This window comes from Mustela nigripes, chromosome 13, assembly GCF_022355385.1.
Source record: "Mustela nigripes isolate SB6536 chromosome 13, MUSNIG.SB6536, whole genome shotgun sequence".
NCBI lineage: Eukaryota > Metazoa > Chordata > Mammalia > Carnivora > Mustelidae > Mustela > Mustela nigripes.
In genome coordinates this window covers 134,131,921-134,204,009 of record NC_081569.1, presented here as the reverse complement: position 1 = coordinate 134,204,009, position 72,089 = coordinate 134,131,921, and the positions used below count along the sequence as shown (strand labels likewise).

The following is a 72,089-nucleotide window of genomic DNA, read 5'->3' as shown; positions in this document are numbered from 1 at the left end:
AACATCAGGCTGGGACCAGCTGGACCAGGGGCAGGGGCAGCAGAAGGACCCACCTCCTGGGACCCCTCCTCTTTTTCACCCTCCCTCCAGGCTGGTGTCCTCTCAGGCTCTCTCTTAGCGTCACACTTTATACTCTTCTGGATGTTCTCATTTATGCCCATGATTCAGCACCTCCTGGACACAGACCATGCTCTCCTCTGCATACCTGAACCCCTCTTCCAGGCCACCCCTTCCTAAAAGCTATGCTTGATCATGTCACCCTCTTGCCAAAAGCTTTCCCTGGCTTTCTCCCATCTGCAAAGAAGGGATGCAGATCCTATAAACCTGGTTCCAGTCCAAGCTCTCCCCACTCCCATGCATCTTTGCCTTTGCCTGAGATTCCTCCCTCCCTTGCCATGTGCCACTCTTCCTTTGTCTACAAGGCAAACTCCTATTTTTCCTTTAAGACCCATCCCAGATACTGAAGTCCCCTAGGAAGTCTTCCTAGATTCTGTCGGCATTCCATATTGTTTGCTCCCATACTTGTTTGTACATTCCCAGTCACAGCACTCGTTCCACCCCATCATTACTGATATTGACTTGTCTGGGTCCTATTATTAGCTTGTGGGCACTTGAGATCAGATGGCTTTTCTGTTCCAGGTCTCAGCTCTGGGTCAGCTTATGGGGACCCTCAGGAAGTGTTGGTGGGGTAGACAAGTTGGTGCAAGGGTGAAGAGGAGGATGGATGGGTGGACGGATGGATGGATGGATGGATGGATGGATGAATGGATGGATGGATGGTTGGATGGATGGATGAATGGATGGATGGATGGTTGGATGGATGGATGGATGGTTGGATGGATGGATGAATGGATTTAAGGGTGGATGGATGGTTGGGTGGATGAATGGGTAGGTCAGTGGATGGACTGATGGATGAGTGGGTGGCTGGATGGTTGGTGGTGGATGGCTGGGTAATTTCTTCCATCTTGAAAATGAAACCTCAAAAAAAACCCAGACAAAACCCTCCTTAATCCCATCCTCTGCCCATCCACCTTGACTTCTTTCTCTCCTCTTCTCTCACCTACATCCAACTTGCTGGAGCCCATTGGCTCTACCTTCAGAATGTATTTGGAATCCAGACACAATGTCTTACCTTCTCCACAGCCACTCTGACTCAAGCCATCCCCGGCCCTGGCCTTGTGACCGTTCCTCGCACTCTAGACCTTAACCCTTCCTGCCTATTCTCAACCCAACAGCCCAAGTGATTCTCTTAAAGCCTAAATCAGATCCTGTCATTTCTCTGTACAAAACCTTCCAGTGACCTCTTACCTCCTTCAAAACTGCGGTCCTCACAATGGCCCTCAAGGCCCCGTGTAATCTGTGCCTTTCCCACCCCATTACATTTCTGACCTCATCCTTCTAGGTTTTCCTTGCTGCCTCCATACAACTCCCGGGACATGCCAGGTTCACTTCTGATCACAGAATTTACACTTAAACTGTTCCTTCTGCCTGGAATGCCATGTTCCTAGATACCCACCATGCTCATTTCTTCACCTCTTTAGGTCTTGACTCAAATGTCACTTTCTTAGTGAGGTCTTTCCTGGTCACCCTTAAAACTGAAGCTCCAGCCCCACTGACAGCCCTCCCTGCCCCTTCCCTGCATCATTGTTCCCAATAGCACTGACCACAGCTGTCACACTTTATAACTTACTCGTCTGTTGATATATTGTTGTCTCCCTCCATTAGAATACTAACTTCACGATAATAAAAGTTTGGAGTTTTTGTTCCTTTCTGCATCTTCGGTGCCTAGAACTGGACTCCATGCACAGTAGGCTCCTTATAAATGTGATTGAATGAATAGTCTTTTGGATGAGGAAGCAGAAGTACCAAGAGCTCATCAGTGGTCACTCCAGTCCGGCGTGATCGTATGAAATAATGTTTGTGAGTGAATGTTCTCTAAACTATAAATGTTGATGATTGTCATTTTCCCCCTCTCTCTTAAGAATTAATATCCTGGGGCGCCTGGGTGGCTCAGTCATTGAAGTGTCTGACTCTCGATTTTGGCTCAAGTCATGATCTCAGGGTCATGAGATTGAGCCCTGTGTGGGGCTCTGGGTGTGGAGCCTGCTTAGGATTCTTTCTCCCTCTCGCTCTACCCTTCCACACCACCCGCCAGCCCTTTATGATTGCACATGCTCTCTCTTTCTTAAAAAAAAAAAAAAAAAAAAAAAAAAAAAAAGAATTAATATCCCAAAGGGCAGGAACTAAAATGAAGATCACTGAGATCAGCTAGTCTAACTCATTGCTTTATAGGTAAAGATAAGAGATACTTATGTTTTAGAATCCCAAGTCACTTCTAGGCTCAAACTGGATGGGCTTGGACAAAACAGTTTGGACCAACCTTTCAGACACTGGCACCTCCCTGGAAGGAGCAGTCAGCAAGGCATGCAGCCGTCTTTCAGTCCCTGCATCCTTCCGCTCCTCCGTTCATCCATCCACCCCCCGATCCTCATAGCCATCACTCATCCTTCTGTGCATTTATCCTTCCTTCTATCCATCCATCCATTCTTCCTTCCAACCAACCTTCACTCATCTTTCTAACCATTATCCACCATCCTTTCTTCTTTCCATCTGCCAGCTCTTCCCTCCTTCTCTGAATCTACTTATCCCCCGTCCTTTTATTCATCCACTTCCCAAATCATTTTTTCCAACTGTTGCCCAACTGTTCATCCTTCTAAACATCCATCATTCTGCACAGATCGTCTCCTGGGGGCCGCTAGATTCCAGGCCCTGGGCTTGCAGCTGGGGTCGCAGAGATCAACAAGACATCTCTTCTCCTGGAGCTGCTGACAGCCTTGAGGAAGGGGGGGGCGGGTAGGGAGAGTGTGGGAAAGCACGCAGCGCTCGGTGCACATCAGTACGTAGGATCTGGGGCTCTGTCGATGAATATCTCGCTAGAGCCCTCTCACTGGTAAATGGGGGAGCTGGCTGCCGGACCCAAGATTTGAGTGACTGTTCTTTTCACGACCCCAATGCTGTCTCTTTCCTGAGACTAGACGGACCATCGTCCACTGTAGGGAGAAAATGCCAAGGGGGAATGCCAGAGCCAGGACCTCATGCAGTGAGGACATCACGCTGGCCATCTTCATGGAGACCTGTGACACCAGTGACCTCCGCCCAAGGAAGAGTCAGGGGGCAGGACAGCAGGCTGGGGGCCAGGAAGCAAGGGGCTCCACAGAGGGAGGAAACAGATAATTTATTAGTCATACAGACCAGCCAAGCTTTTCACATTAAGCCCCTTTATCTCCCTGCAATTGCATCCAATCAAGCAATAGAAAGCAATTTGCTTAAGTGGTGGATTTAATCACGCTGCAGCCATTCAGAAACCACTTAACGCCTTCGCCTGCAACCCGCTCTGCTTACTTGGAAAGCACACTTCTTCAGATGCATGGCTTTCCGGCTCTCCGCGCCCGGGTCTGTAGGGTGACATGAACTGCAGAATGTCCCTCGCGCTGAAAGGCAGCCCTGAAAATCTCCCTGGGTCGGCCCTTTCATCTTAAAGAGAAGAGAGAGTGGAAACTTGGGCAAGTCTTGTTCCTAATCTCTTCCTCCCAAGGGTCTCGTGGGTCCAGGCACACCTCATCCCACAGACGCTGAACTCACCCCCCAGACAGGTGGACTCCCTCACCGGGGTTCAAGTCCTAAACTTGAATCATTTCTTCATAATCGTTATCTTCGCAGATTGCTTTGGTGAATTAAAAATTTTTCCATTAGAGTACTCAGCCTCCTGAGTGTTTTTCTATTTTATCTTCTAATCTCTGCCGCTGGCTCCCCCCACCACCCCCGACCCCACAGCCACTAAGTTCAAGCCCGCATAAGTCCGTGCCCGGATCACTGCGGCCCTGTCCCACCCCTATGATCGCTCAGTCCCCAATCTTGATGTCCTCTATTTCACCGTCACATCACTGCCCGAGAAGTCTTTCTAGAGAACCCATCTGGCCAAATCTCTAAATCTCTTCTCTGCTTGAAAAGCACAATGGCTCCCATCAGCCAGCGCAGTCCTGGAGCCCTTTCCCGGGGCTTCGGATGGTGGAGAAGCGTCAGGGACCAGGGAGGCACCAAATCTGTCTTTCTGCCAGATTTACTCTAGAACTCACCTCCTTGGTTCACAGCCTAGCGCACAGCCCTCACCCTGCCTCTCCTCTGCACAGTCTTTCCTCGCCACACTCTCTCCGCAGCATTGATAGAAGGACATTGATAGAACATTCAAAACCCTTTCCTGTTCCATCCTGCCTTGTTTTCCTTCCCATCTGAAAGACCCGCTCACCATTTCCCAAACAAAATATGCACTTTCAAACGTCTTTCTACCTCAGGGCCTTTGCCTATGCTCTTCTTCCCTCTTCCCCCAAACTGAGCCCCTTGCCCCGGCCCTCTCTCTAGCTCTTCTCATAACTGGCCACTTCTCCCATTTTAGGTGTCAGCTTCAGGATTATCCCCTCATAGAGGCTGTCCTAGGTCAGCTTCATGCAAAGCCAAACCCTGAGTGGGGAGACACGGGTGAGGGATTGATTAAGGAAGTGCTGGCCTGGGGAAACAAGGCTGAAGAGAGTCGGGAAAGCAGGCTAGGCCGAGGGGGCGGGCCAAGCGAGCGTGTGCTCTCTGGTCTGATCCCCCTAACCTCTCAGCCGGGGGTCCTGGAGAGTAAATCGCAGCTTGGAGTTTACTTTGACTCCAAGCAAGGGGTCTGGCTTTTGTACCCCTGCACTTCAGTCAGTGGCCAGGATCCCCCAGCCCCTGGGTGGGGGGGAGGGGTCTAAAACCCAGACACTTCCTACTGCAGTGGCCCAAGGGAAGTTTCTCTAGAAACTTCTGGGAAGGGCTGTGTGCGTGAAGCCCGAGAAGGAGAGCAGAGTTGGAGGACCGACCACAGAACCACATAGTGGGAGCTGAGGGCATCTGGGCACAACGTCTGCCCCAGAAGCCACCCTCAACCAGCCATCGGAGGGAGTCTCTCCCCATCTCCACAGTCTCAGCTCTTCTGTCTTTCCTCCCTACAGAACACCGCCTGCGTCTCATTTTCTTGTTTCTTTGCTCGTTTGCAGTCTCTCTCCTCCTGGAGGATGGGAGGGCCTGGAAGACAGGGACCGTCTGATTTGCCCACCGTTTTATCTCCAGGGCTCGGTGCAGTGATTGGCATTAGTTCGTGGTAACAGGCAATTCAGGAGTGGATGGATGAGTAATGGATGAATGAATGAACAGACACAGCCAGGAAGTGACAAAACCCAAGTTCAGGGCTCTAAGCCCAAAACTCTCTTCCTTTCTTTTTTCCTTTCTTTCAATTCTTTCTTTCTTTCTTTTGAATATTTTATTTATTTATTTGACAGACAGAGATCAAAGGGAGGCAGAGAGGCAGGCAGAGAGAGAGGGGGAGGCAGGCTCCCTGCTGAGTAGAGAACCCGATGTGGGGCCTGATACCAGGACCCTGGGATCATGACCTGAGCCGAAGGCAGAGGCTTCAACCCACTGAGCCACCCAGGCGCCCCAGCCCAACTCTTTCCACTCAAGAAATCAAAGACCGAGTGAACCGATGGCCAAGAAAGGAACTGGCAAAGATAACAGAAAGGTTTTCATCTCAGAGGTTTTTATGGATGAATTCTTTCAAGCTGTCAAAGGGCGAATAATCCCAAGAACATATATATTCTTCTGGGGGTCATAGAAAAATGTAGAAAGCTACCTAATTTATTTTACAAAGCCAACAAAATCCTGGATAACATCTGAGGTAGAGAAAAATCTATAGACAGCTCATGAATACAGAGAGCTGTACTCATGCATGGTCCCTCCCTTTGTAATAGAGACCTGATTTTGAGTTCCAGACATCCATGTCTGGAATAAATCTCTACCTTTCTCAGCAGTTAGGACTCAACTGAATATTAAGAGAGTAATCTGACATAACCAAGTGGGATTTATCCTAATGATGGAAGTGTTCCAATAAAGTTAGCAAGCATTATATAAATCATGTGAGCAAAAGCATACAATTGTCTCAGGAGATACTCCAAAAGCCTTCAGTGAAATTCAAGCCTTTGTTTTAGGACGATAAGGAGATTGCCTTAACACGACAGGAGTAGGTGTCTCAGCTTCTATGCTCGTATCACATTTTATGATGGAACACGAAAGGAATTCCCATGAAAATCAAGATTAAAATGAAGTGATCTCTGTCGCTGTATCAAGTATGAAGCTTACGAATTAAAGTGGGTGGAAAAATAATGTCTTAAATGAGAGAGAAATTTCCCTCTCAGGCAATAAAAATCTGGACATAGGGAATTCAGAGGAACCCCCTTGTCATCAGGGCACAGAATTTCTTCTTTTTTCCCCTACCATCGCCGTGTTTCCCCTCCATCCTAGGTCTGTATTATTTTCCTCTTGCGGCTATAACAGATCGGCACAAGCTTCATGGCTCCAGTCAACGAGAAGGTATTATCGGACCAGCTGGGGGGTCAGGAGTACTCGGGAGTCTCACTGGGCTAAAATCAAGGCGTCTGCTGATCTGGGACCGTGTTCTCGTGTTTCTCTCCTGCCCTTTCCTGCGTCCAGAAGCCGCCCGGGTTCCTTGGCTCTTGGCCGCATCATTCCCATCGGTGTGTTCACATCGCTTTTCTCACCCTGACTCCCTGGCCTTCTTCTTCCCCTTCTAAGGACATGGGGATTATACTGGGCCCATCCCAATAACCCCAGTTGATCTCCCCATCTCAGAATCTTCAGTTTCATCATATCCGCAAAATGCATTTTTCCATAAAACCAGTACTCTCAGGGCGCCTGGGTGGCTCAGTGGGTTAAAGCCTCTGCCTTCAGCTCAGTCATGATCTCAGGGTCCTGCATCGGGCTCTCTGCTCAGCGGGGAGCCTGCTTCTTCCTCTCTCTCTGCCTGCCTCTCTGCCTACTTGTGATCTCTCTCTCTGTGTCAAATAAAGGAATAAAATCTTTAAAAAAAAAACCCCAAACCAGTACTCTCCACAGTCATTTCCAAGGGTGAGTTATTTGTTTGCACGTGACCGTGTTTACCAATTTATCTGATGAAGGTTTCTTCTGCAACCTCTCAGCCCTGAGAGGGGATAGCGCAGGTTCCTGGGCCGAACTCTTATTGATAAATAATAATCCCATCGAGTGCTTACTATGCACTGGGCTCTGCGCTAAGCGCACTATCTTACTTAAGCCTGCAGGTAGGGACTGTCTGTGTAGTTCTGCTGGGGAGGGAAGCTCCCAGAGGGAGGGGAATTTGCTCCTTTCCCCAAAACTAAGAGCCAGGGTGGGGATTCAGGACCACGCGCAGAGAAGGAGCTCGGTCTGCAGCCGGTGGTGGCTGAGCAGAGCTCGAACCCAGACCTCTGGAGCCCCGGCTGTGTTTAAGGCTCTGCCATAACCCAGCCCTTCCCTAAGGGCCTGGTGGGGCGGCTCTCCCCGGTGCTGGCCGTCTGGCAGCTTCTGTTAAAGAGCAGCTCCCTCTAGTGCACTGAGATCGGGTATTGCGCTAGGCTGATTATTAAGGAGGAGGGGGCAAAGAACAAAGAGAGCCGGGAGGAGGCAGGCAGACAGAAGAAAGGAATAAAACCATTATCAGTCTAAGGAGGAGCCAGGAACGTGCAGGAGGAGATCCGCTGACATCGATCCGCTGGCATCATCTCTGAAGTCATCAAAGCAAGCAGCCAGCGTGCCCCGGGGGGGGCCTTGGGAGCAAACGTTCCAGCTGAGGTCACCCCAAGGCAGGCGGATCTCATCACTGTTGGAAATCTGCAAACTGAACCGGCCAGCTGCCCGGCCCCCACCCCTGGGAGTCCCGTGCAGGGTCTGACAGCGCTGCTTGGGGAGCAGGGGTGTCCCAGTACCAGGGGAACCAGCTGCCTTCAGTTCCCAGGTCAGAGAAAGGGCCGAGCTCCTCACTGCCAACCAGAGATGCCCCGTCGAGGCCTGATTCCAGAAAGTCAGCACCACAGAGAAGGCCTGAGATCCTAGGTCGGGCTCCCCTACTGAAGCCCAGAGAGGTCCGGGTTCCACCCCAGACTGCTTACCTGGCGGCAGCCGGTCAGGCACAGAGTTGGGGCTGTATTGTCCCAATCCCTTTCATCATTTCTAACCCTTTCTAAACCCTCTTTAGGGCAATTCATAGGGACTGAGAGAGGCATCTTGGAAACAGCCTTTGATTGTCAAACACCTTTCTGTCTAACCACCAGGTTGCTGGAAACACAGAGGATGGAGGAACACAAGAAGACAGACCAAAAATGCCGTCAGATGCATAACGCAGAAGTTCTGCAGGACATGACCCAATTTCTTCCCCAAATGAATTGCAGGGGGAGAAAGACGGACACCTAATGCAGGGATTTAAAGACACAACAACCTGGGATGCCTGGGTGGCTCAGTAGTTAAGCGTCTGCCTTTGGCTCAGGTCATGATCTCAGGGTCCTGAGATCGAGCCCTGCACTGGGCTCCTTACTTGGCAGGAAGCCTGCTTCTCCCTCTCCCCCTCCCCCTGCTTGTGTTCCCTCTCTTGCTGTCTCTCTCTCTCTGTCAAATAAATAAAATCTTAAAAACAAAAAACCCACAAACACATTGACCAAAGTGTCCCCCACCACCTTTGGGTCCTGATGTGAACCAGCCAGCTATAGAAAAAAAGAGATCATTGTTATCTTTTAGGTGTGATATTAAGACGATGTGAAAAACAAAGGGACCTGTCTTCTGCAGACACAGACTGACGTGTTTACAGAGGAAACTGTAGGATGCCTGAAGTCTCTACTAATCCGGGAGGGGTGTGGGGAGCCCAGACACGACAATAACTACGCAGGGATTCATTATCCTATTTCCTCTAACTTTATGTATTTCAATTTTCCCTCATTAGGAAAAATTAAGACCCGAGAGAAGAAAAAAAAATGTGATTTAGAGGCAGACCTTGAATATTGAAGAAGAATATTTCTTTTTCCTACAGTTTCGTTTTTATGAGTGCACAGAAGAGTGAGGACTGATGGATAAAATCCACACACAAAATGACACGAGGGGTCAATGCCGCGGGGGCATTGGCTGTGGTTTCCTCGGTGGCTCTGAGACTCGTTAGTTGCTGGCTCTCCGGCGTGGAAACAGTCTTGGCTGTGGCCTGGGGGCTCGTCAGGTTAGCTGGGAGAAGCCTAGTGTGGGTCCGACCCAGCAGCATGCCCTGGGGGCTTTCCATTGTGGCCACCCCTACTCCCCGGGTTCTCTGGGGACAAGGACTGGCCTTGGATGGCAGGAACCCACCGCAGCAGGCACTGGTCAACAGCCCCCGTGGGGCCACTGACACTCAGCAGGTGGCCTCTCGGAAACAGAGCCGGAGCTGGCTGGGGGTCAGATCCCGCAGGAAATGTCAGACTGAAACTCAAACAGGAATCACGTTCGTTCTCCCCAGACTTTGAAAGGATGGATGGGTGTCCTCGCTCGGATCAGACAGCTGCACTATTTCAAAACCCTGGCCAAAAGGCTGATCGGAGGCAGGGGGGAGACGGGGTCCGGGAGGAGCCAGGAGGCAGCGGGTCACCCCTTTTCCAGGCCAGGGTCTGCTTGTGAAAGATCAGGCCTCCCCTGTGGGGCAGGAGAGGGTGTGTGTGTGTGGTGTGTAGCACAGAGTGATGGGGTCAGCGCCCTTCCATGTCTGCTGTGGACCCTGGGGAGATGAAGATTATTGCCCCCTTGAAGATGCGGAGCCTGAGGTCCAGAAGCTTGAGTCCGAGGTGCAGGGGGGCTGGCTTTCATTGCACCTGCGCCTACCCCACGGTGCCTGACAGCCAGGAACGCTCCTGGGCCCTGCTCTCACCCTGCCTACTGGACCTGCCCTGGGGGGAAAGCAAGACTCTCCAGCGTTCCCTGTCCCCGAGCATCCCTAGAGAGAGCTGACCGCCCCCCGCAGAAGGATACACGTCTGCTCTGAACTGGCCGAGGCTTGTCACCTCTGCACCAAAGCATGAGTCAGAGCTGACCTCTCCCCCAGCGCGAGAGCCTGCCCAGATCTGCTGCGAAGACACACAGCCCGTGGACTTTGCAGCTCTCAAGATGGTTGTTGATCAACCCCAGGCTCTGGTTTTCATGAAAAGCAAAGTGAGGCCTTTTTAAAAAATGAATTAACACTTCATTCTTTAGAGCCGTTTTAATTAGTAGAGAACTGAGCAGACCGAACAGGGGCTCCCACCCTCCCCCAGAGCCTCTCCTGGTAACATCTCACATCAGGGCGGCCCATTTGGTACGGTCCATGAGCCACTGTTGGGACCTTATTTGTACCCGAAGCCCACAGTTTATAGTTTCTTCTCTGGTCATGGTGGTAAAACACACGTCACCTAGAATTTACCATTTTAACCATTTTCAAATGCACAGCGAAGGAGCGTAAAGGACTTCTCACGCTGCTGCCGTGCCCCTGACCACCACCATCATCTCCCAGGCTGAAACTCTGTGCCCACCGAGCAGTGGCCGCTCCCTCCATCCCCGGCCCCCAGAGGGCTCGAGTCTGCTGGTGAATTCTTCCTGGGGTTCACACGCATCCCGTGCGTTTGGACAAACGTGGAAAGACCTGTCTCCACCGTGACCCGTCACAGAGTAGAGTTTCCCCACCCTAAACCTCGCCTGGGCCTCACCTGGTCATCCCCCTAATCTCCCCTAATCCCTGGCAACGGAGGGTCTTTTTACCATCCCTAGAATTTTGCCTTTTCCAGAATAGCCTGTAGTCACCATCACACAGTGCGTCACTTTTCCAGGGTGACTTCCGGCACTCAGCTCACGCATTTAAGGGATCTGGTGGCTCGACAGCTCATTTGTCTTCAGCCTCGAATTCTATTCTGTTGTCTGGATGCGCCCCAGTCTGTTCATCCCCGAATGAGGACTTTTTCATGATTAAAAAAAAAAAAATTGTATGCTGACTTTTAGAAATGGGGACAAACCAAGAGAGGAGGAAGACCAACGATCCCCAGGTCATCCTGTGCCTGGAAACCACGCAGTTCGCATTCCTCTGTCCGTGCACGTGCGTGTGTGCGCGTGTGTGCGGACGTGCTTTGGGGTTTAAGATAGCGTGGTACGTAGCATTTTTCTTCTTTTCTCTCGTTACTTATAACTTAGCTCTCTTCATGTTGCAAGCTGTCTATAAGCGTCTTTTCTTGGGCATGGTTTGAAGTGACTCCAGTATTTTCCCTCGACTGGGGATGCCCCCGTTTCTTAATCATGCCTCTGTTTCTCAACCCTGGGAGAGTTTTCAACTGTAGGCTGATGTTAATAAGTATATCTTGAGCTGTTGGTGCTTAAATAATTGTATAGGTACCCCCGCCGCTTGCTAAGAAGTGGAGTTGCTAAGTCAGAGAGTTCAAATATCTTAAAGACATCCCAGAGATTTCCTTCTTTATTTTTTTAAAGATTTGATTTATTTATTTGACAGAGAAAGCGAGAGAGCACAAGGAGGCAGAGCAGCAGAGGGAGAGGAAGAAGCAGGCTCCCCACTGAGCAGGGAGCCCAAGGCTTAACTGAGCCACCCAGGCATCCTGATTTCCTTCTTTTTTTAAAATGTATTTTAATTGTGATTAAAAAACACATAAGGGACCCCTGGGTGGCTCAGTGGGTTAGAAAACACATAAAATTTGGGGCACCTGGGGCGCCTGGGTGACTCCGTTGGCTCAGGGCATGATCCCAGGGTCCTGGGATCAAGCCCTGCATAGGGCTCCCTGCTCGGCGCAAAGCCTGCTTCTCCCTCTCCCACTGCCCCTGCTTGTGTTCCCTCTCTCTCTATCTCTCTCTGTCAAATAAATAAAGAAAATCTTTTTAAAAAATTGGGGGACACATGGTTGGCTCCATCCTGGAGCGTGTGATTCCTGAAATCGAGGTTGAAAGTTCAAGCCCCATGTTGGGTGTAGAGATTACTTAAAAATAAAATCTTAAAAAAAATTATCATCTTGATTTTTAAGCATACGGCTTGATAATGTTAAGTATATGTTCAAGGCTGTGAGATAATCTCCAGATTTTCCTCTTGCAGATCTTTTCCTCTTGGGGATCTAGAATTCTACCGCTGAAACCCGTTCCCCATTCCCCGTTCCTCCTGCCCCCCAGCCCCCCGCAGCTGCCACGTGTCTGCGAGTTTGATTACCTTAGATGCCACATAGAAGTGGAATCACAGTATTTGTCATTTTGTGCCTGGCTCATTTCGCTAAGCCTCATGTCCTCAAGGTTCATTCATGTTGTTCCTTTTTTTTTTTTTTTTTAAGATTTTATTTATTTATTTGACAGACAGAGATCACAAGCAGGCAGAGAGGCAGGCAGAGAGAGAGGAAGGGAAGCAGGCTCCGTGCTGAGCAGAGGGCCCGATGCGGGGCTCGAGCCCAGGACCCTGGGATCATGACCCGAGTCGAAAGCAGAGCTACCACTGAGCTACCCAGGCGCCCCCATGTTGTTCCTTTTTAAGGCTGGATGATATTCCCTTGTACAGAGACACCGTGTTTCGTTTGTCCATTCATTTGACGATGTACATTTGGGTTGCCTCCACCTTTTAGCTGTTGTGAATAATGCTGCTAGGAATATAGAGCAATGAGTATGTGAACAATTTCTGTCTCAGTCCCTGCTTTGACTTCTTCCGGGACCATGCCTCGAGGAGGGGCTGCTGGATCATATTTTTAATTTCTGGCGGAAACTCCATCCCGTTTGCCATAGTTTTCACACCGGTGACATTTCTATGAACTGTGTTATTGATTGTCCTGATTTCTCCACATCCTCGTCAACACTTGCTTTTTTCTGTTTTCATCTTAAATTTCTTTTAAGAGCTCAGAGGGATCATCTGGTCAGTGGTTCCCAAAGGTCACAACTTTTTCTTTTTTTTTCAATTTTATTTATTTATTTATTTGTCAGAGAGAAAGAGAGAGCGCACAAGCACAAGCAGGGGGAGCAGCAGGCAGAGGGAGAAGCAGGCTCCCCGCTGAGCAAGGAGCCTAACACAGGACTCCATTCCAGGACCCTGGGATCATGACCTGAGCCGCAGGCAGCTGCCTAATCGACTGAGCCACCCATGCGTCCCAGGTCAGACCTTCATTTGAGCTCACGATTCAAGAAATGTTTGTCTCTCAAACACACTTTACCAAGAATTCACTCTTTTCTCATCTCTACCCAGGTCTGGAGGTTTCCCTGGGAACCGACTGCCGGCTGTCTTCCCAGTTCCGTGCCCTCTTCTTCCTGGGTACGCTTCCTGCTAGATACGTTTCCCGCAGCCAGCGGGCACCATGACTCCGATCCCAAATGAATAAATAAAAATTTAAAAAGAAAAAGTAAGAAAACAAAACAAACAAAACCACACCTGACTACTGGTAGCGTACTGTTAACCAGAATCTTACTGACGACGAATAGTCGATGAACACATATTTCGGATGACCCATGGGTCATCTACTGTATTCTTAAAATGAAGTAAGCTAGAGGAAAAAATGTTTAGAAAATCATAAAACACATTCGCAGCGCTGTACTTACTGAAAAAATGCCACATATGAGTGGCCCCGCACCGTTTGAATCCATGTTGCTCAAAGGTCAACATGTATGTGCTAACGATTGTGTCATTTCTTTATTTATTTATTTAAAGTGGGAGACAGAGTGTGTGTTTGGATTTGCTTGCATGTGCAGAACACAGCTTCTGGAAGGGACCCACAGAAGCCGGTATTAGCAGTTCCCTGGCTCACCCTTGGTGGGGGGGGCGGGGACAGGTCGGGGACCGGGCAGAAGGGAGTGAGGCAGGGGGAGGCAGGGGAAGGAAGACTTCCAGTTCGTCTTTTCATGCATTTTGCTGGTAGGACCACATGAATGTATTCCCTATTTAGAATTTAAATAAATACAACGTGAAAATTGTAATAGTCTGCTTTTCCATTTTATTGTAATTCGAAGTTCAAATATGCCCCATCCAGGCGTCAGATGTTGACTCTCTGAGCCGGAAGGTGCCGGCTGCAGGCGGAGCTGCTCAGGGCTCGAGCGGCCCAGTGGCCTCCACACTCCCAGGGCAGCTGGGCCACCCCCTCGCAGGACTCCTGTCCCTGTCTGGCCTACATCCGGCCCACGACGCCCGGGCAAGCTCCAGCCCTCCATCTGCTGCCCAAGCAGGCAAGCCGCTCACCCACTTCCTGCCAACTGAGCATCCTAATTACACGTTAATACTAATTGCCCATGACTAGAATCTTCCACAGTCATAGACATTAACCAAAGTCACGCCTAACGAGCCTCACCGTTAATTATCAGTGCTCGCTGCTCCAGGATTTAATTAAGCCTTGGCAGGGAACAGCAATCCACACAGGATGAGCGGGGAAAGGAGCTCGCAGAGATGCCCTCTTCCCCTCAGGTGGCCTGGCAACGCTGCTCCGAGTCTTCCTTCCACACCTCCGGGATTTTCCCAGTGAACAGTCAGAGACCGAGAACGGGAGCTCTCATTTACCCGGTGCTGGCTGCACGCCAGGCCGAACCAGACGCCGATGCGCGCCCATCGCATCTGATCCCTGCCGTCACCGTGGAAGCTGGGCTCCACTTGATGGATGAGGAGACAGAGGTTCAGAGAGGCCCAGGGACTTGCCGGGCAATTGGCAGAGCCAGGTCTGAGTTGCAGGCTCATCCATTTCCACGACTCGCTGGAGGAATGGTCTTGATCATATTTTATTCTAACCTTGAACTTGTCTCGTGTTTTTTCTTTCTCCGAAGTAATCCCAAGCATGATTACATCTCAGTTCACATTTGAAAGAAAACAAAAGGTGGGGGGCTCCTGGGCAGCTCAGTGGGTTAAGAGTCTGCCTTTGGCTCAGGTCATGATCTCAGGGTCCTGGGGTCGAGCCCAGCTTAGGGCTCCCTGCTCCGTGGGAAGCCTGCTTCTGCCTCTCCCTCTCCCCTCCCTCTGTTCATATGCTCTCCCTCACAGTCTCTCTCTTTCTCATATACTCAAAGATCTTTTTAAAAAATAAACAAAACATGGATGGAACTAGAGCGTATCATGCTTAGCGAAATAAGTCAAGCAGAGAAAGACAACTGTCCTATGATCTCCCTGATATGAGGAAGTGGTGATGCAACATGGGGGCTTAAGTGGGTACGAGAAGAATAAATGAAAGAAAATGGGATTGGGAGGGAGACAAACCATAAGTGACTCTTAATCTCACAAAACAAACTGAGGGTTGCTGGGGGGAGGGGGTTTGGGAGAAGGGGGTGGGATTATGGACATTGGGGAGGGTATGTGCTTTGGTAAGTGCTGTGAAGTGTGTAAACCTGGTGATTCACAGACCTGTACCCCTGGGAATAAAAATATATGTTTACAAAAAATAAAAAAATTATAAAAAAAAAAAAAACAAAACAAAAAGCCAAAGCACCTGAAACCCACAGAAAGTGTCACAGCAGGAAGGCAATGGAGTGGTGGGTGACAGGGTCGCCCTGGTTCTGGTCCCAGCTCCGTTACTAGCACTCTGAGACCTTGGTCAGGTTAACCGTTGGGTGGTTCTAAGGACCAAATGATACTCACATACATCCCTTAGCACAGAGCATGTTGCCTGGGAGCTGTCACTGTGTCCTCAGCCTTCTGTTAGAGCCACACTTCACTAGCTCGTCGCTTTTCCTTCAAAGCCACTCTGATTGTAAAAACTCGGCGCAGGGATTCGTGATTCCCTTCCCTGCCTTTTGCACTGTGACAGGAACATCCACAGTGATGCCTTAGTTCCTCTTGTGCAGAGTCTTCCTGCTAACATGACCTGATTTTAGAAAACACAAATAATAAATAAGAAAAGTGTTCTGACTATCCTCAAACTGACCAATAATCGAAGAAACGAATGCTCCACCAATGAGACACCATGCTCTCTGCTGGACTTCTAGAACTGTTCTCTCTTTTTTTAAAAGATTTGTTTTTATTTGGTGTTGGGGCAGGGGAAGAGCAGAGGGAGAGGGACAAGCAGACTCCGCACTGAGTGGAGAGAGCCTGACACGGGGCTTGATCCCAGGACCCTGAGATCATGACCTGAGCCAAAACCAAGAGTTGAATGCTTAGCCGACTGAACCATTCGGGTGACTCATCTGTCTTTTTAATTCTAACACTGCTGGTGAGAGTGCACCAGGAACTGAACTCACTTTTGGTGGGTGGGTAAGCTGGCACTGTCTGGAGGGCAATCAGCCAGTTTGCAGCGGGAGTCTGAAAAGTGTCTCTACCCTTTTACCTAGTAATATATCCTGAGGATATATTCTCAGGCATATATCTATATCTATATCTATATATATGCATAGATATAGATATAGTCTATATCTATATCTATGCATATATATAGATATAGATAGATATATCTATATCTATCTATATCTATGTCTATATCTATATCTATCCATTTGAGTTGGAACACGCACACACACACATACACACACACACACACACACACACACACACACACACACACCCCTTTCCATTGCTGCATTATTTTGAATGGTGAAAAGATTGTCTCCAAAATACCCAGAATGAACAGAATGGTTAAGTTGTAGTCCAACCACCCAGTGGACACATTATGAAGCAATTTAAGATGGTGGTTAGCAATTTTTTAAAATTGTTATGAGATATTCTAACGTGGAGATTGTTGTTTCTAAATACTATCTATTGAAAAGAGACCAAGGGGCTTTTTGTAGAAATGGCGGAGTCCAGATCCAGGGCAGGGAAAATGCCAGGTTAGACTGGCATATCGTGGTGTGCCAGAAAGCAAAGAAGTGCTCCAGAATTACAGGGGCTCCCACTAGCCAAATCTGGGACAATTTAAATATCAACAGGTATAGTGATGAGAATGAATTTTAGCACATTGAATGAAAAACAAAAAGAATTTAAGTACATAGTGATCAAGTTAAAAAAGAGGAGTGGAGAGGGGAAAATGGTAGAAAAAAGGATGATTGAGAAACGTCACTATTTTGCAATTATTGATATAAAAATTCAGGCAAGGATTGTCAGAGCATTTAAAAACCACTGTTGGGGAACAGGACATTTCCATGGTCTCAAGGTACCCCCCCACAGAACGTTTATTCACAAAAAAAGGGGGAAATATGCCTTTATGATGGAGAGAAACTGTTTTAACCAAGTGATAAAATAGAGCATTACTGACATTGCATGTCTCCTGAATGACCTAACACCACCTGCAGAGTATTCGTCCCCAAAATATTAAACTTGAATCCAATCATGAGGACAGACAAATGCATATTAAAGGTAGCTGGCCCGTACTCTTCAAAATATCAGGGTGCGCACGCACACACACACACACACACACACACACACACACACACATCAGTGCACAAAGGACAAATGAAGGGAAAGGGAGAGCTATTTTAGAATAGAGATTGAAGAGAGAGGTTAATCCAGTGCGATCTTGGATTAGATCCTGGATCAAAAAAAACTTACAAAATAGCATACAAAGAACATTTTTTGGACTCTGAGAAAAATGTGAACAGGAACTTGGGATACTAGGGAATGACCTTGCACAATGTTAAGTTTCTTGGATGTGTTAATGGTATTGTTAAATAGGACACTTTCTTCCCAGATCCCAGCTGAGATATCCCGGAATGAAGAGTCATGAGGTCTGCAATTTACTTTGTCATTCAGAACAAAAACAGAAAACAGGTGGGGCAAAATGTTAACAGTGAGGGGATCTCGTGACAGGCATGTGGCTTTCATTGTGTTATTTCTTCAACTTACCTATGAATTTAACATTTTTTGTGCTGATTTTTTATCAACATTGGCAAAAATTGCACAGGAGGCATTTATGACAATATTGGTAGATCCTGTTGTGTCATCTAAGTATTGCATAGACACGTGCGTATACAAATATGCAGGTACCCATGCTGGATGGTTGTTACTTTTTTTTTTAATATTTTATTTATTTATTTGACAGAAAGATAAAGAGAGAGAGAGCGCAAGTAGGCAGAGCAGCCAGCAAAGGATGAGGGAGAAGCAGGCTCTCCTACCAAACAAGGAGCCTGATGCGGGGCTCAATCCCAAGACCCCGGGATTATGACCTGAGCCAAAGGCAGCCGACCAACTGACTGAGCCACCCAGGCACCCCTGGTCATTACTTCACTCATTCAGCTTCTATCCCACCTGCTTGGACCTCATTCACTTTTGGAGCCCACTCCTTGTCTTGGTTCATGAGGTCTGGATGTGGGTATATGAACCACATCCATCTGTCCCTGGGGATCAGTGGCCACATGTCTTCAGTTAGTCCAACCAGAACCATGGATATCAACCCCAGGGCTTTTGCTGGACCTACGGGGTAAAAGGAGTACTCTTTTTCATGGAGGCTGTCCAGCTGATGGGATATGAACTGAAGCAGTATAGTCATCTTTGGGGAATAGCTTCTTATGAATCAAGCTGACACTGAAGGAGAACTAAGAAGGAAGGAAAAAGATACCAGTATACAGTGTCTGAGTACCTGGATTTAAATGTGCCTGGAGTCAGGAGAACCTGCCAATTTCCTTGTTGCTTCTACCAGTTTGAGCTGGTGTTTGTTGCTTGTACCCAAGGCGCCCAACCACTACAGTATGGAAATGCGTAGAAAAGTGTACTAGCTTTCTATCACAATATAACCAATTACCACAAGTCTAGTGGCTCAAAACAACACACACTCATTATCTCACAATTTCTGTGGGTTAGGAGTCTGGGTACAGTTTAGTGGGGTGCTCTGTTCTGGGTCTTACAAAGTTACAGTGAAGATGTTGGCCAGGGCTGTGGTCTCATCTGGAGGCTTGCCTGGGGGAAGAATTTACTTGTTGTCAGAATTCATTTCCTTGTGGTTGTATGACTGAGGGCCCGGGGTTTCTGCTGGCTGTTAGCTGGACACTGCCCACAGTCCCTTGACATGGGGGCTTCCTCAACACGGCCACTCATTCCATCACCAACAAGGAGAATCCAGTCTGCTACGACAGCATCTTATATAATGTAAAGTAATCATAAGGCTGACACCCTACTGCCTTTGCCATGTAATGTAACCAAATCAAGAGAGTGACATCCCATCACCTTTGCCATATTCTCTTGGTCAGAAGCAAGTCATGGGTCCCACCTGCACTCGTGAGGAAGGGATTACCCAAAATCAGAGACGGCAGGAGGTGAGAAATCACCGGAGGTCAGCTTACAGTCTGTCTGCCCCAAAGGAGATGAGGAGAATTCACTTAACAAGTGCCATACACCACCAAACACTTATTTATTTTAGCACTAAAGCATCATGTGTATTAACCCATCTCTTCCTAATTCTATGGTGGTTGTCACTGAAAGGGGCTGGATGAGGAGGTGCTGAAAGGACACTAGAATGTTCTGTATACATTGGTGTTTGGATTTTTTGCAATGAGCATGGATTCATTGAAAACTATGATTTCAACAATACCTGCTCTTTCTCCATTTCTAGATCTTTCTGCATATACACAAAGAGGGGAAAAAGACTGGTAGAAAACAGGCCAAAACGTGAAGATTCACTAATTTGGAGTGGTGGGCCGATGCATGAGGGATACTTTCTTCTTTATACTTCTCTATTTCTTACAATTAAAGGATATTATTCTAACAACCAGGGGAAAAAGCCCAAGTGATCTGGATGTTTTTTTAGGTCCAATTTTACAGTTAAAAATAATGCAAACCTTCTTTGTTTACCTTCTGCAGAAAGGCAATTTCCTGCTTGGGTGGCTGATGGAGTGTCTGCTCCTAGAGCTCGGAGAAATAAATCAGATGGCAGCAGGGAACACACACCTGCTTCCTCTCATGCTGATAAAGAACAATTAACTCTCATCAGAACATATCTGGCTTTGCCCCAGGACTAAGTGTTATTTGAAAAAATATAGCAGGTTTTCTCCAGCGACTAAAAGCTCCTGGAAGGTTCTGGTCAAGATGGGAAGTGGAAGACTCGGTACCAGACAGTTTTGGTAAGGGGACATGTTCAGCGACCAAGGAGTTTAAGCTCATGACTATAAGAAAACAAACAAGCAAAAGATCTATTTGAGCTCGTGTTTGTAACCAGTTGGAGGACCTTGATGGGTCTCTGAACTCATCTGCTTGCAGGCAGAATGAGGAAACTGACTATGGAGGACCTCCTGTCAGAGCCCACTGACCAGACCACCGCTGTGGTCAAAACCAATAAAACACAAACACCCAACGTCCGGGCTATGCTTGCTGCAGCAAGGGAGAATGTGGGTCCGGAGCACGTCCATAGTGGAGATGAGAGGGGCTTCTCAAGGGCCTGGGCTTGTGTGGGATGATGGTGAGGGCATGAAAGAATCGGAGAAGTTCTGGGTTGGGTGGTTTCAAGAAGCAGGGGCAATTCTGTGACTGAGTATCTCAGCAGTAAGTGTCTAGAAGGGGAGTTAAAATGGGGTTTTATCCTCCGAGGTACAGCAGCAATGGCTCAGAGAGCAGCAGTGCTTGTCAGAGGAGGGGAGGTGTAGTCATTTTTGAGCTGGCCTTGTCACCATCTTGCTCTAGGGAACATGGACAACTGGTTGTCTGTAAGGTTCTTTTCCACTTTCTCGGTCCACTCCAACGTTAAAATAAACACACTACCCAACAACAACAAAACCTAACATTTGAATACATCTTCAACTTAGAAAATGCTCTTTTTACCTATGGGGGAATTCTTTGTCATTCTTTCCCGTTTCTCCATTCTTCAAGATGAGGGAACAGAAGTAGAGATGTTTAGGGGCTTGGCCGTAGCTAGGGAAGCCAGCCGGAAAGTAGCAGCAGCCAGTTCTCAGCTTCATATCTCTTCGTTGTCACACACCACTATTCCTCCTTTGTCCTAGTTTCTGGAGTTGCACTCATTCTGGAAATCGGCCATGCGCCCTCCTCGGCTCCGAGGACAGCACGGAGACAGACGGGTGCGTCAAACGTGGAGTCCAGCTGGACTGATGGAAAGAGAAGAGGCAGCTCCGTGATGCGTAGGGCCTGTGGTGTGTGTCGGGAGCTCATAACCAGGGAGGGACACTATGGGTGTCTGCTGCCACTGTAACAAATTACCACACAGTGGCTTAAGACAATACAAATGACTTTTTACAGTTCTGGAGATCAGAAGTCTGAACTGGGTCTCACTGGGCTCATATCAAGGCCTTGGCAGAGCCGTGTTGCTCTGCGGAGGCCGAGGGGACACTCGGTTTTCCTTGCTGTCTCCGGCTTGGAGGGGTCGCTTGCCTTCCTCAGCTCACAGCCCCTTCCCTATCTGCAAAGGCAGCAACTGAACCCCTCTGACTTCCGCTTCTGCCACCACATCTCCTTCTGGCTCTTCTGCCTTCTGCTTCCATCTTCTGAGGACCAATGTAGGACTACTGGATAATTTAGGATAACCTCCCTGCGTCACGATCCTTCACTTGCTTGCGTGTGCGGTGTCCCTTTTGCCACAACGTATTCACAGGTTCCGGAGACTAGCACATGGACATCTTTGGAGGGCCATTAGCCTGCCCACTATCGGCACCCAGCCTAGCATCTCTTCTCTTTTTTTGGAGGGATGAGGAAGGAGGTGTTTTGACTTTGTAGAGAAAGTGGCATTTAAGCTGATGGCAGGCGGGGAGAGTTGTAAGCAGAGGGGAGGTCTGGAGGCGGAGAGGAAGTAATCAGGCACTGGGGGGCGCATTAGTCAGCCATCACTAGGTTACATTCCCCAACAACCAACCTCCCGAGTCTCAGGGTCCCACAGAAGCCAAGAGTTAACTGCTCATTTAAGCTACACGTCCACTGCGAACATGCCCCATGTTCTGACTGTGTCCCACGTCAGCCTTCCAGGACCGAGGCTGAAAGAGCAGCGCCTCTCTGGGCCATGCTGGGCTCACGGCAGAGGAACAAGCTCCTGTTTGGGGATGACACATATCCCCTCCACTCGTATTTCACTAGCCAAAGAAGTCAGTTTATAAGGCCAAGGTGGACAGGATGTGAAATGCTTCCACAGGAAGAGGCCGTGAGTAATTGGGGAGGGTAGGACTGGAACGACCCAAGAGACCAGAGAGCAGACTGAGATGTGTGAGGGGGTTGGAAGCTCAGAGGCAGTGAGGACCAGACCATGCCTGGCTCCGATGTGCATCAGTTTCCCTTGTTGGGGTGCAGGTTCCATAAGGGCGGGAGCTGGGTCTCTGCCTTACAGTCTAGCCCAGTGTCGCCCAGCCTTTTCAGTCACTGCCACGAAATCTGTGCCAGGTTGCCTGGTACGCATGGCACGCACACCTGGGCTTTATATAGACAAACAGTACTTCTGCCCTCTCGAAAACCAATTTTTACCCCCTTGCTGTGACATCAGCCCATTAGAAAGCATGTTCTAGCCAGGATTCCATTTAAGGTTTTAATTGATTCTTGAATTCAATTGACTTACAGCGTATTTGTGAGTTCAAGCAAATTGCTAGTGGCTGAAAAGTGTGCACATGCACATCTTACTACTTTATGTAAACTCCGCTTAAGCAGCCCTCCTATAGGGGGGAGGTCCAGCGGGGAAGAGAGGGAAATTTGGTATGAGGAAAGAACCTAATTATATGCAGGCGTTGCTTTGCAGAACTTCTAAAAATTGAACCTGAGTATCTTTCTGCTTTCAGGAATCTTCTCCACTGTCTTTTGGGAAAAGTCCATTAAGCACGACTGAACTTCCCCGATGAGTAAAGCTCTTGTTTGTGCGCAGCCAGGACCGGCAGGATCCTCGGGCCACCTTTTCGTTTTGTATTTTAGATACTTACGGCCTTTCTCTTTCTGGGGAGATTCTGGCAAGCAGCCCAGTCGGAGTCCTCAGCACTGTCAACGTACCTGGCCAGGTGGCTGCTCTTCTTTGGCCTGGTCTTAGGAACCAGACGTGCTGCACGAACGGACAGATGCTGAGCGACGGAATCAGAGCACAGAGGGACTGTGCCGCTTGGTACTCTGCCTGGTGTAGCCGGCGAAGTTCGGGGAGCAGCAGTGGAAGGCCCGTTGCGGGCCAGGCATTGGTCTGGGCACCGAGGATACAACAGTGGAAAAAGAAGGATGGTCCTCACCTCTGGGGATCAGAGATGTCCCAATATGTTGGGGTTTCTGAGGTCCCATGGCGTGCGACAGCGGTGGTGGTAGGCCGTGAGTCAGGCCATGCTTGGACAAACACGGGACATGTTGGTCTTCAGCTGTCCTCTTGGATTTCATTTCATTTTTGTTTGCTCTTCACTTGAACAAACAGGAAGAGTTAACAGTGAATGTGGAGACCAAGAAGTTATGGCGGAACACGCAAGCGCATTGACGCGCTGCCCTGCAGCTACACAGGGAAACACAAGTCGCCGGCTGTGGGTTCGGCCTGTCTTCACGGCAACAACGAGAAATCGACACTATGCATCGTTGGCATCTGGAGCCATTGTAGCCTGGGGTTTCTGAAGTACAGATTTTTAAGTTTTAAAATTCAGAAAAGCAATTTAAAGGAATTGGTGGTTCAAGGTCGGAGGAGGTTACTAAGGAGAAAAGAAAAAGGATTTCACATTCCAAGTCCTCCCCTCGGGCTAGAGGTCGCTACCACGCTGCCCACCGCTCTGTCTTTCCTCACGGAGCCTGCTCCCATTCCAGACGCTTTGGCCTCCTGTCAGCTCCTGCCCAGGAAGCCGGCCGGGTTTTGCACGGCCTACCCCAGGGCTCAGGCCCCGTGCCAGGGTCATTTCTGCAGAGGACCCCCCCCCCCCCCCCACCACTTCTCTCTTCCTTCACATTGATCTTCCCAGCATTTAATACCAAGCTCACGTTCTGCACGTTTCGTCTGCCCTCCCACTTAAACATTAAGCCCCACCAGCACAGAGACTTCCGCTCCCTGCTACTCCCAGTTCGTAGAAGGGACCAGCACGCAGGGCATTCACACATTGAATGACTTTGGAGCCTTATTAGAGCTTGAAATAAAACTTGACCACTCGCTTTTTTCTTTGAGGCATCTTCTAAGAATAAGGCTTTGAACTTGAGGTTCTAATGTTCCTTTAAAAGAGAAACTCTTATCTTGAGGTGTATGTTTGAGTCTTAGAAGCATGAACTTCTGTGTTCTTCTCACTCAGGAAAGGGTTCATAGGAACACTAGTTAAACATGTTCAGCATGACCACTAAGACTTTTTTTTTTCTCAATCATTTCTTTCTTCTGACCAGTCTCAGCCGGAAGAGCTGCCTTAGGCTGTCAGTCCCTGACTATGCTCTTTAACAATTCTTTCCTTCTACTTCCTCCTACCAAGATGCCCATACGGCCTTTTCCAATACAGGGCCTTTTCCAATATGGCCTCTTGCCATAGAGAGTGAGCACCCAGTGAGGCATATCTGAGTAGTCGGGGTTTTTGCCCCCACAGGGGGAGTTGGATTCTTCAGGCTTCTCAAACTGAGGCTGGACGGCCCAGGCCCAGAGAGCCGATCCCTTCCTCCCTGAACAGACAGGCTGGTAAACATGTGTTTACAAACCCACGCTTTTCCTTCGGTGGTTTTGTTCTGTAGCAACAGAAATGGTAGCCTCTGATATGCACAAAGTTTACATAAAGAGAAATAATCTTCTAATAGTAAAACAATCTTATTTTCCAATTGATAGCTATAAATAGAAAGCAGTACAGAGTTCTGAGATTATCTGTATACATACATATCTGTAACGTATATGTATTATACAGACTCTACGTATGTATAATGTCTTTAAATGAATACACTGGATAAAAAGGAAAACAACTGGCTCTCATGCAATCCTTTTAATTAGGTCAAGGTTTCGTGCTATCTGAGGATAAATGAAAGGGAACACTTTAAAAAAATTCCCCAGTTGTTAGTGGCTAAGAATATTGAAACTGAAACTCAATTAAAATTAAAACTAAAAAAAAAAAAAAAAAATCTTGGAAACACTTTGTCAAACTATTTCCAAAGCCAAGAAAGTACAAAGACTGAAGGAAGATTTAGAGGCAGGAGGACGCATGGAGACGGGAAGTCTGGCAGGACACGACAGGGAAGCATGTGCTGTTTTCCATTTAAGTTATGTAACCTGGTTTTAATCATTTTTCAGAAATTTTTCCAAATTAGAAGAGAGGAAAAACCACCTTTCGAAGAGAGCAGCAAGAACCACACTTGTCCTTTATCCCATGTGAGCTCAAAGCCGGCCTCCCAGCTCCACGCCGACAGCCCCCCCACCCGCAGTCTCCACCCCGCATCTCTCATCTCCGCTTTCAGCCGATGCGGCGCTTCTGCCTTCTTCATTCACACTAAGCTGAGAAAAAGCTCAAGCATGCATCAGATAACCTTCAAAACTTCATTTTCTCATGAAAAATAAGAAACATTTCCTAGGGTATCAAAACTTCGGGAGAATTAATAGCCAATTAAAATCATGGTACAGATGTCATTAACAGAAACCGGTCAGGTTTTCAGTTGGCACCAGCAGGCGTCTTCAACAACATTCCTGACAGGAAGAACTGGCCCCCATCCTGCCCCAGATCTACATGTATTAATCACACGTGAAGACAGACCACCAGGGACCAGAAGACTTAGGAATTCAGACATGTGGAGGGAAAGGAAAGCCAAGAGAGACAATGAACTTAAGGTAAAAGAAATGTCTCTTTTCAGAAACGCTGTAACATTTTTGCATTGGAGTGTTTTAAAAGTACAAAGGTTGATGAAACAGATTTCGTTCCTAAAAGCTAAGAGCAGGGATGTCCTGAGCTAACCCAGGGCCCAGGCTCGAGAAAAGGGAGAGAGGAGGACAGTGACTGAGTGCGTGACAAGCAGGGGCGGCCGGCACGGTGGGGACAGGAGGGAGAGGTGCGCACGGCGGCGCGGGGGCAAAGCACCAGGAATCACCCACGGGGAGACGCCGCTGCTGCTTTCTGCTCTCCTCACGCCGGCTGGTTTGGGAAGGTCCTATTCAATGGGGATGAGAAACTATTATTTTAAAAAAGAAAAACGCACAGTAAATTTTATTTATGTGTTTATACAAAAACTTACACCAATCCAGTCTTTAGCATGAAAGAAGCAAATCCATATTTGCAAAGCTAAATATACGAAAATACAAAAGCAGACGGAATTATCAAAAAGAAAACATTTTATTTGTATCACTAAATACAATTAGTCTCCCTGATTATAACCCATAATGCGTGTCACCTAAAATAGGATGGTCCGTACGGAGGCGAACAAACCCAGCCGGTCTCTGTGTATATGATTATACAGTGAACCTCTGACTTCAGAAAAAGCAGAGCTGAGCTTATTAAATTACTGTCTGCCTGTTTTAGAAACTCTTACCATTTGAAGGAAATGAGAGGAAGATTTAGGTAGCAGAGCACTTGTATAATAACTTAACGAGTTAAAAGCCTGTAGTGATGAAATAACCTTGTGCACCTTTCTCAGCGGTTTTAGGCGACTGGTCCTTCTGCAGATCCCAAGTCCAAAAAAAGACAACCAATCACTGAGGTGACTGGGCTCAGTTCATTTGCCATGGGGTTGGTCATGGTGCATTTCTGGTGTGTAAGTCAACAGAACGATCATGACCCAGAGGTGAAGCAAAGCCTGAAGAAAGAGCAGACAATTTATAGATTAACCAATACATCAATCTTCACCAAAGGCTCGCTGTGTCTACCCTGAGGGCGGGAACCACGTCTTATCTTTGCAGTCCTGAGGCTAGCACTGGGTCTGCAACCTTGCAAGTGCCTGGCTACCTGTTTACTGAATAAGTAATGAAGAAATAAACATGCAAACAGACGGGCGAAGTGCAAGGGAGGGGAACGGTTTTGAAACCTACACAATCCTCGGTTGAGAATGATCAGAGTTGTTAGCGCTCTCATAACACACACGGGTACACATAAATAACCCATCAGGGGATTATAACTCGGAGTAGAGGCCAGGATTGAAACTGCTAGATGCACATGAAGTTGCTTGCAAAAGCTTTTTAGAACAGAGTCATGGTTGTATGGTTGGCGTTTTGCAAAAGGGGTGAGCCGTGATTTGGTGAAGAGGAGACGGGAAGACATTCCTGATGGGAATAATGTGTCAGGCTTCAGAGGCTGATTTAAGGTCTAACACAGGACCTACAGGGAGGACTTCCCCCAGCTCCCTCCTGGCAGCGCTGACAGCAGGACAGACACCTGGCGCAGGTGTTCCTTATCAGCCCCGACACCGGAATCCACCTGTGTGCTCCTATTCTAAATCCTTCTTGATGCTGTTCAATTTTTTTCTTTTTTTTCTCTCCATCCCACAGTTTCTTAAAAACTTTTTATTCAAAGGAGTAATTCTTCCCTCTAGTGGATCACAGAGAAATTTCTACGTAAGCTTTTTCTTTTTCAGGAAGACTGCTTGTCTTAATTGAACTCAACTAGATGTCCTCACTCGGAACAGTTAGAGGGCTTTTTACGGTCAAAGGACACATGAAACAGTATTGCAAACACTGGCGACCATTGTATTAGGGCTAAGAAACATGGAAGGATGAAAATCAACCTTGAGGTCCTTTCAGAATGCAAAGCTAAACACAGGAAAATAATCAAAGAAACTTTACATCAACATAAAAATGAAATCAACTGTTTTGCACCCCATTTTTGTCACTAGAGGGGCTCAGAAGTGGAGGTAACGAACTGCATTATAGGTCGTTTTACTGTAGGACAAGGCTTTGAGCAATTTATGTTTTAGACAAAGTGAACTGTAACTCTACTTGCATCCGTGAGAAAAAAAGTTTTCATGGCCAACAATGAGTCCTATTTTCTTTCAAAACTAATTGTTGGACTTTTACCCAAAATGATCAGCAACTAAAAAAAACTGCTAAAAATCAAGTGTAGTGTTATTTTTTCAAATAAGTTTTTCAAATATACTTACCATATATATAATTACAAACACTCGTGCTATGGGGTATCTTCGGAGAAAAATTCCCAGGCGGATGCTGTGCCAACGGGGGGAGGGAGAGGACACAGTTACACTCAAAGCACAAATTCCTGGGGCAACAGCTAATGATGCTTTTTAGGATTTCTTGGATAAATTATTAAGGTGACCACCGTAAAAGAAAAATCATTTTATGGTAGACTGTTAAGTGATTACTTGAAATAACCATACAGAATCATCACAGTAAACAAATACTTTCTCTATTCTTTGTGGCTTGATTTAAATACAGTCTAGTTTTCTTAAGTCTTTAGCTACAACTATAGGGGAAAACTCTCTAAATAATTCTTCTTTTAGAGACCAAAGAAGTTACATGGAAGAGACAAGGCGAGCATCAACACATGCACAGGAGAAAGAGTCCGGCCGGCGAACACCTGCACAGCTAACCCGAAGTTGGCGCACGGACACATGCTCCTTCCTTCCCTCCTTCCTCACTTCTTTCTTCCTTTCCTCTTTTCTCCTTTTTCTTTTTTTCCCCTTATTTATTTAAATTATTTTTATTAGCATATAATGCATTATTTGCCCCAGGGGTGCAGATCTGTGAATCATCAGGCTTACACATTGCACAGCACTCACCATAGCACATACCCTCCCCCAACACATGCTTCTAAAAGGCTTAGAACTACAGAAAGGCAACTAACCAATTAACTAAAGGAAATATGGGAAGAATATGAAGCCCAGATCTTACTACTCCCACCTCTTTGCAACATTTTTCCCTGTCAAGATGGATACACCTACAAGGCAAATACACCCTTCTTCTAGGCCTTTCTGCTTCTTTCACTGCCATCAGCATGGTGCCTCGTATCTAATTTGTCTAAAAATTATTACATATGTTGAATAAATAAAGAATTGAAATAAATGTGCTTAATAATCTGAATGTAACGACTATGGCATTGTTGGCCCCATGGCCTCGAGAACCTTAGCAAATCATTCTCTTGATTTTAAACACCACAGCTCTATTCTTACACAAAAATGTAAGAGATTGCTCTATTTTGCAATAAGTCATTATAATTGTGTTTAATTATAAACACCAAGAGGCCAAAGAGTTTAATGGATTATTTAAACATGACATTTATCAAGGCAAACATACACCGTTAAAACATTTTCTTTATAAGGTACATGTTTGCTAGTATAAAGAAGTTACAAATATACAAAAACATGTATACAGATGATATGTTGCTGATGTAATATATGTAAAGTATATGTTAACATGAATACTGTTCACTTAAACATAGTGGCATCTTTTATTCTCATCATATGATAAAGTAATGAAAAAAACATTTCAAAAGATGCATTTACATGACATGAACATTTTCTCAATGAACTTTAATATGAGTTTACTACAGAAAGAAGAGAAATGATCAGGGTTAATCATCTTCAGTAAAACACAGGCACTGGCCCACCACATGAAGCCATCTCATGAGATCAAAATACCGTGACAGGAAGCAGGGAAATACTGCTCTAAATTACCAGCTCTGCCTGAGGGGACTCACTGTGACTGAAGCCACCAGAAAAGGATACAAGAGCAGCTGACAATCCATCACTCAATCATTACTGCCCTTGCTTACCTAAACTGGTCAATTGAACTAGCAGCTTTTCGGACTTTTCCGTACATTCCTGCCAGATTTGTTTCTGTATCATTAAAAAGAACAGGAACATTTCGGAGCCGTGTGCCTGTTTAAGCAAGAAAATAGTGAATCAGTGTACAAATACCAAAAGCAATGTCCTAACAAAATTATAGTTGAATATATTACTGTATTAGAAATGAAAGAAATTCTCAAAGGCCAACTTTCTAAGCATTACACAAAGAAGGTGAAACCATAAAGACAGATAAATTTGGTCATATAAAATATTTAAATTTCTATATCCATAAAAATAAAAATGTAAACACTAAAACAATTATTTCCTCATGAAATTAGTAAAAACTGAAGTTTACAAATACCAAATGTTGCCAGGAGTCAATATTAATGAGCACTTTCTTCCTACGCTAGCAAGAGTGAGGCCAGACACCCTTTCTACAATGCTGATGACTCCCAGATTGGTATCCTCAGCCTGGACCACCAACTCCAGACTCATCTACTCATCTGTTTTGTTTCCATCTGGATGTCGAACAGCATCTCAAGCTCAGCATGGCCAAAACCACGATCCTGACTTTCTGCCCTCCCTGCCAACCTACTCACCCTGCCATTTTCCCCATCTGAGTACATCGCACCACCGCGCCATCATCTCAGGCCAAAACCCTGGACTCCCTTCTCTTGAACTCCACATCCAACCTGCCCGCTCACCTTTACGATAACCCCCTCAAGATCTCACTCTGGTTTGAACTGCCACCCTCCCTCACACAGATTAATGTGATGCTTCCTCTCTGGTCCCCCGCCTCCACTCAGCTCTCTGTAATCTACTCTGGACATAGCTGCCAGAGGCATCTTGCCAAAGTGCAGTCAGTCACCCCTCTCAAGATTCTTCAAAGTTCTCTGAATTCCCCTTGGACTACTCTCCCCCCTCACTCAGTCTTCTCCAGCTGCACTGGCCTCCTTTCTGTTCCTACAACATGCCGGCACTGCTCCTACTTCTGGGCCTTTGCACCTGCTCTTCTCTTTGCCTGGAAACTCTTCCTGCAGACCTCCCTCGAGTCTACCATCACCTTACCTCCTTTGGGACTTCAATAAAGTGCTTTAATTTGCCTTCTTTGGTATGTGTAATTACTAGTGAGACTGAACACTTTTCTAACCAAAAATACCATAATTTTCTTCTAGTTTTTCCAGGTTTTAATACTTGATTCTTCACTCTAACAGGGATTAATTTTGTGTGCAAATGAAATGAAGATTTAACTTTAAACAAATTCCCCCCAGCTCACCAGCTAGTCCAGAACCACAATTCTGACAGATTATATTTAATTCTTATGTATTAATTAGGATCTTCTCCTGGGCTATTTTGTCACAGATTAGAGTTTTTTTGTTTTTGTTTTTTAAAGTAAGCTCTAGGGGCCCCTGGGTGGCTCAGTCAGTTAAGTGTGTGACTCTTGATTTCAGCTCAGGTCATGATCTCATGGTTAGATCAAGCCGTGCATCGGGCTCCACGCTCAGCAGGGAGCCTGCTGGAAATTCCTTCTTTCCCTCCCTCCCTCTTTCTCTCTCCCTCTAATAAATAAGTAAATCTTAAAAATAAATGGATTTATATGAAAAAGTTAAAAACCAATAAAATAGATAATATAAACATATACAGCAAAAAAAATCTGGAAGGAGATATTCCAAAATGTTATCTGAGGGGAATGGATTATTTGGATGATTTTAATATCCTTTTTTTGGAGATTTCTTTTCATAGCAACCATGTTATTAAAAAACAAACATGTAAAACAAGTTCCATATACATTATGGAGTATGATGCCTCCATCAGAAAGGACGAATACCCAACTTTTGTAGCAACATGGACAGGACTGGAAGAGATTATGCTGAGTGAAATAAGTCAAGCAGAGACAGTCAATTATCATATGGTTTCACTTGTTTGTGGAGCATAACAAATAGCATGGAGGACAAGGGGTGTTAGAGAGGAGAAGGAAGTTGGGGGAAATTGGAGGGGGAGGTGAACCATGAGAGACTATGGACTCTGAAAAGCAATCTGAGGGTTTCGAAGAGGGGGTGGGTGGGAGGTTGGGGGAACCAGGTGGTGGGTATTATAGAGGGCAGATTGCATGGAGCACTGGGTGTGGTGCAAAAACAATGAATACTGTTACGCTGAAAAAAAAAAAAACTTAAAAAAACTTTTATTTACTTTTTAAAAGGATTTTATTTATCTGACAGAGAGAGAGAGTGCACAAGTAGGGGGAATGGCAGAGGGAGAGGGAGAAGCAGGCTTCCTGCTAAGAAGGGAGCCCAATGTGGGGCTTGATCCCAGGACTCTGGATCATGACCTGAGCTAAAGGCAGATGCTTAGCTGACTGAGCCACCCAGGCGCCCCTTAAAAAAATTTTAGTTGAAAGCCTAAGAACTGAGAAATTTACTGAATGACTACTTTGTAGGCTTTATGAAGCTCTAAGATTAAAAACTAGATCTGCTGAAGCTCATACTGAAATCTTTAACATTCTTCTTGATTATTACTTTGGGAATCTACAGATTTCTCAATTGAAATTATAGAGCATGGATATACTTACAGGACTATTAACTTTAATATTCATAATTACAGACTGGAAGATTTTTACAGCAAATCTTCAAGTTTCCTGAAAACCCCTTACTGCCAAATTATCTACCTTGTCATCAATATCTTGTAGAATGTCCTATGTATTTCAACATGATCACCGTTCCTCAAGTCTCCCTTCTCCAAGTCTCATACTAAGGAGCGGCATATTCATAGCCCACTGTCCTGTTTGCTAAAGATCATGTCAAACAGTGCACGGCTCAGGCCTCACATCAGGAGAAAAGCAGTGCTTTGCTGGATGGACCTTCTTGTAAAAAAAAAAAAAAAAAGGTCTTTCTGTAACTTCTCAAAGTCACGCCTCAATTAGCAAGGTTGGAAATAAAGGCAATGCAATGTTCTTTTGAAATTCCTTTTTTGTTACCTTCGCCATTGTCAACTCCAGACATATTAATAGAAGACCCACTGTTGCTACTTCCACTGGCGGAGTTCACCTGCTGCTCAAGGCGCTCCAGCTGGAAGACCAGAGAGTTCTTCTCTGTGCTAAGACTCTCCAGCATCGTCTGCTTCTGGATGAGAGTCTCTGTCAGCTGATGGAGTCGGTTTTCTAACTCAGACTGACTGCTGTTGCTCAAAGTTTTATTAGTAAGCTGAAAGGCAAAGTGTTCATAAAATTAGTACATAAAGTAAGTCTTACAACACAGAACCTACATTCCCACATGTAAAGTGTAGCATTATTCAATTTCTCAAAACTCACTATCTATGAAAGAGATTTTCAAATTGTATTAATGGGCTACAAAACCAATTTGGTGGGTCACAACCAGATTTTAAAATAGTAATGGCCAAGAATGGGACAGAGAGTACACAGCACATAGTATATGAGAGCATTGTTTTGTGAAACTTCTGTTTTAGTATTATACTTCTAAGTACATCTGAGTTATTGGGACACAAGGTATACTTTACTTCTCACTGTGGTGTCGTGATCAAAGACATCTGAAAGCATTGATCCAAAGGACAGTCTGAACTTCTTGGCCAGTAATCAAAACCCTCCATAACTCAGCAGTTGTGGTGCAGTGCAAAGACCGCAAGCTGAGGTTTTAGGTTTTCACCTCTGCTCTGCAATTTTCTAGCTGTCTGACATTAGACAAATTGCTACATCTCTCTGTACATGATATTTAGGGATACTATATCATTCTAGCGAGTATCAGTGTAGTGGTACAGCCCACTACACTTTTAATGTGCACTCCCTTGATGACGGATGGTTTTGAGCACTTACTTATGTGCGTATTTGGTCACTCGTTTATGGGTTGTTGGTTTGTTTGTTTGGACAATATATGAAGATGCTGATCTCTTTTTAAAATTGTAAAAATCAACTTCCTGTTATGAGACAAAGAATTTCCTCTGTTCTACTTAGATCAAAAAAAAACTTTACGAGCTAACCCCCTAAGATTAATTCTTAATTAACAAAAACAGGACAGAATCTTAGGCTTAGGAAGCACTCAAAAAACATTTAATAAATACAGGAATGTTTAAGGATTAAACCAATTGGTGGTTTATGGTCCTTTCTTTTGACTTTCTGCTAACAAGTCATGTTACCACTTGTAAGCACTTCACAAAAGTAGGTGAGGGAAGAATGGAACACTGAAATCAGATGCTCCTCTTAGAAAAACTAGAATATTTTAAAATAGTTTAAATCATGGACTGTTACAAAGTCTGACAACTTAAAAACTGAAATTATTTGCCTTTTTAATGTTCAAACTACATCATCAGCTAACTAAAAAGAGAAGAATCAATCTTTATGTAAATTATTTAAATGATCAATGACCTCATTATTTATTAAGTCAATAAATATAAGGGATAAAAAACAAAATGAACATAAGGGAGAAAAGGAAACAGCAGAGTTACAGGATAAGTGGATGCATGATTTTGTCACAGTTAATGATAAGTGCTGGTAAATGTGGGCGGTGGGCACATGTTATTTCCTAAATTTTACATTTTCAGAGTTTAAAAGAAGTCTTGGTGACTTTACAAAAGACCTATCAGTTGTTAACAGGAAGGTATCACTGGATTTTTTGCAGGAAAGAGAAACAGTAATTATTAAACTGGCAGTCAGCACAACCACCACTGAAGTTACAAGATACGAAATTTGGGGGTAAGTCCCGTGTCCTCGGATGGCTGTGGCTACAAGACACTTCCAGATGAAGAAGTCACAGAATACAGCAAACACAGATTAAAATGGCTTTAGATGAAAATTCTGTATCAGACTGAAAAAAACACCTCATTGTTCCAACAGCAGAACGCTGCTGAAAATATGAAAAAAGAAGGTCTCTATATCCCTTGAAAAAAAAAATTAGTTTTGCGATGTTATCTTTTCCCAAGAAGTGAACACTCATTCATACCTGATTCCTAAGTTTTTGAATTTCTTCTTCTCGATCTTTAATCCTGCTTTGCAAGGTGTTCTTTGTTCGATACAGATCTTCTTCTATGTAGTGGAATTCCTACAAAGTGAGACATGAATACACAGAAGCGAAATCAGTGCTCCCGATGTCATCCCCAGTATCTGAAACATTCCTGACACACAGGAGGCACTCAGCCAACGTGTGCCACGTCTATGCAGAATGAACAAATGAGGGCCATTGGAAGGGTCTGATGAACACGACTCCAGCAGGATGTATCAAGTCTTTCCATGGTCAGGTCTCCACTTTTCTTGGGTAGATATGTAGGGACAGCCCCGCTGGATCACATAAGTGTTATGTCTAACTTACAGGGAAAGAACTCACCCAACTGTTTTCTGAACTGGTTTCAAAATCCATGCGGCATTTTGCAGCCCCACGGCAATATGGGAGAGGCCCAGTTCTTCCACATCCTTCCCAACATTTGGTATTGTCAGTCTTGGTTAAGTGTAACTATTCACTAGGGACAACCTAGTATCGTGCTGTGGTTCCAGTGTGCATTTCTCTAACACTTAACGGTGCTGAGCAGCTCTTCATGTGCTTATTTCTATCACGCAGTGTTAGAACCTGTTTTGCTCTATCATGGATAAACAAGGAAAAATAAAGACTTCGGATTCACTAACAACTACACAAATGCGCTGCTGGTTTGTACAATGGATATGATGAGTCGGTGTCAGTTGGAATTTAAGAGCACAGTGCATGTCAGGGAAGAAAGAACAATTAGCTAAGAATCTTCAAAAGCATTATGCTTAACTGCAGACGAAGTAAGTAAAGGGAGCCATATGAAGAAGTAGAGACAAGACAGGATCAAACTGCTAGACTCCTTGAGAACATCTAGTTCAACCTGCTCACTTCCCAGATGAAAGAAACTGAGATAAGTGAGAGCAGAGAAGATGAGGCAGTAATTAGGAAATGAGAACTGCAATTTATAGGAAGGTCTCCATGATTTCATTTAAAGCTCTAGGCTAGCACAAAATTTAAGGTTGAAATTACTTAAAATTAATAAAGAGCACTACAGGACTATTTAATCCCAAGATTAAGCACTTGCACCTAGAACATCTGATGATTAAATAAATAGCCTAGAGCTACATTCAGCTGCACTCGTTTCTGCTGGACTCTATCATTTTAAAAACAGGCCCCGGCAGTGGATGTGGGAAGACCATCTGCCATAATAAAATGAAAATTATCTCACTAACCATCAAGAACATCAAATTTTTGCCTTTCAATATATAATAGCTCCTTGAATAAATTAAAATGCAATTTCTGAAAGGACAATTTTATAACAGAATTATCTAGGGCAGCCTATGATGTACTCTGCAGGTGGCTACTCGGTCATTTTTCTTACCACTCAGGAAACAGATACAAGTGGGACCTTTGTAATAAAAACAAACATTTCTCATAATAGAACCCGTTTCAGAAATGATAAATCCTAATAAAAAAGATCTAAAGAATATAAACACACAAAGCTGAAAATGTTGTTTAAGTGAGGCACTGATCATTATAACAATAGTTTTCTGCAAAATGAAGAGAAAACAGATTTTTATTGTGAGGGTAAAATAAGATCATGTATACTAAGTGTCTTACAGTGTGGTTATTCAGTAAGTTATAAATGTTACTAACATTAGATATAACATCTTGATCTGAAAATGTGGATGTAAGCATATTTAACTGTTTTAATAAGGAAACTATTATGTAAGTATACTAAGAAAAATAAGTTGGGGAGCAGACAACTGCTAACTGAACAAAGAAATGTAATTTTAAACATGATTTGTGAGAACAGTCTATAAATATTTCTTCTCAACAGAAATATCAAATTACCACACTAATGTTGTATTTATATTTCTATTAGATAATATTACTGTTGTTCTTAGAAAGTACAAATGTAGTAAAATGTGAAAATCAACAGATGTTTTTAAGTCTTCCATACATACACACTGTGACAAGGAGATATAATAAAACACAGACAAGGTAGCAGCAAGCAGTCTGGGACAGGCCTTCCGGGTTCTAGACTATTCTCTGGTTTACTGCGTGAGATTAGGCAAGTCCCATAACCATTCTGTGGGTCTTCTTCTTCCCTGTGAATTAAACAGTGACGGGGTGGGTGGTAACAAGACAGTAGAGGTCTAGAAGGTCCCCTTTACCATCGCCACTCCATACCCGTTCTGCAAGAACTTCAGTAAGTTGCTTCACCGGAGTCTCCTCAGAGAACCCCCAGCAAAGCGTCTTCCTTGGTAACTGTCCAACTAAAATCCTTACCTGCAGGGCGCCTGGGTGGCTCATCGGTTAAGCATCATGGTCCCCGCGTCCTGAGATGGAACCCCACGCTGGGCTCCCTGCTCAGTGGGGAGTCTGCTTCTCCCTCGGCCCCTCTCCCCACTCACGCTCTCTCACTGGGGTGCATGCTCGCTCTCTCGCAAGTAAATAAATAAAACCTTTAAAAACAAACAAACAAACAGACAAACAGGATCGCTACCTGCTTCTGTCGCTCTAGTTCGGCCTCCAGCTCCTGTTTCGAGGCTTTCTGCCCAGCTATTTGGTCTTGCAGCTCCTGTAACTGTTCTCTTGCTGATTCTGCTTCGCTAACCTGCTGTGCCTCCACATCCTGAAACGACAAGCCGCACATGTGAGAGCAGTAATCAACTGTTCATTTCGACATCTTTCAAGTACTCCCGCTGTGCCATGAACTGGGCTCAGGAGGCACTAGAGGGATGGGGACAAGTGAGACATGGTCTCCGCCCAAAGGGGGTACACAGGCAGACACATCACTGTATGCCACAGCCCACAGTGAGAGCAACGGACGGACCCTAGAGCCGCCACAGCGCGGGAAGCCCAGGGCTGGATGAGGAGGTCAGCAGCCGCTGGACAGTACAGCTCTCACCAAAAGCTAACAATTTCCAAAGGAACAGAAACATAACATCCGTAAGATGGCCCCTGGACTTGCAGGTTATAGTTTGTATGCGTGGGGGTCCAGTAGCAATGGAACTTCTCTCTCATCTCGCCTGAGGTTAGCCTCTTTTTTCATGGTTTAGCTTTATTACCATTATCTGTTCTTTCATCTTTCTCTATTTCTTACTTCTTCACTTAGCGTCATTATTCTCTCTTCTTCAAACTCAAAAACCACCTTCTAGATTTCCTGTGGAATCTACTAGTGGCAAAGAACATGACTCTAGGTTTCTATAGTTACCCCCTGTACAGGTTAACCAAGCGTCTGTCCATACAGTGCTACAAGAGATTAAAATCAGCATCTTAAATTGCTTGTTATCTTTTGGCACAGTCTTTTTATATTCATCTATGCAAACTCTGGCACTTCAGGTACTGTTTGAAAGAACAGGGGATTAATGACACACCCAGATAAGAACACCAGCGTGCCTCCTGGATTTAGAGGAAAGCAGCAAGAAGTACAATTATTTCCCCCTCTCCTTGAGTTTTTGGGGTTAGTAGCAGGTACTCTAATCTTTGTCATCAAGTTGACTTAAACAGATGAACTCTGAGAGGCAGATAGTATGAGCAGTGGGTAGTAACACATATTCTGGAAAATACAAAACAAAACATGTGTTCTGGAATCAGACAGACTATGGTTCTAATCCTGTTACTTTACTAGTTATAGGAAGCGACTTTCCTTCTCTGTGACTGAATTTCTTCAAACTGTAAAATGAAAATATACCATCTCCCTTGGGGGATTACAGGAGGGAATCAATGGACAGCAGACGCTGAGAGGTTAGTGCAATGCCTGCCAGAAAGTTCTTAGCTATTACAGGCATTAACAATTCTCCCATTTTGCTAGATATACCATAATCCTTACTGTAGATTTTATCAACTTCTTGAGAAATGCTCAATGTCCTCAACGACGCTGGGGTAAGGATATTAAATAAAACGAGTCATATTTATAATCTCACCCAAATACGAATATAATAAATAAGACAAGATACAAACAGGATTAGCATGTACTCAGTTTCTAGGTTCACAGGACTGAAGTCTTTGGAATTCAAAATTAATTAAGGGAAAAAAAAAATCCAGCCATACAGACTATAAGGATAAGCCTTGATCAGCTCTTGTACTCTGCCAAGAAGTCCAGAAGGGACACTAGCTGCTATTTGTTGAGGGCCTGATGCGTGTCAGGAACAATGCTTGGCCCTCTGACACGTACCTTTATCCACAGGAGAACCTGTGTTTATCTCCACTTTATGGATGAGAAAACTAAGGCTCGTCTCGTGCACGTAACAGATCTACTAAGTGCCAAAGACGGGACACCTCTATCCAAATCTGGTATTCAAGCCCACACTCTAGGTAAGAAACCCTGGCCTTACAACGTCCACACTTTCCTCTTGTAGGTCCCGCCCATCTTATGAACCAATAATTTGTTGAGTTAATGCGTGGATGAATATTCTTCGCAAAATGTTTTTCTTTTGAAGAAGGCTTATCAGCCCACACCTTGTCCTCCCTCCTCAGAGGCTCCTCCTATAATATTTATGTCAGAGGCTCCATGTTTAATCTAAACAAAAGGTCCAACTTACTTTTGGATTAAAAACAGCAATTATCCATAAACTACAAATCATAAAATTTCTCGTGAAACTTTAATTAAGGGACTGTCCCTGTGTCCATTCCAGTATCAGAAAATGTCCCAGTTTTATAGACAAGCCCAGATCTCAATTGTTTTTTAACCACGAGATTGTCAGATCGATAAATCTGAAGACTCTGTCTGGATCCTTGTTGTAACCCCGAGCCCACAAGATGCCTGGCATACGGTGCACAGAAGGTTAGAATCTAACGATCTCATCTCGTTACCTCTGTGTGTTATTCCCAGACCTCACTGTCCCTCGATGGACAGGAAACCGATCGCCTTAGATGCATTACTACGCGGCGACCATTATTCCCACACCAGTTCCACACACCCTCTCACTAACACACTTCTCCCAAAATACAGACCACCGCCGCTCACCTGCAGATCGCTGGGGTCAGCGGCTGTCCGTGCCGAGGAGCGGTACTCGATCTTACCTGCAATTCGGCTCTCAGCTGATGTATCTGGCCCATCAGCTTCTGTATTTCCTCCTTCTGCATCTCCTTTTCGTGCCGAAGTTCTTCCAGCTCCATGCTGTTAGCAGTACTGCTGTCGAGGCCTTCAAATCCAGATCCTTCCTTTAAGCTGTTAATCAATTTTTCTTTAGACTATTATAAAAAAAGAAGTATCTTTAAGCAAAACAGACATTAGCTTGTATACGGAATACCATCAATATTACACCAAGTAAGCCAGTACGGAAATAGTCCAATTACCTTCTCCATCAAAGAAAGCCCACATTGAGATAAGAACTCAGCAGGGCCTTGCTGTACACTGTCCTTGGATTTTAGTCCCCAGGACCATGCTACTGTTGAAAACTTGTCATTAACAAGATTTCCCTCGTACTTTCTTCTCATCCCTTCTTGTGCTTTTTATCTCCATCACATGCTACTCAGCAAATATTTACAGAGCACCTACAATGGGTCTGGCACTCTGCTCAGAGTCCCATGCAATGCAGAGGTATCTCATTTGGGATGGTACCCTCTGCCTTACAAACTAAAAGGAAGTTACAAGTGTCCAGTAGAAGGCAATAAAAAGTTGAGAGGTGTATCTGTTAAGAGTACTTGCAGGGTTCCAAGGAGAAACCACTTACTGGGGAAGAGAAGGCTTTACTTGAAAGCAGCAGTTACGCTGATCCTGAAAAATGGCTAGGATTTTATTTTTTTATTACCTTTTTTAAAAAAGATTTTATTTATTTATTTGACAGAGAGAGATCACAAATAGGCACAGAGGCAGGTACAGAGAGAGGGGGAAGCAGGCTCCCCGCCGAGCAGAGAGCCTGGTGCGGGGCTCGATGCCAGGACCCTGGAATCATGACCCGAGCTGAAGGCAGAGGCCTTAACCCACTGAGCCACCCAGGCACCCCAATGGCTAGGATTTTAACAGGTGTGGAGAGAACAGGACAAAGCATAATAATGCAAAAGCATTAGGGCGTACAAGAAAGTATTGTTGAGATGCGCTCGGATAGACGTTAGGGTCAACCTGGGGGGCTGCAGATGCCAGGCTGAAATGTTTGCCTTTTATCTGGTGGGCTAAAACAAACAACTAAAAAGTAGACAGGGAAGTGACATGACCAGAGATCATTTTAGGAGGGTTACTTTGGCGGTGGTATTAAGCAGGGGTTCACAAACTATGGCTGATGGGCCAGATCTGGCCTGTGGCCTGTGTACAGCCTACCAGCTAAGCATGATTTTTACATGTTTAGAGGAGGATTAAAAAAAAAAAAAAAGACAAAGAGTATACAATGAAGACCACATAGAACCTGCAAAGCCTATAACATATACTATTTGGCCCTTTACAGAAAAAGTTTGCTGAGCACTGGTAGAAAGGATGAGTTAGAAGAAAAGATTCGATGTGGAGGACCAGTTTAAGAAGCGCTGTAATTACAATTCTAGGCCAGCAGGAAGGGCCATCAGCTCTTCCGCCTTCAACATGACGACCTGAGAGGCGCTCTCCTCCATCAAAAATAGTTTTTCTTTTCATGTGGTATAATTGTGGGTGACTTCTTCAAAATTCTCTGTATTTTTCATATTTTCTATAACACACATAATTTTCTCTCTCTGCCCCCTAATATAGTAAAGGCCCAGACCCCTGTGATGAGCTTCAGGCCTTTACTTCTGATTGCCTTCCTGAAACTTCCACCTCGGTGTTACATCCTGCAAAGTGCACAGTCCTGCAAACTCATTGTCACTTGTCCTAACGCTCATCGGCACGAGCCTGTTCATCTTCCTGGTCTCTGCTGCACCACGCGGGGCGTATCGCTCCTGTGCTTGGGAACTGAGTCCTCCTAAGGTCTCCTTTCCCTTCCTCCACTTGCAGTTCCCCTTCCTCCAGGTGAATCCCGAAGTCGCACACACCCCACCTCCGACCTATCCCATCTGCCACCCTCACGACCACAAACTAGACCCTGTCCTTGTCACTTCTCACCATTAATTCCGATAGGCTCCTCTGTACCATGCCCCTCTCACCACTCCATCCCCACCCGACAATGTCCATAAAGACTTACCAGCACCTCCCGAGGGCCCCGCCCAGTGCCAACTCTCCCCCTGCTCAGTCTCTCTCCTCTCCCCTCTACCGCTGCCTAGGAGATAAAAATCTCCTCTGCACAGGATGTGAGGCCCTCCATGGTCTGGCTTCTGCCCCTCACTGCGTTTTCTACCACCACCGCCCCCCTCCCCCCGGCCCCCACTTGATCCCTAAGCCTGCATGCTCCAGCAGAGGAGCCAGCTGGCGTCCAGTAAAGAAGTCATGCTCCCTCAGACACCCCTTGCTCTGGGACAGCCGTTCTGTCTGAAGTCTCTTCCCTACCACGAGCCTTCTCACCCATGCTTCAAGTTCCTTTTGACACCGCGTCATCCGGTCATCTCTGACGTCCCCTCGCAGATTTTAAGGGCTTACTGCATCAAGAACTTTGTCACATCGAGTACCTCAGTGTCCCTCTGCTAACTGAACGCTCCTTACAGAAAGAAAACACACCCCCAGCATCTATCATAATGCCTCGTGGATAGTTAGGTGCTCGATGATAAATCAGAGTGACACGGCAGAAGCAATCGGAAAGAACAGTCTGGAGGAATGGACGTGCTGGCTCATGGATGTGGAATCGAAACGGTATCACGGCTCGAGCTCTACTGCCTGGGAAGAAGGAGTCATATTTACGGAAACTGGAGAATGAACGAGAAGCTGGGGGGAGAGGGGCGCATCCCACACAGAGAAGCCTGGTAGGCATTCAGAAACCAGGGTCAGGAAGTGAGGCTGGGAGACACACTTAAGTGACATCGAGGTGACAGACAGAAACAGAGTGAGTACAGGATAACATCACCTAAGAAGCAGTGAGGGGGGTGGGGCCTGATTTTGAAAGGACTCTTTGGTCTCTGGAGACTCGGGAGCAGGGAGAGAAGGCAGCTCGAGTGGGACCAGAGGCAGGAGTTTAAGAAGGCAGGACTAACGGTGTCCAGTGCTCTATCCCAATCAAAGTGGATGGAAATTAAGAAAAGAAAGAAAATATGTATTCAGGTCATTGAAGATATCTGGGAAGACAGTTTCAGAAATGTATCAGGGACAGAAATTACACGAAGGAGTTAGAGTTAACAGCTCTAAAATAAAGACGGCATATTTACGGAAATTCTAGTAAGTCTGATACTGAAGAAAACAACAGGGAAATGGATCCAAGCAGTCAAAAAAGACAAAGGGTTGTTTTCTCCTTAAGCAGGAGTTCCAGGACCTAGTCTTTGATCTTCTACCAAGCAACCGTATGCTCTTGAGTAAGCTGAGCCAGAAAATGGTGGCAGAAAAGAAGAAACGGAGACAGGACAGACTTAGGAGGAGAGCTTCCATACAGCAGAATAGGAACCAGCGCACAGGCTAGAAAACCCTCCTAGAGAAAGATGAATGGATACCTTCCCCTCAGGAGGCAAAGGACGGAGAAACCAAGGACTACAGGAGGTGACACGGGGGAAGCTGCGTGAGGCCAAGACCACTAGCTCTGAAAAACTCAATGGGGGATCCGCCAGGAAGAGTAAAATGGCTGCCTAATGACAAACATCGATATTGCCATGTTTAAGGTGACAGGTGAAGACCTGCGCCAGGCCGTGGCAGAATGAATTGTCAATAAAAAGAAAGAAAGGCAGTAGGAACAAGGGCCATTTTGGTGCAGGAAGTTAGCTGAAGTGAGCCAACCCGGGCAAACACGAATGAATCCTCTCACAGATCTAGATGGAGTCTGAAAGCATCACCAACTTGGCAGATCTTAACATCCAAGACATTTCCTGCCTACCTGGAGGATTCTAGTAGCTTTTTGCTTGTAGTCAGTCAGCTCCTGCTTGGAGGACTCCAAGCCGGCCTTGCACACTTTGACTTGCTGCTGCAGCTCCTCAACCCTCTTCTTCTCCTCCGCGCATTTTCTTTCTGCCAGAGTGACTGCTTCGGCCAAATTCTGACGTTCCACTTCCATCTTATTTAGGCGCGCTGCAAACTCACTCTGTGACAAATTTTTATATCATCTTTAGATCATCTCCTCTGAAATATATCTTACCAACCATCCAATCAGATGTCTTATAGGATTTTTTTTTTCTTTTTTTTTTTTAGTTCAGCCCAACAACATAACAGGGAGGTTAAAAAATAAAACAAAACACCTCATTTTTTAGGAACTGAAGACTAGGGACTCGAAGGCTGTTGGCTCCCAAACACGGCAATGCATCAGAATCGATTAGAGATTTATTTTTTTCTTTTTTTAAAAGATTTTATTTATTTATTTTGAGTGACAGCACAGAGGGAGATGGAGAAGGAAAAGCAGACTCCCTGCTGAGCAGGGAGCCTAATGTAGGGCTTGATCCCAGGACCCTGGGAGCATGACCTGAGCCAAAGGCAGACAATTCACTGACTGAGCCAGGTAGATGCCCCAATTAAGGAGTTTTAAACAAATAACCACCACCCAAAGCCTTCCCTAGGCTTACTGACTTGGAATTTCCAAGATGATGCTTAGAAATGGAAATCTGTTTAAGATATTTCCAAGGTGAATCTGGTGAGCCTGATACAAGCTGATCAATCAATAAAACAGAAAGTCTATCAGAAAGCAAATGAAGGGGCACCTGGATGGCTCAGTCAGTTAAGCATCTGATTCGTGGTTTCAGCTCAGGTCACAATCTCAGGGTCAGGAGTTCAAGCCCCATATCAGGCACTGCGCTCAGCTCGCAGTCTGCTTAAGTCTCTCACTCTCAAATAAATAGAATAAATCTTAAAAAAAAAAAAGCAAACCGAAGAGTTAAGTAAACAGCTACATCTTTTTAAATAGCATGTTAACATTTTCCTTCTATTTCAAATTTTCTAATTAACTATTAAATATAATTATTTTAGCTTAAGAAACTTCCAAAGCACATTCTAGAAAAACACATGCCTATCACTTACTAGCCTATCTAGTTCTGAGATTTTATTTTACTTTTGTTCTCCAAAGTTCTCATCACCAGAACACTCAGGTGAGGCAGAAGTCTGAAAGCATTTACAGTTCACACAACATTAGCTAAAGCCACAAACCTTTGATCCAATATTAACTCCTGTTTTAAATAAATACAGCAAGAGGACTACGCTAATCTCTACTAAACACGTGAAATGTGCTTAATGCAACTAAGAATGGAATTTTTGTTTATTAACTTTAATTTTTGTTAATTCACTTTAATTAAACATAAAAAAACTTAGTTCAATTAATAATACGTTCATTGGGATATAATTCACACCCCATAGAATTCACCCTTCTACAGTGTACAGTTCAGTGGTTTGCTTGTATTCAGAGTTAATTGTACACCCATTACCACTACCTAATATCAGTACATTTTCACCCCAAAGGGAGATCCTCTAACCACTTCTCCGTTCCTTCTAGCCCCTGGCAATGATGAATCTATTTTCTCTGTAGATCTATTACGGACACTTCATATAAGTGAAATCATCTAATACGTGGCCTTCGGTGTCTGCCTTCTTTCACTTAACGTCTTACAGGTTCGTCCATGTTGTAGCATGAATCAGGACTTCTTTCCTTTTTATGGCTGAATGGTATCTCCTTGTATGCATATAGTACACTTTGTTTACCCATTCAGCAACTGAAGGATATGTGTAATATTTCCAGTCTGGGGCTATTGTGAATAATGCTGCTGTGAATATCTGTGTACAATTTTCTGTGTGGACAGATATTTTCAATTCTCTTGGGTACACACTTAGAACAGAACTGCTACACCATATGGTGTACTCTATGCCTAAATTCTGAGGCACTGTTAGTGGAAAACACTTCTGTTTAGAACAATTGGGCATGGGAATTACTTTTTTACCTATCAAATTTATGAAATCTAAATATAGACCAAGTATTATGTAAGAAAATTTATGACTGGGCGCCTGGGTGGCTCAGTTGTTAAGTGGCTGCCTTCGGCACAGGTCATGATCCCAGAGTTGAGGCTCATATTGGGCTCCCTGCTTGACAGGAAGCCTGCTTCTCCCTCTCCTCCTGCTCCCCCTGTGTTCCCTCTCATCGCTGCTTTGCCTACTTGTGATCTCTGTCTCTGTCAAATAAATAAATAAAATCTTGAAAAAAAAAAAAAGAGGGCCCAAATCAGCTTTTTTTTTTTTTAAAGATTTTATTTCTTTATCTGACAGCAAGAGAGCGATCACAAATAGTCAGAGAGGCAGACAGAGAGAGAGGAGGAAGCAGGCTCCCTGCTGGGCAGAGAGCCCGATGAGGGGCTCCATCCCAGGACCCTGAGATCATGACCTGAGCCAAAGGCAGAGGCTTAACCCACTGAGCCACCCAGGTGCCCCCCAAATCAGCTTCTCATCAAATAATGGTAATGTTGGCTGCACAACAAAATGAAGTGAAAAAAATCTATCTCTACTGAATATAAACTATTTTAAGTGTATTCCTTTCTTAAAGGGGTGCTGAGGGGCTGCTTTAGGACCACTGCCCAACCTGTGCACCACCCCGTCAAAGACTGTCTCAGAAGAAAAGTGCCCACGCTTCCTGTCAATGCCTTGTTGATGGATCATAGAGGATGTTGAAATTTATTTTCACTGTAATCTAATACATAAGGTTAAGTAAATTTAGCAAATTACTAGGCTAACTTTTCAAATACTTAGTTGTTGTCACAGAAACAGATTTTTCTGAGAACGCGCCGCAGGATTTTATCACAGCCTGTGTCCTAAGACAGCAGAAAGGCATCGCTCCTTTCTAACCTGCATCTGTTTGCAGCTCTCCTGCTCTCTCTTCCGGGCAGCGTCCGCCTCGTGCAGTCTCTCCTGAAGGGTCTGCAGGGCTTGGTTCTGCAGGCTGCTGCCTTCGCTGTGATCCTGCATTATTCTACAAGAAAAGGCATCACTTGAAAGGACTTATTGCCACCGTGCCCAAGTGAGAAGATGCAATAACTTTCAAGGCATCAGCTTGATGGCACAAACGAGATGATTTGACTGGGGCGCCGAGGTGGCGTGGTGGGCTGGGCATCTGACTCCTGGTTTCGGCTCAGGTCACGATCTCAGGGTCATGATACTGAGCCTCGTGTTGGGCTCCATGTTCAGCATGGAGTCTGCTTGAGATTCTCTCTCCCCATCTCCCTCTGCTGCCCCTTCCCCCACCCCTCTCTCCCTAAAATTTAAAAAAAAAAAAAAATTAAAAAAAAAGATGATTTAACTAAAATATTCTTAAAGAAATCTTTTTGCCTTTTAATGGAATGTAACCTATATTTTTAGGCATCCAAATAGAAGTACAGACCACATATCATTATATGCCAAAAAAAGTTAAGGACACTATATTCTTCAAATATTTTTAAATTCAGAATTTGCTAACAATGCATCTCAATTGCAAGTAATAAAGTAATAAATCAACTTGTAATCACGCACATTTACAACATTACCAAAAGCTAAATTATCCCTCCCTAAATTTCGAAAGCTAAGTTTTCATAAAACAATCTACACTACAGTGTTCATCATTACTTGCATGGGGAAAAATCTTTCTATTCCCTTTGTCACTATCACCAGGATGAGCTACCGTGATTTCTCCATCTGTAAGGCTTCCAGGGCTTCGGAGCGCGTGGCCAGGAGCTGGTCGGCCTCCTGCAGCCTCACTTTCAGCACGGCCAGCTGCGAGTCCTTGGCAGCCACGGCTTCAGTCAGGTCATCGACCTGGGCGCGGAGCTCTCGGGTTATTCGATCACTCTTTGAATGGTCATCATTCCACTTCTCAACTCTTGCTCTTGCTTTGGTTAATTCTTTAAAAAAAAAAAAAATAGTAATAATAATGAAAGAGATTTCTCTCTTCAAGCAGACACACTTTTCTCAGAGCACACAGATTCTCCTCTGTGTCCCTGTAGTGCTTACTACCAAAATCAAGAGCTTACAAGTGTCTTCAAATTATTTGCTTCAAATGGGATACCCACTTCTCAAGGCCAATGTTCCCACCTGTATCACAGTTAATAGGTTGGAAAGGGCACAACAGTAGCTGCTTTTCTACAAAACCAATCTTTCTGAGACATATCCTAAAGCATTTGGGAATCCAAACCAGTATACGGCAGCATTCAGAAGAGCAGCCCAGTCGGTGAATTTGCTGAGTTCTGCTAGTGACAGGAAGAATGCAAATACAAATCAAGGGCACAGTAAGACCAAAACAAACAAAATCAAAACCTGAAGATAAAAGACAGGAGAGAATGTTTTTCTCTTGATTACTGTAGCAAAAAGACGGTATTTTAAAAAAAATATCTAGGACACTGGTGCCAGAAGAGCAATGTGGTGCAGATTTCCACACTCACACATTTATAATACCAGTTTGCAAGCAAAAAAAAATATTTTTTATATTGAAGCAAACTCTACAGGGTCTCAGGAAAAGCTCTATTTCTAGGTCTTTACTAGTCTGGTAAAGTGAAGCTTTTTCTGAAGTCAGTCCAACAAGCCCTAAACTTTCTGGGCCTCCATCCATGTCTTGGCAAAACTTTTCCTACTGTCCCCACACTCCTTTCTAATTGCTGCCAGGAACAAAGGCAGAGACCTCTTCGCTTCTCCCTTTTGTTTTCCCTCAGCCACACTTGTATTAAGACTAACACAGTCCATCCCCGTCACCTCATTCATGAGATTATTTACTTTTAAATTACCCATTTCTGAGGAATCCAAGAGTTTTCTACTCTAGGGCCACTTCACTGCGTATTTCCAGAGGGTATCATTCAAACTGAATTCCATGCCCACTTTATATCCCCCAGAGCAGTACAATACTGTGACCTTGTCTACTGGTATCCACTCCTGTGTTTAATCCCACCTCTGGTTCATCAACGGCTCCCCTGAAGGTTCAGAAGAGATCAAATGAACCAGATAATTATTAACCGCCCCAGTTCTTAAATTTCATGACTCCCAAGGAATGGCCACACAAAGGCAACATTCTGTTTCAGATTAGTAGGAGGATGACTGGTTCTATTTCTAAATCTGGGCCCTATATTTCTATGAAAACTGGGTTTTGTAAGTCTAATGTGAAATATTGCTGAGTTTCGATGTAATCAGGTTTTCAGTTTATTTTTGAAATGTTAAATTCCTAACCCTCCACAATTTAAATAAGGCTCTACCTTCTTGAGTTTCCTTGGATCTTTGAAGTAATGAGGCCATTTCTTGATTTAAAGACTGAACTTCATTCCTCAACAGCTGATTCTCCAATCGAAGATTAGAGAGTTCATGTGATTTGCCATCGTGACTAGGTGCTGGGCTGTGGTCAGCAGGGACAGCACCTGATGATACATTTTCCTTTGAAGAATCCTCTTGAACTTCATGGCCAGACTCTGAATTATTAGAGGTTACTGAAAAAAAAAAAGAAAAAAAGAATCCACTTTTATTATATTGGAACACTCACCACATACACATTAGTAGCTTACTTTGGTAGAATGCCTTTTGGCTCAAGCTGACTGCTGTAGCTAAAATTAAAAAAAAAAAAAAAAAAAAAAAAGAAAAAATATTCTTTTTTTTTTCAAACTTATATTCTCAAAAGATTTCCTTCTGATGAAATTTCATTCACCTCCATGGAGGCTATAGATCTCTAAGGATCTCAAATTTTGGATATACTGAATAAATGGTGATAAACAACAGACACAAGAATATAGTTCTGGAAAGAAGAAAATCAAGAGATCATCTAAACGGTTGGGATTAGGAAAAAAGGGTTTCAGTCTCCCTCCATCTCTAAAGCATTTTCTAAAACAAGAGGAAGGTCTCAATAATGAAAATACTAGAAAAGCACAAAAGAAGAGCTGTGGGTTTCAAGGCAAAAGACAGTAATCATAGGTCAGAGCCAATTTGTTACATACCAAACTGGAATCTAAAAGGCCTTATACAAAGAGACAGAGACTCATAAATTCAGATCATAAAAATTCAGATTCATCTTGTTTTGGACTAAACGTGATCCAAATGCATTTTTAAGATGATTTTATTTATTCATTTGGCAGAGAGCGAGCACCCGAGAGCGCACAAGCAGGGGGAGCAGCAGGCAGAGGGAAGGGGGAAAAGCAGGCTCCTGCTGAGCAGAGAGCCCGACCTGATGACCTGATGAGCTGAAGGCAGACACTTAACCAACTGAGCCACCCAGGTGTCTGTCCAAATGCATTTTTACGCACTCTAAAAAAAATTATATTTGTGCTAAAAAGTGAACTGTATCTCGATAAAATGGACTAAATAACTATGGACAAAAGAGGTGACACTTCACAAAAGAAGATAAACAAATGATCAATAATCTTATGAAAAAGCTCTCAACACCTTCAGTGATCAAGGAAATGCAAATTAAAACCACAGTGAGAACCAGTACACACCTGCTAGAAGGGCTAAAATTAAAAAGACAACACCAAACGTTGACAAAGACGTGGAGCAGCCAGAACTCAGATTATTGGTGGGAGTACGAAATGGTATAAACCACTGTGGGAAAAGGTTTTGCAGTTTCTTATGAAATTAAATACTCCCGGTGACATTTTGCCCAGTGACTCCCCTGCCAGGCTTGAAAATGAAAACATTTTCCCACAAATAGACAAATACAAAAATGTTCATAGCAGTTTTATTCACAATAACCCCAAACTGGAAACAATCCATTGTACATAAAAGAGAAGAGATAAACTATGGTATATCTCCAGCAGAATACTACAAAATAAAAAAGAACAAACTATTGATATACCCAATAACACGGATGAATCTTACTAACATGATGAGCAAAAGAAGTCAGAGAAGAGGGTGTATATCCTACATGATTCCATTTATATGAAACTTTAGGACAAAAACTAAGGTTAAAAAAATCAGATCAGTGGTAGTTGGGGAAGTGGGATGAAAAGATTAACTGAAAGGAACATGAGGGAAGGGGGCAAAGAAGCGTTATCACAAAAGTGTGGGTTACATAGGTATAGCCGTTTCTCTGGATAGATAAGATCTGTGCATTTCAACATACAGAAAAAATTATGAGGAATGGAAATTTAAATAATGACTAGGCACTAGATCATATCAAGGAATTATTACATTTTCAGGGTGATGATGGTGTGGATGTTTGTTTCTAAAGTTTGCATTCTGGCTTAGTGGGTTAAGCATCTGACTTTGGCTCAGGTCATGATCTCAGGCTCCTGGGATCAAGCTTGGACTCCCTGCTTAGCGGGGGGTCTGCTAGTCCCTCTCCCTCTACTCCTTCCCTTGCTTGTACGCTCCCTGTCTTTCAAATAAATAAAATCTTAAAAAAAAAATAAAGTTAGCATTTTTTTAGGGTAATAAAACGAATTATTTCTAGATGAAATGATATGAGATCTGTAATTTGCTGCAAAATAATTCTGTGGACAGTAGAGGTAAAAAGCGATGGAAAGTGGGAGGTATAAATAGAACAAGAAGGGCCATGTTGATTAATATAGCCAGACAATACGTAATATTGGAGGGAGTCATCAAAATCTACTTTGGTATGTTTGAAATTTCCAAAATAAAAATTTTTCGAAAGAAATAAAGTTGTATATCCGAACTTATGGGATACATCCAAAGTAGTATTTAAAAGGACATCTAGGGGCGCCTGGGTGGCTCAGTGGGTTTAAAGCCTCTGCCTTCGGCTCAGGTCATGATCCTAGTGTCCTGGGATCGAGCTCCACATCGGGCTGTCTGCTCTGCAGAGAGCCTGCTTCCTCCTCTCTCTCTCTCTGCCTGCCTCTCTGCCTACTTGTGATCTCTGTCTGTCAAATAAATAAATAAAATCTTTAAAAAAAAATAAAAAAAAATAAAAGGACATCTATAGTTTTTAATATTTACATTAAAAATGAAAAGAAAGAAAATCAATGAGTTTTCTATCCACCTTAAAGGCTATAATAACAGCAGAATAAACCTCAAAGCAGAAATTAACAATAAAGACCAGAAACTAATAAAATAGAAAAGAAACTTGCTAGAGAGAATTAAAATGGTCTTCTGAGGGATATATCATAAACAATATGCCAATAAATTTTTAAATGTATACTATGTTGAAACCTACCAAATTATATAAATTATAAATTATACACTATAAATTATAAATTATATACTTAAGTATGTATAATTTATTATCTGTCAGTTACACTTCATTAACACTATTTGAAAAAAAGGCATTTAGCACAGTGCCAGCTATTATTTTTCTGTATCTGTGATCAAGCTTTGGTTTCTGCAGGGTTAATATGAATAATTAATGTACAAATGGGTTTTTTTTGGCTGTGATACTTTCATTATTTTCCTGAAATTAAAATAAATATAATCCCCCTAAATGTATATAAAATAGACAAATTCTTAGGAAAAGATGTAACTCACCAAAAACAGAGGAAATGGAAAGCCAATGCAATCAGTAGTTAAAATCTTCCATTAAAAATACCCCAGGGGCCCTGGGGTGGCTCAGTCAGTCAGGCATTTGCCTTCAGCTCAGCTCATGATCCCAGAGTCCTGGCATCTAGCCCCACTTTGGACTCCCTGCTCAGCGGGGATTCTGCCTGTCCCTTTCCCTCTGCCTCTCCCCTTCTCCCCACCCTCGTCCCCGTTGGTGCTCTCTCTTGCTCATGCTCTCTCAAATAAATAAATAAAAACTTAAAAAAAAAAAAAAAAAAAGAATAGCCCAGGCCCTGATGGTTTTACCACTGAGTTCTAGCAAACAATCAGGGAATAAATAATCTTACATCAAATAATTAGGACAACAGAAAAGGAGAGAGCACTTTGCAAATCATTTTATAAGGCTAACATAAGCAGAATACCAAAACCTAACAATACTACCATTCTATTTTGCTTATGAAATAAATGCAGAAATCCTAACCACAGTATTAGCAAACTGAAAGTTAAGTTTGGTTTTAAGTTATAAAAAATCAATTGATTTGTATACCATATCAATATTAAAGAACAAAAGTTTTTAAAAAATCATAGTTACCTCATTATATCCAGGAAAAAAAAGTTACTAAAATTTAACAGAAAAACTCAAACTAGATATATAGAAACATTCTTCACTGATAAAAAGTACCTATGGAAAAAAAAAAAAAAGTACCTATGAAAAACCTTACACAAACATTATATTTGGTGAAACAGCCAAAGCCTTGTGTTGACGACAAAGATAAAAAACTGGTTTTCATAAGCCAATGCAGTGAGGCAAGGAAAAGATTTTTAAGATAAACAGGTTAAGAAACCAAACTGTCATTATTCAGATACTGTACTGCTGAAAATCTAAATGAATGTACAGAAAAATATGAAGATTAAGAGCTGTGTAGGTTACTGTGTGTCAAAGGCACACAAAAAGCAAAAATTTTAAAAAGATATCACCTAAAAGTTTCAAAGACTAAATTCGACAAAAAGTATGCAAGACCCTCACGGAGAAAACAATAAAATCTTAGTGAAAGACACTTAAGAACAGAATTGAGATTATATCACGTTATAATGGGTGAAAAACCTCAGTACTGTGAAGACACTGATTCTTCCTCAACTAACCGTCCACATAGAAGCAATGGACTCCCAATAAAAAGACCAACAGAAGTTTTGTGAAACTTGGCAAATTCGAAAATGAATATGGATGTACAAAAAAAATCCAAGAATAGCCAAAACATTCTTGAAGGACCCGGTGGGAGAAATTCCTCTAGGAGGTATCAAAACACTATAAAACTGCATTAATTAAGATAGTGTGGCATGGGTCGGGGCGCCTCGGTGGCTCAGTTGATGTCTGGCTGCCTTCGGCTCAGGTCATGATCCCAGGGTCCTGGGACTGAGCCCTACATCGGGCTCCCTGCTTAGCAGGAAGCCTGCTTCTTCCTCTTCCACTCCGCCCGCTTATGGCCCGCTTGTGTTCTCTCTCTCGCTGTCTCTTTCTCTGTGTCAAATAAATAAATAAACTCTTAAAAAAAAAAAAAAAGATAGCGTGGCATTGGCACAAAAACAGACAACCCAATGAAACAGAATTAAGTGCCCAGAAACAGAGTGATGTATAGATGGATGCTTGATAATATGCCTGGGGTGATATTGCAGATTGAAAGGGAAAGGAAATATTTTCAATGAATGATGCTAGATGCCGAGATAACAGATTTCCAACCCCTCTTCTTTTCAGCTGAAAAATTTCTACTCATTCTTCAAGACCCAGCTCAAATTATAGGCCTCTGTGAATCCTTCCCTAAATACCTCGGACGATTAGCTACTTTCCTTAGTGCCTCCACAATACTCTACCGTATCACAGCCGCTATCCTTACTCTCCTAGACACTAATATATATGTAAATTATCTGTTTGCATGTCTGTCCAACCCATCAGACCCTGCTGGGAGAAATTTAGCCGTGTGGGTGCACATAATTAGTCAACAGCTACTGCCTGATCTGGTCTTGAATGCCTTGAACACTTGCCTCTTCACCACTTTAACCTCAAAGATACAAGACCTATTTTTATTCACCAGCAGCCTAGACTGTGGGAGACATTGTAACATTTAAGAAAATAGCAAGCTTCCATTCATCACTTTATACAAAGAATCTCTGCAAAAACTGGTCATGTACATGGCTATTTTTAAATGGGAAGGGGATGCCTAGGTGGCTCAGTTGGTTAAGTGTCTGCCTTCAGCCCAGGTCACGATCCTAGGGTCCTGGGATCAAGTCCCGCATCAGGCTCCTTACTCAGCAGGGAGCCTGCTTCTTCATCTGCCTGCGGCTCCCCCTGCTCATGCTCTCTCTCTCTCTCTGACCAACAAATAAATAAAACCTTTAAAATGGTTAGTAGGTACTTGAATTAGCCACATTACCATGTTAACCCCATTTCTGCAGGTGAGAAGATACACGCATAGAGTAATTTCACAGCAAATTAAACAACTGAGTACCAGAAGTCTAAACTGTTACTTCACTACCAGGTCAATGCCTTCAACCCTTCAACCTGAAGTTCAGCCTCTCAGCTTTACGCTCAGGGATGCAAGGGGGAAAGAAAAACACACAAAAAAAATTCTCACAATCCAGAATATATGTGAAGTACAGCCTCCTCTTTTATAATCCCAGAAAGAAATGATATGAGACCGTCCCAAATCCAAAATGATGTTTTCTTTCATATTTTAAAACTGTTCTTTCTGTGTTTCAAAATATCTTGGAAAATCATTCTGGACAGAAATTCTTGTAAAGTTACCCAACAGCATTTAAAGGTCCCTATTATACAGGTCGTGACCTGACCTGTGCTGACTAGTAGCACGCCAAGTGGTCTCCCTAGTTTATAGCATGCTTCAGAGACTGCCTTTACACCAGTAGGGAAAGGTAACAAAACAGCGGATGAGAAACACTACCAAAACGTCTTAGACTAGGGTGACACATCCAATTTGCTTAACTCTAAAAGAAACAGAGGGCCAATTAACTACCATCGCTTTGGCTCCCAGAAGGATTTTCCTCCGTGGCTTTAACGGCGGTTATGCTGGTGGTCACAGAGCTGGCGCTCGCTGTCCGAGAACTCGGAGGAACAGGTGTCCGGCTCCTTTCTTTTTTGATTTCCACCCTCCCAGCAGGCTCCTTCTGTGAACTATTAAGAAAGTCAAACAGCAGCTCATCATCGGGTTCTGACTTTTTTCTTCGAACGAACTGGGATGAAGGCCTAGGAAGAGATGCGTTTTCAACAGGATGGGAAGCCTCCGTGGATGTCCTCGATCCGACTTTTACATTCGCAGTGCCAGCTAAAAGAGTGGCTTTCTGATTTCTAATGTTATCAGCTGCTGAGGAAATATATGCAGCTTTGGGTCCAGTCTGGTAAGTCAAATCCGTATTCTGCGGAAGTTCAGGATAGTCAGCATTTTTGTTGTAGGTGCTGTTGCCACTGTTCTCTTTTCTGCTGAGAGCTGTGGCGGCCCCCTGGTCAACCCGATTTAAAAGATCTTCTGCCTTTCCAGCAAGATCCGCAAACCAAGACATGATGGGAGCAGAAAAATCCTACTGGTGAACCTATAAAGAGGACATAATGGCATCAGTGTGGCCTAAGAGCAGAGCACAGCAGTTAAGAAGACCAGACTCTCGAGTCACACAGTCGTGTGGACGGAAAGGAGAACCCTGCCTCTTACTATGTAACCTTGAGCAAATGACTTCACTGAAAGTGAGCTGCTTTATATAGAAAACGAGGAAACTAAATGTACTTACATTATAGGACAGTTTTAAGATGAAATTATGTAAAAAAACAAACAAAAACAACTTTGCAAAACGCCTGACACATGGCAGACATCATTTTAGAAGTTGCTCTTCTATCATAATCATTACACCTATCACTACCATTACAACTCCTATTTCAACAAAAGGCAAATGTTAATATAGCAAAAAGCATTCAAATAGAAAATCATGAATATGGCAAAATGGCAGTACAGCCAAATAAAAACAATTCCCTTTAGTTTGCTTTAAGGTGCTAAAACCTAAAGAAACTCCTGATACTAAATCCATCTTCATGTTAAAATGCAGCACTATTACGGATAATTTAGGTGTACATAACCTGTGTAAACTGCACCTACAATAATTTAAATACTCAGTACTCACTATGTGCACACTGGCTAAGTTCAGAAGTTAAAAAAAAAAAAAAAAGGCTGCATAGCCATTTATTTGATAAATAGACCTGAGAGCTTATGGTGTGCCAGAATGAATCAGAACGATAAAGTAATTAGTCCTTGTAGACACAGAAGTGTACTATATAAAAAAATCAACATCCATTTCTTGAATGTGCACATTGTTTCTTTTGCCTGGAATGCTTTTTCATTGTTAACTCTTTCTTGTTCTTAGTCTCCTCTTGAAAGTCTTCGGCTCCAAAACACAGCTCTTTTCTTTCCTTCCATCTAGATTAGGTCGTATCATTCTCTGTTCATATGCTACGCTTTTCCCTTCATGGTTTATTGATATTCTCTTGTCACATTATCTTCATCACACATCATTTTCACAACCACATTATGTGGTCGGTAACAACATCCTTTTTTCCACAAATGGGGAGTAGATGGCAGCTGGGGAACTCAAATCTAAGTCAGCCAAAGCCACTTTTTTTGAACTCCTGCCTCTCAGGATCTGAATAACCTCAAGAAGAAATTAACTTTCTAAACCTGCTCTGTACAAAAGGGGACGATTACATGCCTGCGTATTTCCGTTTATGTGTCATCAAATGGAGGTATGTAAAACTCCCTACAGATGTAAAGTATTACTCTCAAGTAGACAGTGGTGGTGACTGGGCAACAAGCGGTCCTTACTAATGAGGCAATTAAACACTCTTATTATTAATTCTTATTAATATCTCGCCTCCCATTTTAAAGTTAATAGGGCTTTAAAACAAAAACCCGTGGCTTAATATTGATTACCCAACTTAAATACAAACATGGGCCCCAGGCGCTTGCCCCAGTGACAAACAAACCACAGCGGACTTTAGAGGTGCAGTGCCCTCAAGTAATTTCTCAACACTGCCCCCAAGAAATGGCCCACACGGAGGCGAAGAGCGGGTGACCGTGGTGGCATGGGGAGGGGTCCACGGACAGCAGTGGCAGGACTTGCTTCGAAGGCCAGATGTCAACACAGAGGAAGGGAGGCTGGGGTCAGCCGGTGCGTCCTAGGGATTTGTCATCAGTGGACCCTAACTAGAGGAGTTACAGACCCCCACTTCGCTCCCCACCCCGCTCGCAGAGCCCCTGGAGCGGGAGCAGCGGTCCAACCAGGCTGGGGCGGGGGAGGAAGAAGAGGGGAGGGCACTAAACCACCCCAGCTGGGGCCCCAGGGGGTTCTCCTGTCCCCTCTCTTAACCCCCCTCAAAGCGGGGAGACCAGAGTCTCCGCTGAGGGGAGGCCAGCCCCGCGCCTAAGGCCGTTAACGCCTCAGGCGGACCCGTCCGGCCAGCAGGGCTCACGCTGCCGCCTCACCTGAGTACCGCGGAGGGGGTGCACGCTGCCTCGTCGCCCTCCCGGGCCGCCCCCCAACTCAGGAGCGGGCGGCAAGAGGGCGCGGCAGAGTAAACCTGGTCCCGGCCAAGCGGCGGCCCGGCTACTCTTCCGGGAGACGTGGAAGGGCGGCGAGGACCCCAAAACAGAGTGACTTCCGAGCTGCCTGAGCGGCCCGGGCCGACAGCAGCCACCTGAAAGCGACTCAGGCAGCGGCGCCGGCGGCTGCGGGGTCCTCGCTCCTGGCCACGCCCTTCTTCCGCCTGGAGCGTGTGACGTAGCTCTCTTCCCGTGGAGACGGCCCGCACGCGGCTGGCAAAACATTGTCGGCCACGCCCACCATGGGGGCGGGACCGCTGCCGCGCGCGGGGGTGACCCACGCGGTGCCCCGCCCGCAAAGAATTTGAGGCCTGAGTTGGGCGGGCGGGGAGACCCAGGTGGGCGAGACAGCCTTCTCCTTTGCCTGCGGGTTTTACGGAGGAGGATGCTGAGGACCCAGGGGAGGAGATGAGAATACAGAACAGTTTCCCTGGTTTCACGGAGCTTCCTTTTTAGTGGCAGAGACAGATATTAAATAAACCAATGATGGAACGGGACGATTTTAAGCGGTCGGGAAACACTTTAAATGGTGTGATCAGAGCAAGTCTCTCCGAAGAGGTGACATTTGAGCCGAGACCCAAAAGATGGAAAAGACCTGCAAAGGGTCTTTCTGTCTAGCCATGTTGTAGTTATGTTATGCATACAGTTGATTGAGCATTTGAAATTAGCCTAAAATCCACATTCAGTAATTAAATACTCAGCTCCCACTATAGTGCTCAGGCTTAGGCTAATTTGCCACTAATGACAAGCCCACAATATAGTCCCAGGGATCCCCATGTTCAGATTGATGAAATTAAGGCTTGGGGAGAGTAAAGTAACTTGTCTAAGATCATGAGGAGTCCACATTGCTCCAAAGCCTCTGCCTTTAGACTCAGTGTTTTATTTTCTCCAATTGAATATTGGGAGTAATTACAACTCCCTTTTCTCTTCTCAAGTCGGCTTAGCCCCGTCTAGTGAATGGGAAAACTTAGCAGCAGCAGGAATAATAATACTATATAACAGTTCTTGAGCTCTTATTAAGTGCAGAACACTGTCCCACACTAGACGTGCTTCAGCTCATTTCATTCTCACAACCACTGTAAAGGAGATGCTGTTATTATCCTGTGATAGGTGGCCTTTCCCCCCCAACTATTAAATAGCTCTTCCTATTAAGGATTATACATCACTACTTGTTGCCAGAGGATCGCAATGCCTCCTATTAGAGTGACCTCACCAGCCTCACTGATGTCAAGCTTGATCATGTGACTTGCTTTGGCCAGTGGAATGGGAACAGAAGGCCTTCTGCCACATCTGAGCCAAAGTATTAAGAGCCATTCTGTATTTCCATCAGCTCTCTTGATTTTCTTTCTCTCTCATGAGAATGGCTAGTTCAGATAGAGCTGCTACCACCCACTGGGTCCTGGAAGGAAAAAGACACGCTAAAGCAGCCCACTTCTAACAGGTCATAGGAGTGAAAAATAAACCTTTGCTTTTTAGATGCCACTGGAATTTGGGGCTGTATCCTACACAGACTTACCGAATGAAATATGATTAATACATAGTCCCATTTCACAGATGAAGACGCTAAGATTCAGAGAGGTTTAGTTCCTTTCCCATGGTCACTGTATGGTACATGTGGGATAGCTAGGTGGTGCAAACATACTCTGAATGTCCATGTTAATCACTATCTTGAAAATGTGGAGATCTTGTCCTCTGTCTATATTCCTGTCAAGGAGAATGTGCAGCAGAATGTCAAGGTCGGGGCTCTGGGGTGGCCAACCCAGAGTGTCTCCCTTGCAACGAAGAGTGTCCAGCTGGCAGGCCTTGATCAACGCTGGCCATGCAAAGAAGGGAAGGCCCCTGATAATTGCTAAGTTAAGTTGCTTTAATATAAAACTTGCTGCATGTAGATCCCAGCAGCGGATAGTTTGTCCAGTTGGCTGCTCCTGGACTCCCCGTGAGTTACCCCAGTAAACCTACGTCTCAATCACTGTCTCTGGCTCTTTGACCTCACCAGACTATCAGCCACCCTCGCTGACTTTAAGCTAGGGTGCAGCTGCTCAGGCATGCAGCATGTGAGTCATGCATCTGGGATTCAAACCAGCTTAGTGTGGCTGCAGACGATGCTCTTATCCATTGAAAGGGTGAGGATGAAAGAAGTTGAAGCAGAGTCAAATCTCCACGTCAAATGTATTAGCAGTGGTAAATATATCAGCAGTCATATATAATATAATTGGCAGGAATTAGCATATTCCACCATTCTGGAAAACTCCGAAAGAATGTTTCCAGAATTTTTACATGTACTTCCTAAGACAGTCAGCATATAGAAATCTGCCACTCTGAAGTCATTGGGGCCAGACTGGCTTAGCCACAGAAACAGCACAACTAAGAGAAAGAGGTTACAACTTTTTCCAGTAGCTAAGAAAATTGGCTTTTTTCTTTTCCCGCCCTCCCTGTCCTCATGGACCAGAGGAGCTAACTCCTTGAAAAAGAGAGGTGACAAGGTATGTGAAGACCAGATGGAGACCCCAGCTTCTGCTTTAAATCTCTAGTGCAGTCAAGCTGGTCTGCTCCAGGGACCAGGGAGGATAAATTTGAATAGAGCTTAAGAATAAAATTTTAGGGATGCCTGGGTGACTCAGTCAGTTAAGCATCTGCTTCCGGCTCAGGTAATGAACCCAGGGAGCCTGCTTCTTCCCTCTGCTTGCCACTCCCCATGCTTGTGTGCTCTCTCTCTCTCTCAATCTGACAAATAAATAAAATCTTTTTTAAAAAAAGAATAAAATTATAAACAAATTATATTGTGACTTTTGGAATGGTGGAGTGAAGAACTCACCAAATTCTCTCTCCAAATAGCAATGATGGGACTGGACAAAACTGCGATTAAAAAAAAAAATTTCAACTCCCTGAAAATCAATCCCAGGCATAGCACAAATTAAGGAACATTTACTCAAGTAAAGCTACTAAACTTTGGGTAGGAAGAGTGAGAGTGTATGACATTTTAGCCCAGAGCAATTCCCAGTCTTGCCCTCCAGTTGGATGGAGATTGTCCTTCAAAGGCTGGGAAACTAGGGAAACGAGCAGCTTTGCAGCCGAAGAAGGCAGCTTGATTTGGAGTGGAGCCAGAAAAGCCTCATGACAAAGGGGAAGCCTCTGTTTGGAATGCCAGCATTGCAACTGCCTGCCGTTGCCATATTGTTTGGTCCAACAACCAACAAGAAGGCTTCCTAGAAGTTTAGCAGTTTAGTATAACCAGAGATGGTTATAATGGACTTTATAAGCTCCCACATGCACTGGCGGTCTGGGAGGCTGTGTGCAAGGCTGTGTAAGCTCAGAAGACTCTTGAGATGGCCCTAGTTTTCTACTCACCCTTCCTCAGCATGAAGCCTTACATAGATATGGAGGAGACACTAGAAAACCCAGCAGAATAAAAGGCAGGGCAGTCTTGTAAACAGCCTTTCAAATGACTCATCACATACACAGCACAAGAATAAAAGCTGATGTCATATCAGGAGCAATAGAGAAGTCAGTGGAAGAGAGAAGGCAGTGGAATGGCATGTTGAAAGCGCTGAGGGAGAAAAAAGCTGTCAGACAAGAATTCTCTAATAGAATGATCCTTCAAAAACAAAGTCAAGATGGGGCGCCTGGGTGGCTCAGTGGGTTAAGCCACTGCCTTCAGCTCAGGTCATGATCTCAGGGTCCTGGGATCGAGTCCCGCATCGGGCTCTCTGCTCAGCGGGGAGCCTGCTTCCTCCTCTCTCTCTCTCTCTGCCTCCTCTCTGCCTACTTGTGATCTCTCTGTCAAATAAATAAATTAAAAAAAAATAAATTAAAAAAAAAAAAAACAAAGTCAAGATAAAGACACTCCCACACAAACAAACACTGAGAGAATTTGTGGCTAAAAGATCTGCCTTATGAGAAATAAATAGTAATAGTAATATAATCATATGAATAATATATAATAAGTAAATAATATATAATAAAAAAACCGTAATGTATAATAAATACTAAAGGAAATCTTGCAACCCGAAGGGAATGACCTGGCAATTGCACTACTGGGTATTTACCCCAAAGATACAGATGCAGTGAAAAGAAGGGCTATATGGACCCCAATGTTCATAGCAGCAATGTCCACAATAGCCAAACAGCAGAAAGAGCTGAGATGCCCTTCAACAGACGAATGGATAAAGATGTGGTCCATATATACAATGACCATCAGAAAGGATGAACACCCAATTTTTGCATCAACGTGGATGAGACTGGAAGAGATTATGCTGAGTGAAATAAGCCAAGGAAAGGAAGTCAATTTTCATATGGTTTCACTAACTTGCAGAACGTAAGGAATAACATGGAGGACATTAGGAGAAGGAAAGGAAGAGTGAATTGGGGGATTTCAGCGAGGGGGAGATGAACCATGAGAGACTGTGGACTCTGAGAAACAAACTGAGGGTTCTGGAAGGGAGAGGGTGCAGGGATGGGTGAACCTGGTGGTGAGTATTAAGGAGGGCACGGATTGCATGGAGCACTGGGTGTTGTACATAAACAATGAATCTTGGAACACTGCATCAAAAACTAATGATGTGGGGAGCCTGGGTGGCTCACTGGGTTAAAGCCTCTACCTTCAGCCCAGGTCATGATCCCAGGGCCCTGGGGCTGAGCCCCGCATCGGGCTCTCTGCTCAGCAGGGAGCCTGCTTCCCTTCCTCTCTCTCTGTCTGCCTCTCTGTCTACTAGTGAGCTCTGTCTAATACAAACAAACAAACAAACAAACAAAAAACCAACAAAAAATTAATGATGTATTTTATGGTGACTAACATAACACAATAAAAATCTTTTAAAAATAAATTGGGGGGAGGGGGTGGGATTATGGACATTGGGGAGGGTATGTGCTTTGGTGAGTGCTGTGAAGTGTGTAAACCTGGTGATTCACAGACCTGTACCCCTGGGGATAAAAATATATGTTTATGAAACATAAAAAATAAAAAAAAATTAAAAAAAAATAAATTGAAATTAAAAAAGAAAGAAAAATCCGGGTATAGTCAACCAATGGAATGTTATACAGTTGTTTAAAAACACCACAGAAGCGCTAACGTAGAGATAGGAAATGAGCTCCAAGATCTGAACAATGTATGTTAAGCTAAAAAATTAAATAAATAAATAAAAAGGGGAAAAAACTGTGTTCATATATGCTATCATATGTGTAAAACATCTTTTATGGGTGGGGTTTATCTCTCGAGGAGCACTTTCTTTGTCTCCTGGGAGGAAAGTTGATTGGGTGTCAGGGATGAGAAGAAGGTTTATTCTTCAATGAATTGTGCCCTTTGCCCTCTGTACCATGAGAATCGATTCCATTTTGAAAATAAATAACATTCATTATTTTTTAACTTTGAATACCCAAGGAAGCTAAATGTATTCCCCATGTCCTGTGGTCTTGCCTCTTGGGATCAAATGATATTCCTCATTTCCATTACCTGTCCCGCGGGTGCAGGCATCCCTTAGGGATTTTGTGACCCTCATTTGAAGATTCCATGTTCCTTCAGCTCCTGGGTTCTGTGGTTATACTTCCTGGTTAAACAGATCTGAAGAATGAAACTTGTGCATTTTTATCTTCCAGCATTAGGAGGCACTGAGTACTTACAATATACATATGTATGTTTGTCTGTGTGTATATTCTATCTGGCTTGACAGGCAAAAGGGGTGCTGCTGTATCCTTTCATTTATAGAACACAGCATGTAATCTTTCCATGAGCTGACCCTGAATGATGAACAGAAACTTCATAATCCCGTACTTGTCTGGAAGTTCCTCCAGATGGGGCAGGCCAATTCTGTGTTTTCCATGTCATCCGAATGCTTAGCTGCCCTGAGCCCCTGATGAAACCTCCTAGGCCCCCATCTATGCCACTTCTTAGACTGCCTTTGTTCCTGCTGAGAGGTCCCCAATCCCCATAATGTCCTATATTAGCAGCAAGGCTGGGTGGAGAAGAGGCTATGTGTTGTCCTGGAAACAGCCCATGCCTGGGCATCAACAAGCAGTGTTTTGTGCCGTGCTTTGGCATTGTGGACAGCTCCCTTGAACTCTCAGGACTTCCTCAGTTTCCTCATCTGCAGTGATCGTTATGCATAAAACTCTTTAAAGGAAATCCTAGGTCTATGCCCCATATATAAAATGTGTCACAGTGGAGCAGTCCTGATTGAGGAGTGTGAAGAGGGTAAGCAGAGCCTTACCCGGTCATTCCCCATGCCCCATCAAGAGAGAGCTCAGAGGAATCCCGAAGGAATTAGATGTGTTAAATATGTCCTTGGTCCCTTCCAGCTCTGAGACGCTGGGATTCGGTGCGCTCAGGAGAAACTTTCTTCCCTCCCTCAGTTAAATAGAAGAATCTAAATTAAAGGCCTTTGCAAGAATAAGGGTGATTGCCAGAGATATATGTTCTTGGGGTGACCTATGGTAGGGCAAACATCTAGTTACCTAACATCTGCTTTTTTACTGCCTCGTGAGGTGCGTTCCTTCCCTTGAAGCCCCAGACCCCTGCCTCTTCTCCCTCCTTCAGGCTGGACGTAGGTACCTCATTTTGCCTGACCATCTTTGGAATTCCCATGTCTGTGTGGCTTTCCCCATACATATGAAATTAAATTTGGTTTCTCTGGTCCATTTCTCATGTCCAGTGGATTCTTAGCCTAGTTAGAAGGACCCTGTAGGAGGCAAGAATTCTTGCTCCCCGACAGGACGGAATCATGTGCCCCCCATGAGTTCATATATTGCAGCCCCGACCTCCGATGTGACCGTATTTGGAGACCGACAGAGCCTGGAGGAAGGTAGTTAAGTGAAGTCATAAGAGTGGGGCCCTGTTAAATAGGATTAGTCCCCTTTTAGGAAAAGTTTCCAGAGAGCTCTCCCCTCCCCGCCGGGTGGGAACACAATGAGAAGCCCGCCATCCCTCTTTCTCTTCCAAGGTTCACCCTCTGAATTTAGCATCCATTGATGTTTTGTGCCCGAATCAATGACTGCCAAATGATGGTTTTACAGTCCCACCACTCCTCCCACACTTATTAGGTAACACTCCACTGCAGGAAGTGCTTCTCTTCTCTTCTCTTTTTTTTTTTTTTTAATTTTATTTGTTTATTGAACAGAGAGAGAGAGAGATCACAAGTAGGCAGAGAGGCAGGCAGAGAGAGAGGGGGGAAGCAGGCTCCCCGTTGAGCAGAGAGCCTGATGCGGGACTCGATCCCAGGACCCTGAGATCATGACCTGAGCCGAAGACAGAGGTTTTAACCCACTGAGCCACCCAGGCGCCCTAGGAAGTGCTTTTTCTTCTCTTCACTCATCCGTTCATTTGCGGACATCAGTGTATAGATTCATGGATTCCTGTGTCATTCAACGGAGCACCACCTGTCTCTCCCGCTGTGGTGATGTTCAAAGTGTCCTAGAATCTGGCTTCTTTGTCCTGTTGGCAGGTCGCTTTCATGAGAGCACCTCCTTGCTTTCTGATACCAGCATGTTTCAGGTTTATTGTATACTTCCTGTGCCCTACTCCCAGAATCAGTAACTTCTCTAAGTGTCCCTTGTTCATTTGGCTAGGGGAAAAAAATGGCATTTAGAATCCAAGATCTGAGTGCTGTCATTGTTCCTTGCCGTCTATTTCCATAGCTATCTTTTATTTTGAGGAACTGATTTCAGCAATACCTCCAACGCCAATCCAACACCAAAGGTTTGTTCTAGATTTCTCCTTTATAAGATCTGGAGCTCTCAGGTACCTGGGTGGCTCTGCTGGTTAAGTGTCTGCTTTCTGCTCGGGTCACGATCCCCGCTCCTCAGGGAGCTTGCTTTTCCCTCTCCCTCTGCCCACTGCTCCCCCTGCTTGTGCTCAATCTCTCTCTCTCTCTGTCTAATAAATAAATAAAATCTTAAAAAATAAAAGATTTGGAACTCTCCCTCCTGACATTGAGAAACCTGCCTCCCATTACCCATTATCCTCAAAATAGTTTTGTATTTGCTCAATCCGCCTTCATGTAACTAACCTCCCAGCTCGGCTGTGTCACTGGCCAACTTGGCCACCTACCTTTCTGAGGCCTCAACTGCCAGGTCGCTGACCTGCTGAGTACCTCCAGACCGGTTTGTCTTCCTTGTCTGGACCTGCCCAATCACTTTTCAGCTGGATTATTAGGGAATGGAGCAGAGAAGGAACACGGGGAGCCCGTTCAAATATCTCACATAAACATAAGACAAATTAAATTTAAAAAAGAAATCCTTTAAGTCAAAATAAAAAATAAAATAACATCTGTGTATTGAGCTGTGGCATGACCACAGAAACAGAAACTATTTCAAGTGACTTTAAGACAAGATAATTTGACTGCACCTTCTCATAGATATGTATCCTAAGAACAAAAAGAGCTGCAAGAAAACTTAAACAGATTTAAGTAATGACCCAGAAATTCTACTCCTTAGTGCGTACACAAGAATTCTGATAAAATATGTCCACACAAGAATTTGTACACAACTGTTTACGGCAGCACTTCATAAAAAACAAGGAGAAACAACCAGAATATCCATCGACTTTTGAATGGATTAAAAATGTGGCATATCGGGGCACCTGGGTGGCTTGGTTGGTTAAGTATCTGCCTTTGGCTCAGGTCATGATCCCAGGGTCCTGGGATTGAGTCCCGGGTTGGGCTCTTGGCTCATTGGGGAGCCTGCGCTCCCTCTCCTGCTCCTCCTGCTTGTGCTCTCTCCCCCTGTTTCTCTGTGCCAAATAAATAATAAATAAATAAATAAATAAATAAACAGACACTTAAAATGTGGCCTACCCATACAATGGAATATTATTCAGCGATAACAAGGAAAGAAGTATTGATACCAGCTACAATGCAGATGAACCTTGAAAACATTCCGCTAAGTACTTAAAAAATCCAGACACAAGGGGCACCTGGTGGCTTAGTTGGTTGGGCATCTGACTCTTGGTTTCAGCGCAGATCGTGATCTTGGGGTTGTGGGATTGAGCCCTGTATTGGGCTCCACGCTCAGCATGAAGTCTGCTTCTCCCTCTCTCTTTGCTCCTCCTCCTGCTGTCACTCTCTCTCTCTCAAATAAATCAGTAATTTTTTAAAAAATCCAGACACAAAGGAACACATACTACATGATTCCCTTAGAGCTGAGCCTTGATCCCCACAGGTTTGACTGGCGAAGGTCCACTGATACAGATATATATATATATATATATATATATATATATATATATTCCTATAAATATATTTTCTCTGCCGTGTATTTTCTTCATAACATTTTCCTTTTTTCTAGCTTTATTATAAGAATATAACACATAATACATGTAACATACAAAATATTGATTTGACTCTGTTATCAGTGAGGAATTCCAGTCCATAGAAGGCTATTAGTAGTTATGTTTGGGGGGAGTTACAACTTATACACGGAGTTTCTACTGCATGGGGGGGTCAGCACTGCTAACCTCTGCATTATTCAAGGGTCACCCATATTTGAAACACACAGAGTAGGCAAACATAGTGACAGGAAGTAGTAGATTAGTGTTAGCAGGGGTGGAGGCGGAGGGATGGGGAGTGACTGCCAAGGGGTCTGGGATTTCTTTCTGGGGTGGTGGAATTTTATCTAATTCCAGAATTAAATAGTGGAGTGTTGGCCACACAACTCTGTGAATATGAATTGTTACATTTCAAAGAGTGAATTTATTGTATGTGAATTGTATTTCAGTAAAGCTGTTACTTAAAAAAGAGAGAGAGAGAGGTAACTAGGCACGGGGTGCTTCCTGAAGAAACATTCTCATCAAAAACTGAGAATCTGAATGTTATTAAGCCTTCAGGGAGGAACATGTCAACACCATGAAGATATTATCAGAAAATCCAAAATGAGAGAAACTCTACAGGGCAAATTGCTTTCCTCAAAGAACACATTTGAAAATAAAAGCCAGAAGCTAGAGAAAGAGAAAAGAGACAGAGAGACCTATAGATTCATATGGGTCTATGTATGGATCTTACTTGGATATTTCTTTTTTAAGATTTTATTTATTTATTTGACAGAGAGAGAGAGCGCGCAAGCACAAGCAGGCAAAGCAGGCAAAGCAGCAGGCAGAGGGAGAGGAAGACACAGGATCCCCACTAGTGGAGAGCCTGATGCAGGGCTTAACCCCAGGACCCGGGGTTTGTGACCTGAGCCCAAGGCAGACGCTTAACCGTCTGAGCCATCCAGGTACCCACTGGATATTGTTTCAAACAAATGTAAACAAAAAGAAATAATTGGAAATTTGAACAATGGCTGGATTTGGTGATAGTGAGGAATGATTTATTTAGGGTGAGAATAGTACTCAGATTATGCTTTCAATTTTTTCTTTAGAGAGAGAGAGTGTGTGAGTGGGGGTCGGGGAGGGGCAGCTAAGGAAAGGAGAAGAGAGAGCCGACCTTCAGCAGGCTGCACACTCAGCCCTCTGTGTGGAGCCTGACGTGGGGCTGGATCCCACAGCCCTGAGATCAGGACCTGAGCCAAAACCAAGAATTAATACTCAACCGACTAAGCCACCTTGGCGCCTGAAGATTAAGTTTTCAAAAGAGTTTTTTTGTGTTGATGAGATAGTTCTGTATCTTGACATCTTTTTTTTTTTTTTTTTTTTTTATAGATTTTTTTTTTTAGAGAGAGAGAGAACATAGAGGGAAAATGAGAGGGAGAAGCAGATTCCCTGCTGAGCAGAGAGCCTGATGCGGGACTCGAACCCTGTGTTAGGGTTCTGGCCTAGGGGCATGGCAGGCCCCACCTGCCCCGGCCTGGGCACAGGAGACTCCCCTGAAGGCCTCTGCTGCCGGAAGCGAGTTCATCTGGGCTTTCTGGCCAGTTCTCACGAGCTTTCTGCCCAAATCGACATCAATTCCAGATGAGTCTGATTCAGCCCTCAGCAATGTTATGCAGCACCTGGCTCCCTGGACCCTGTGTGGCACTCGCATGGGCCTGGCCTAGGCCACTTGTGCCGTCATGATGGAGAAGCCTAGCTTTTTCCATCTTCCTCTACCTTCTGTCAGCATTTGGGTTTCCCACCAACCATGACTTTGCAGACAAACTCTGAGACGGCCCATGCCTTGGGACTCCACTGACATCCCAGAGTCTCATTATAACCAGTGTCAGAGGTTTCTGGGGCTCTGCCGTGACCTTTTGTTCCCAGAATATGCCCCAGGTAGTGTCTCAGGAGAGTCTGGGAGCCCAGGAAAAATACATGGGTGGTTTCGGCTCTAGATAAAGCCACTCTGGGATATCCTGCTGGAGGCCATCTCCCATCTCTGTCTGGCTCTTCCGCTGATTTCTAAGATGACCTAGGAGAGTCCCTTTATTGGAGCTTAAGACTCATGCTTTCTAAGGGGAGGAAATGGTTTCAGCTGAATTGATTCTCGCAAGACGGTGGAATGAAGTCCTGGAAAGTTCCGGGCAGTCTCCGGGATGGATTCTATCTCAGGAGTTCAGACTCCCATTGACCGGCTCCTATGGGGTCCCCTATAGGACACAAAGGGTCTTCCACGGAGATTCCCCAGGGCAACAATGGACTAGCCCGTGACTTCAGGGTGTGCCCCCAGACCATCTGATGTGGCTGAGGGGCACATGAGCCATCCTGAACCCAAACCAAGGTTTTGGCTGTGCTGCCTGACTTGCACAAAAATAGCAGTGCCTGGGGCAGGTCTTCACTGCAACTGCTGAGCTGGCTTAGTGAGGACCTTGCCCAGTACTCTAGCCCCATGACACTGTGAGGGCACAGAGAAGTCAAGCAATGCGACAAGGGATTCTACATCAGGGTAGATGATGCAAGATATCGTTTCAGAGCAAACATGACAAAAAACATGTAAATGACAGAACAGTAAGTAGTTGAACGTACTCTGTATGATGGCAGGGATGGGAAAAGGGAACAATGGGGTCCGAAAGGGATTGGGAGTTCCAAGAAGCAGGCTGGAGTCGTGAGGGGGTAGGGGCTGTCTCGTGGAGGAAGAGGCTGGTCACAGGCTCCAACAGGGCAGCCTCAGGGTGTGAGCTCTGCCTGACCCATGACCCCCGGGGGCACTGGGGGCCTTCTAGCTCCAGAGCATCTCCAGAAATGCAAATTGGCCTGAGCAGACCCTTCGTGGTAGGTCTTTTTGTTCCTGGGGGTGGCTCTTTCTCTGCTTCTGGAGGCTGTTGATTCTCCTTTTATTTCTTCTAAGCTGCACCATTTTGCACTGTTTTATTGGTGTGGATTGAGTGCTGTTAGTTGACATAGATTCTTCCCGGAAGGGAGTGGAATAGAAGCCTTCCTTGTTTCCCAAGTAGACCTGAACAGATTCCATGGTCATAGCCCTTTTCCAGGGTCCTGGGCCTTCACGTGCTCTCCAACTCCAAGATTTTAGAAAACATCTTCTATGCTTAACAGGTTGAAAGAATTAGTTTGGTTTTTTAAAAATTCAACAGCGTCACATTTCTCATCATCTGTACAATGACCTGTAAACATTGAATGAACTAGGCTTGACAGATGAAGGAAGAATGGGCTTTGCAGTGGTCTTTGGGGCACGTTGACTCACTGTTGTCCCCGTGTGGTCACTCTCCAGATAGCACGTAGCTGAATGTGTTCCCATTTACCGGATTTAAGGGAGAAGAAGACCGAAGAAGGTTGGTCCCTGGATTCCTTAGCTCCTAAAAACCATCCTCTAATTACAAGCAATATTCTAAATCGAGTATATCTTAACTATATATGAGGGTTAGGGTCAGGCTCAAGTTACATATATTAACTATGGACAGCTTTGTGTATGTCAGTTTTCCCTGCCTAAGGTGTTTTTAAAAAATGCAAAGGGAGGGGATAGAGTCACCAAAGCACTGAGCACATGCCCTGCCCCCAGAAATAGGTCACTACACAGACTGATTGTTTTATCTTAGCTGAGGACCGAGAGCTGGTCCTGTAGGTACTTGACAGGTAGCATCTGTGGCCAGCTGGCCACCTCCCCCGATGCTCAAGGGCAGCAAATGGACAGACCCGGTGCAGGTGGGACTCTCTCCTGTCAGGCATGGCTCACTTCCGACAGGTAGAGAAGTGGGCCAGCTCACATGCACATGACGTGTGCCTTTGGTTCCTTGCTATTGGCCTCCCCTTTCTGTCACCCTGGTCCTGAACCTTTAGCTCCTGTGAGAATTTGGGCTTGCAGATTTCTGTGGACATACTGATTTGGGCAGAAAGCTCATGAGAATTGGTCTGTGTTGGGCAGTGATTCGGGCTGCGCCCAGCCCCGTGCTGAGAGCGCTTTCTTGCTAGGTGCATGCTGTGGCCATAGGAGACCACAGGCCAGGCTACAGGGCTCCCGGAGGCCTCCCATGGAGGCGAGCTTCTGGGGGGCAGAGTTGAGTTAGGGTGTGAGCCTGAACCTCAGGTTCCAGCTTCTTTTGGCAGAAGGGGGCACCAAAGGTGAAGGCGGCCTGAGGGGGGTGTGCAAGTTTCTCCCGCTCTGTTTCCCACAGCTCCCAACAGCACGGTTTCCTCCTGGGTGGCAGGCAGAGGTCTACAGTATGGCTCATGGGCCCCCAATCTGTAGGGGTTGAGGGCCAGGCCTCTGTGGATGGAAGCCTGAGAACCCAACCCAGGGTTAGGGTTCGGGCCTAGGGGCATGGAAGACCCCAGCTGCCAGTGCAGAGGCGGGTTTGGGGGGGTGGCCGACTAGAGGGCAGGTTGTCCGGCATTCGGAGGAGATCAGTGCTGCACATGAACCCACCCTTTAAGCACTTTCCCATAGACTTCAGACTATACCACACTGGACTCTGGGCCAAGCCCAGGAGGCTCCCTCGAAGGCTCCCAACTTTGTCTGCCTCGCCGTCCAACTCTCTCTGTCTCTCTCTCTCAAATAAATATATAAAATCTTTAAGAAAAATGTTCCCTTTATTTGAGATAGTCGACACACTGGGTTACATTACTTTAAGGTGTACAATACGGTGATTCAACTTCTCTGCATGTCCTGCTGTGCTCACCACAAGCGAAGCTGTCATCTGTCACCATACAGTGCTATTTCAACATCATTGACAAGATTCCCTATGCTGTGCCTTTTATTTCCATGATTTATTCATCGGTGGGTAGTAGATACGGGTGCTGAGTGTAGATGCAGGAATACACGTTTGATAAGGGCATAGTGAACAGGGGCTCAGATCTGTCTTGGATGGAGATCCAGACCACTCCACCACGTACGCCCCTTGGACAAGAAGGTAAGAGAGCTCTAGAAAAGGTGGACAGGTTTCGATGGCACAGAATAGCACCCCTGTTGAGTCTGTCATGCTGGATACTTCCCTGACCCTTCGGCGCTATTCTCACCCAGATTGTGTATTTTCTGAAAGAATCTGGATCTGAGGCCTGAGGCATTTACACAGCACAAAGATAACACATGTCCCTTATGAGACCCTCGTCTTCTCTTGCATGATCTCTGAAGCGACTGCTTCCTGTTTCCTTTTGTGTGAGTTTGTTCTCTGTACATGTGTCAGACAGCCAGTTCTACCCTGTGCTTTACACACAGGCTGTGCTCAGGCAATTCCCCAGAATTTAAATGTGAGTTACTATGACTTTAATGACCAGAAGCCTTAAGCAGTGATCTCTCAGTCAGTGATCAATGGCTCCTCCTGTGGGTTTTATTTCTAATAAAGACGCCAAGCCAAACTCATAATCCTGGAATACCTCAGGCTGAGCATAGCCCAAGAGTAAG

General features: G+C 44.7%; 1 protein-coding gene across 1 annotated transcript; it reads right to left on the bottom strand.

Annotated features, from left to right (window-relative positions):
• Positions 1 to 25,979: 25,979 nt before the first annotated feature.
• GOLGA5 (golgin A5) lies at positions 25,980 to 57,509 on the bottom strand. Its single transcript, XM_059373846.1, has 13 exons — positions 57,283 to 57,509; positions 54,775 to 55,348; positions 48,529 to 48,756; positions 46,971 to 47,190; positions 46,163 to 46,286; positions 43,227 to 43,430; positions 39,394 to 39,564; positions 36,872 to 37,000; positions 34,345 to 34,443; positions 32,370 to 32,595; positions 29,383 to 29,488; positions 27,755 to 27,818; positions 25,980 to 26,458 (listed from the first exon to the last, which is right to left on the bottom strand). Exons 2-13 carry the CDS (start codon positions 55,316 to 55,318, stop codon positions 26,378 to 26,380), a joined length of 2,196 nt encoding a protein of 731 aa, XP_059229829.1. The 5' UTR covers positions 55,319 to 55,348; positions 57,283 to 57,509; the 3' UTR covers positions 25,980 to 26,377.
• Between the last annotated feature and the right edge of the window lie 14,580 nt (positions 57,510 to 72,089).

Bases quoted from the DNA above. Each gene is read 5' to 3' on its own strand.
- GOLGA5 (XM_059373846.1), bottom strand. From the start codon at position 55,318: ATGTCTTGGTTTGCGGATCTTGCTGGAAAGGCAGAAGATCTTTTAAAT. The intron at 47,191-48,528 runs GTAGAGCCTTAT...TTTTTTTTAAAG, and splicing joins ATCCAAGGAAACTCAAGAAG to AATTAACCAAAGCAAGAGCA. The intron at 26,459-27,754 runs GTAAGTATATTT...CTCTTTCTTCAG, and splicing joins TGTTTGTAATTATATATATG to GCTTTGCTTCACCTCTGGGT.